The 72,089-nt window shown below is 35.8% G+C and overlaps 1 protein-coding gene across 1 annotated transcript; it reads left to right on the forward strand.

Annotated features, from left to right (window-relative positions):
* Positions 1-2,569: 2,569 nt before the first annotated feature.
* Positions 2,570-30,952, forward strand: LOC129941524 (phosphatidylserine synthase). The gene is made up of 7 exons (XM_056050195.1): positions 2,570-3,179; positions 21,123-21,381; positions 21,460-21,912; positions 21,973-22,085; positions 22,148-22,358; positions 22,445-22,538; positions 30,618-30,952. The coding sequence occupies exons 1-7, from the start codon at positions 2,833-2,835 to the stop codon at positions 30,656-30,658; spliced, it is 1,518 nt and encodes a 505-aa protein (XP_055906170.1). The 5' UTR covers positions 2,570-2,832; the 3' UTR covers positions 30,659-30,952.
* The last annotated feature ends 41,137 nt before the right edge of the window (positions 30,953-72,089 follow it).

Raw genomic sequence — 72,089 nt, forward strand, 5'->3', positions numbered from 1 at the left:
CTATATTTTTATAAATGTAATGTCTTCAGTATGCAGTACCCGTAGCATGATGGTTAGTGCGTTGGACTGTCATGCAAGGGGTCTTGGGTTCAATCCCTGCCTGAGCCACCTTAATTTAAAAAAAAAAATAATTTTCGCGGGTACTGCCTCTTGCGAGGAATTGACAAATCCTTCAAGAGTAATTCTTATCATGAAAAAGTGCTTTCTTAAACTAGCCGTTCGGATTCGGCCTAAAATTGTAGGTCCCTTCCATTCCTGACAACAGTACTCGCACACAGGAATGGTTGAGAGTTGTAAGTCACTAGGCCCTGGTTCACAACGGACTGTTGCGCCACCCCATTTAATTTTGAATGTCTTCAGTATAAAAAAGGAGGACATTTAGAAATTTAAGAGGACAGGAGGACAAAAAAGTGCCCAAAAGGAGGACGGCTCGGAACTCAAGCAGGTAACCTCTGATGTAATTAATGCAGGAAGATCCAGTGCAGAATCCTGCTTGTCCAGCGTCAAGGATTTCCTTAGACATATTCAGAGAAAAAAAATTCCTATCCAAATTTGGTTAGTTCGTTTTTGACCAGATTAATTATCAGGTTGGTATACGCATTTGTCGTTACATGAATATCCCTATTTCTTCGAATTTCACAAGCGACAATGATTTATGGTACAATGTTTGTATTCACTTATTTAATACCTCTTAATTGATTTGCTACCTTTGATTTTGTTGTGCACTGATAAATTTCACGCTTGTAGAATTATTAATTATGTCAAATTTGATAAACGAGATTATTTATTTATTTATTAAGTTTCATCTATAAGCATTTTTACAGTTAACAGATATATGGTATTCCAATAAAAACAACAATTTTCATGTATATCTGATCTCTGATTTGAATTTTTCACGAGTAAGACATACAAAATCAATACTTAACAACACTTCATTGAAATAAACAATGGACCTGGATAAGGGCTCATTCTAGTATTATGTGCTCTAAAAAATACACAAAATTTAGCTCTAAATGTTTAAGCTGGAACATAAATAAGAACTGGTGCAAGAAGTGATGGACACTTTATGATAGAACACCTAGCGTTATATTCTGGACAAAACCTCTAACGCATTGGTTGAGTATATATTTAGAAAACCGTCTCTAAACTTTTTCAAGCTGGTCAGAGTGAACTTCATATGCGAGGTTCCAGATAACGTCTGCATATTTAAGAATCGATCTTACAAGAGTTATATATATACTGTTAAAAGAACGTATGGATCTCTAAAATCTTTAGCATTTTGCTTAATAACGTCTATCAACGAATTAGCTCTAGGGATCAAGTAATCGAAATGGAATCCGCTCCTTATAGGTCTGGGCTGTCGTAGAAGCAATATAAGTTGTTCACTAAGTATATCAGCCACCGTTGATTCCATCTCGGGAATTCGTCCGCTGCCGTCTGGATAAGGAGAGGAGCCTTAGTGGAAAAACCTCTCCCCCTCTCTAGTTTGCTTCTCCCAACAACTTTCCACTGGGTTGGAACCCAATCTCTAGTTGAGGTACTAGGCACTCGATGTTGACCGCGGGGACGTGAGAGTAGAAGTTGATAGACAGAGGTGGGTTTTGAGAAAAACCTGTGGATGCTTGTGTCCTCTTGAACGCACATGTCTACCATTGAACATCAGTAAAGTAGTATTCACATTAGCGCGACCAAAAACGACGAATGAATTACAAAATGTGAGTTTATACACGTTTAAAGACATATTTGCACACAAATTCTTTACAAAACGATACCAATATAGTTTCTATTTAATTTATGATACATACTTTTACTTTTCAATATCATATATTACCAAATTTAAGAAAACAAATTTATTCGTAGTCAAACTTTATTCGCGTTCCACATTATCCACAATCGCAACAAATAAAATAATTGAGCGTACTTAACCTAAAAAAATCTTTCTTGTTTTGGTTTCGGTGGTGAGTGGTGTTTGGCTGTGGCTCCTTGTCAAACTTCATTCGGGACGAATTAAAAACTCTCATTTAAAAACTGCCATTTATGTCATAGAGAAATATATCTACGTATAAGTAAGTATATGTCTCTATGGTGTAAGCTCTGAATAGAAATTTACTGAGAATAACAAGTCTTACGAAGTTTACTAAAATTTAACTTATCAACACTCATGAACTCATTAGACTAGTTTATATTTGGCGGAAAATTGTTTAGTTTGCATTTTTTAATACTTTATTCCTTAAAGAAGTTCTTTACGAAGTGCTTTTTTGACACTTATACTATAGCGGGAATAATTACTTGAATTGACTTAATACTCATCTTCTTTTCTTATCAGTTTGAATTTCGTACGCATTAAAAATCTTATCAATTCTTGGTTAAAAGATTTCAATTCTTTGTCCAATTGGCAAACGTATATGAAAAAACAATGTTACCTGCCCCTCAATTTCTGGGTTGACTGGAAATTTAAAATAACTACTGAACGCACTCAAACCACATTTTCACCACACCTATTAAATTTTTATTTGTATTCTCCTCCTCAAACGTCAGAATGACTTTTCTCATTTGAGTTATATTTTTCACATTTTCCCCCCATCTTTTCATTTGCACGGTTTGGTTTTGCGTAATTAATACTGGAACGAGAAAAGAAAAAGAATTCAATTTGCAATTTAAAAATTCTCTATTAAAATCAATATCATTGTGTTAAGTTGTAGTTTCGAACAATAGTACGTATCCATCCGTATTTAAATTTGAAGTGAATTAGCTGTGGAAAAAAGGAAATCCTTAACTTAGTTCTCTGAACAAAATAACCAACATAAGTTGGTTATTAAAATTACGACGAGTATGAAAAAACGCACCAGTGCGCGTACGCCGGGCAGTGGCGCCGAAGACGACCAGCATGACACCACCACTCCGGATACAAAACCAGGAGGAGCTGGAGAATCGGCATCGTCACCGAAAGCGTCATCGGCAACTCCTCCAGCATCCTCCCAACAGGAATCATCAAAGACTAACACAGCACCACAAACCCATTCAACTCGGTCCACAAATCGAGACAACATCACCGATACCTTTGTGATCGTCAACGAGCGTCCAGTCGATGATATTTCCTTGGATTTCTTCTACAAACCGCATACCATAACCTTGTTCGCAGTCTCGGTTATCAGCGTTATGTACTTTGCCTTTGTCAGGTAAGATTTTTTCTATGTTATCTATAACTAGGATATGATAAGATGATGAAGAGCAGAGGAAGTAATTTATAAACAAATCTTGACACTGACATTTATCCAGATCCTGCGCAAAGGACCTTTTTTTTACTAGCCAGAAATATTTTTGGGGCAATAATCTCTTCGCTCTCGCTGGTTGTCCTTTTTTGGTGTCATCATTCAGTCTGTCGTCGTTGGTTTTAGGCTCATCTTCCAATAGGTGGAACCTACTTTGTTCTTCCATAGTTCGCGCGAGCCTTGTATGTGTGTCTGTGCGATCGCTAATATAATTTGTGCAGATTATGTCTGCTTAAAGAATTTGGTAAATTTAAACAAATACGAGTCGTGTTATGCAAGCGAAATAACCTCCCTTAATCTTGACCAAGTGTTTCTTTTTTCGTTTCTTGTTCTTTTCACAAACAAAACACAGAATCTGCGAAAACAGCGGCGTTTATTTCTTTTTGTTATTTTTGTTAATGAAAAGTGAATGGAAATCGATTTGTTCAGTGTTGTGAGGGTATCTAGGAAGTCCCTTGACTGGTTAACCAAGAAAATGCTTCGAAAAAAGTGAACAAAACGCAGAGAAACAGAAAAACCACGAGACCAACGAGGTAGAAACAAATTTGCAATTGATTTGGAATGCGGATTGAAATTCATTTGTCAAACAAATGGAGGAGTAAGTCTTTTGATATATGATACGATTTATGCCTCGTCTACCTTTGACTTTGATTAAAAATTTGATTTTGTTGTGGGTTCTTTGATTTCACATTTGTGGATTATCGATTTAACATTAAGTATAAAAGAAGAAGAAGGGTGTAATCTTTATTTTCCTTTGATTTTTAGTATTTCATAATTTGTTTCTTATTTTTGTTCTCTCTCTTGCTATTTCTCGTATTCTTCTTGGAAAACTTTATTCCTCCCTTCCTCCTTCTTCGGTATCAACTTCCATTCTTTGTATTTGCACTGACTTAAATCATTTACTACCATTGGCTAATCTACACGTGTTTTTCAGTATGTCTTTTCTTATTGGGATTTTTTATTAATTTTGAGTTAAACAAAAATAATCTCAAAGAGAAAATATGAGAGCGAAAAATGAGAGTGAATTTATGTTACTTTGTCTTGAAATGAGTCAAATTTTTTTGATTACTGATAATGGGATTGGGAGCGTGAGCTACTGAATGACATGATTAATTGATCGTATGATTACAATGCTTAATCTGGTCATCTCTAAATTGCAACTTGTTTTTATTTTAATTAATTATCTATAAATAGTTTGAAGGAAATGAACTGTTTGTTTTTGTTTTGATTGCATTTGTGCCAATTCTTTGAAAATAGGTATTGTTCTAAACGTGAATCTCCATAAATGATATGATTTTAAATAAAACGTTTATTTTGTTTGTCTGGCCAATGCAAACAACGTCAATTATTGGAATTGGAATTCAAATGAAAAATTCCAGGGTTTTTCAAAATGAATATACACACAAAAAAAAAACGATGAACAAAACTGAAATTGTGTTGTTTTATGGTGTAATTAGTAACGACACAACGATGGAACAGTGGTCCAAATGCGGAAACAAATTTCTAGTTAAAGTCATATGAAACCTTTTAAATTATATATCCAATTATTTTCTTTTTACATTTTAAAGTGGTTTAAATATATATACAAAAATATTCAAGTCGCTGATCATATTTTCAACGAATTTTTAAATGTCTTTTTCCAATATTCCTTTAAATTCATTCTGTAGCTTTGTAATTTATTTTATTTGTAGAGTAAGTGTTGTGTCTTGGAACTCTGGATTGAATGAAAAGCGGATTCCTTTAACTCAATTATGAAACGTCTTTATTATAATATAAATGAAAATCGAATAATATTTTATTTTGATAACAGGAAAATATTAAATCAATTGATAACTTGATTAAGTTGATATTTAAAGTAATAATTCAGTACAGTTGCTCATATATATGAATATTTATATACAACAATCTCCCACACTATTTTATTCATAATCTTGAAGATATCCTGGCCGCCGTCGGTTTTTATTCGTTCTTCGATTTGGAACAGGAATGTTGCTTGGTTCTATGTCTGTGTGTATTCGATTTTCAGGAATGTTCATTGTCTCTATTCCTGATTGTCTTCGAACTTCAAAACTTCCTGGAATTACTGGAACTTGCTCAAATTGAATTTGTATTTCATCTATACTTGGATCACTTCTTGTCAGTTGATCTTCTTGAATAGTATTTTCCTTTTCGGGTAAAACCACTTCTGATTTGTATAATTGGTTTATATGGCGTTTTAATACATATCCATTGTCGAGCTCGATTGCATAATCCAGTTGACCAAACTTTTTCTTAACAACTCCAAATTTCCAAGCTGGCTTTCCGTTTGAGTAAAATCTTGACTGAACTCTATCTCCCACACTTAAATTTCGAATTGAGTTGACTTTTTCGTTGGAAGATTTTTCATATTTAACAGGACGTAGGCAATCTAATTTGATTCTCATCTCTCTTCCAAGATATTGTTGTGCTGGACTTTTACCATTTGATAAAGGTGTTGCTCTATAACGATATAATATTTCACGTACTTTATTATGTATTGAGCCTTCTTCTTCTGACATCGCGTTTAATTTTGATTTTAATGTTTTAATATATCGTTCGGCTAACCCGTTTGTAGCTGGATGTCCTGGCGCTATAAATTTTTGCATTATACCATTTTTCTTACAGTATGCTTTGAATTCATTGCTTTGAAAAATCGAAGCGTTATCTGATACAATAACTTTTGGTAGACCATGTGTTGCTACAATGTCTTGAAGAAATTTGATAGTTACCTCTGATGTAGGAGCTGAATTTGTAACTTTGATTTCTGGCCACTTTGATTTTGCATCGATTAGAACGAAGAAATTATAACCTTGCAATGGACCAGCGTAATCAATATGTACTCTATCGAAATTAGCATTTGGGTCATCCCAATGATGAGTAGTGATCTGAGGAGTACTATTCTTACAAAGAGCACATTTTTCACAAGACCTGACGAGTTTTTCTATGCTTGAGTCTATTCCATTCCAATAGCAATATTTACGAGCCAGTTGTTTCATTTTCACAATTCCGATATGAGTACGATGCAATTCTTTAAGGACTTCGTCTTGAAGAGTGTTTGGAATAACGACGCGATTTCCTTTAAAAATAACACCATCTTGTAAAGAATAATCTGGGTTTTCTATTTGGCCTTTAAGTAAATCCTGTTTAAGTTTCGACAATTTTGAATCTTTTTCTGTTTCCTTCGCTATAGATGTTGCTGTTAACGACACGGTTGATATTTGATTGATAATTTGGTCTTGAAGGTCTTTGATTTCGTCGTCTAGGAAAAATTTAAATTTTTGAAATGAATCGGTTGAAAGGTTTCGCGACAAGCAATCTACATGAAGATGTTCCTCTGCTTTTTTATGTTGAATTTTGTAGTTAAATCCTTGAAGGAACGAAGCATACCTTAGAAGTCTAGATGATGTCATTGCTGGGATTTTTGAATGTTGATGAAAAATTCTGGTTAATGGTTTATTATCTGTGATCAAAATAAATTCTCTTCCATATAGATACATGTAAAATTTATCAATGGCAAAAACAATAGCTAGTGCTTCGCGGTCGAGTTGGCTATAATTTTGTTCTGACAGTGTTAGTGATCGAGATATAAATGCAATTGGTCGTTCTACACCCTCATCAATCTGTGACAAAACAGCTGCTATTCCAACAGGACTCGCATCACATGCTAAAGTAGTCTGCAACTGTGGATCATAAGGAGTTAATACACGATTGCTCATAATTTCCTCTTTGAGTTTAATAAATGCTAATTCGCACGATTTTGACCACTTAAATTTATAATTTTTTTGAAGTAATTGTCGCAAAGGAAAAGTTATTGTCGAAAGATCAGGAATGAATTTTGAATAGTAAGTAATCATACCCAAAAATGCACGTACTTCATCTGAATTCTTGGGCCGTGACATATCTTTAATAGCTTGAACTTTATCTGGTGACTTTAGAATTTCATTTTTACGTATAACATAGCCTAAATATCGAATTTCTGTTTTGAAAAATTCACATTTATTTTTGTTTACATGTAAATCGTACTTTTGTAATTTTTCGAAACAATTAATTAATCGTTCTTTGCATTCAGTAACTGTTGCACCATGAATAATAATATCATCCAAATAAGATAACGTACCTTCTAATCCTTGAAGTATTTGGTCTAGTATTCTATTGAATTCACTAGGAGCTGTTTTAATGCCAAAAGATAAACGGTTCATTCGATACGTGCCTCTGTGTGTTGATATAGTTTGTACTTGCTTGCTTTCTTCATCGACTAAAACGTGTAAATATGCCTTGTATAAATCCAAACGACAAAAATATTTTGAATTTCGTAACTGATTCAAAAGTTCATCGATTCGTTTAATCGGATAATGAGCTGTTTCGAGCTGAGGGTTTACACCAACTTTGTAATCCACACATAGTCGCACCTTACCATCGGGTTTTGGAATTATCACCAACGGTGAACCCCAATCGCTTGTATTTACTTTTGAAATTATTCCGTCATTTTCGAGTTCATCTAGTTCTTTTTCAACTTTCTCACGCAGTGCAAATGGGACTTCTCGTTCTCTTACGTAAATGGGTTTGGTTTTCTCTTTGAGTTTAAGTGAACAAACAACATTTGGAATGCATCCCACTCTTTGTTCAAAAATAGTGGAATATTTGTTCATTAGCTCTGTTACTGAATCGATAGTGCAAATTTCGTTTTTGACAGTACGTGTAGGTTGATCGATCGTTTGTAAATTTATGTTAAGATTTCGTATCCATACTCTGCCTATAAGCGGTGCGTATTTTGAAGGAACTATATACATTTCCTCGTTGATATTGGACCTGTACTTCAACCTTTCCTATTGGAGCAAATATCTCACCAGTATAGGATCGAAAACCAATATCTGACTTTTTTACGGGAACATTTAAATTCAATTTGTTGAAATCTTTCTCTGGAAGTAACGTGAAGCCTGCCCCAGAGTCCACTTCGAATTCTTGACGTTTCCCATTTATTGAAACATTTATGTAAAATTTGCGACCATCTATTGAAAATATTTCAGATTTTCCATAAACATCAATTATTTTATTTAAATGATGTATGTTATCTGAATAATCGTACTCTGCGTTATCTGTTGCATTTGTAATAGCGTTTGTGTTCTGGTTTGATTTATTTAATAAGAATTTCAAACAAACTCGCTTCACATGACCATGTTTCTTGCAGAATTCACAACTTAGTTGATTTCGATTAGATTTACAATCATTTGCCAGGTGATTATTTCTACCACATCGTAGACACAGTCCTTCGATTCCCAAACTTTTGTAATCTATAAAAGATTTCGATTTTTTCGTTTTTGAATATTCTTGAGATCGAGGTTTTGGGCCATGGTTGTGAATTTTATTTTGAGATTGAAAATTTGAATTTGATATTTTATTTATTTCTATGTTCGAAGAGTTGTTCGTAATTGAAATGAGTTTGCAATTAATTTTTGATGCTTCGAGTTTAATCGCCTGTTCAACAATTTTGTCGAATTCCAAGTTTTCTTCCTGAAGTAGTTTTTCTCTTATGTTGTTGTCCCTAAGCCCTCGAATAAATTGAGCTCGTAGAAAAATGTTGGCTATGGACAAACCACATGTGCAGTTGCTGTATAGTACCCTTTGTCGAAGTTTTGCTAAGTAATCATTTATGGAATCCTTTTCATTTTGATATTCCGATAAAAAATAATGTTGTTCTACCAATGAATTGAACTGAGAGTGACGTCAGTAACAAATAATTTGAAGAACCAATAAATTGAAGCAATAATTTAGCGCACATCTCTTTATCTTCGAATATCTTTTTTATCTGAAAATGATTTTCTAAACGTTCTTTATAATTATTGAATTGTTCAACCTTGGGGTTGAATGGGTCGAAATTTGAAATTATGCTTATATTTGCCGTTCGATGTTCCTGTTGATTTTGCAAGGCCGTCGTCATATTCGACATAGCTTGAATCAAGGAATTGAGTTGCTCGGAATTCATTTTTATGTTCGATGATCTTCTGTTTTTGAAAATAAGTGTTCACCTCGTCGCCAATACTGTTGTGTCTTGGAACTCTGGATTGAATGAAAAGCGGATTCCTTTAACTCAATTATGAAACGTCTTTATTATAATATAAATGAAAATCGAATAATATTTTATTTTGATAACAGGAAAATATTAAATCAATTGATAACTTGATTAAGTTGATATTTAAAGTAATAATTCAGTACAGTTGCTCATATATATGAATATTTATATACAACAGTAAGTCAGATATTTTTTTTTAAATATTTCAATTCTCTTCTTATTTAGGTTAGGTTAAAGTGGCTGCGGATTCAGTATCCACACACTTAGGCCAAAAGAAAAGGCCCATCGTGATACCACATGAAAGAATTACTTCTTACTAGTCGAACCATTTTGAGCTTTTTATAAAGCGAAGAAGATATTTGATATCCTTTTAGCTAGTTCACTGGGATTGTCAAAAGAGTAGTCTCCCAGATAAAGTCTGCGTCTTAGTGAAAGAGCAGGGCAAGTGCAGAGAAGGTGAGAGATTGTTTCCTCTTCTTCCTTGTCCATACAGCTCCTGCAGAAGTCATTTGAGGCTACACCAAGTCGTATTGCTTGTCTGCCTATAAGACAGTGTTCCGTAAGGACACCTATTAGGGAGCTAATATGAAGTCTGCTTTGAGATAACAAGTCTTTAGAGCGCTTTACGTCCTGTGAAGGCCATATGAGTTTTGTGGCTGCGCATGTTGGTAAATTGTGCCACCTAGAGTTTGCCATCGCAAAAGCTGTTTCTTATAGCAGAAGTTTACATGTAGCTATCGGTATACCTATCTTCTCCCTTTCAGGTGAAATAGGTATGACGGTTCCATTTTTAGCAAGTTCATTGAATCTACAATTTCCTGTGATGTCTCTGTGGCCCGGCACTCAACATAAGAGACGATCGAATATCGAGAGCCGTTTGAGATTTGATTGACACACCGTGAAGAGATTTAACCAACTCCCTCATTTGTCTTGGATCCATCTGTGTTAAAATGAATGCTTTTGTCATCCAGGAGTTTTTTGTCTTCCCATTAATCTCTGGATGGAATGGATAGTGTAGTCTGTCTAGTTTGGTATAGAACCAAAGAGGTTCAAAATGATGGATAGCCCCACATTGTTGTTCCAACCGGGTTTGCTAATCATGTCATCTGGACATGAGGGTTCTTTCGGGATCCATGCGTGAGCTCTCGGCCTGCAAGGAATATTTTCCTTTGTAACGGCCTCGATTGTTGGGCTCCTTAAGTGCATCACTAAAAGGTTTAGTGAGAAGTACTCTAGCAATGTTAAGAGTGGACTCCTCCAAAGACCTTTGTCGCTTTGACATGGAGTCGTAGGTGATGTTGGTCTTGTTTAGGATGGATATAGCCCAATCCTGCCTCTAGCTAAGGATGGGATTACTTCCATCCCCCAATGTTGAACCAGGGCATTTTAGAATCCTCATCGCATAACGCCGTTGTTGCCATTAGGAAAACTGCTGAAAAATTATGTACACATTTTTTGTGAGCAATATAAACCAGGAGTATAAAACTGCCTAGAAAAACATAACATGTATTATATGGGATCTACAACCATAAGAAAACGTTTTATTATCAGCAAATGCAGTAATTCTTCCTTTGAAATTCTGGCTAAAAATAGAATTGATGAAAATCAAAAAAACTGTTGTTTGTATAAATTGTTTGAATTTATTTCCAAAAACTTTGGCTGTCAAATTCTGTTTGCACTTCACTGTTTTTCTCATAAGCCGACGTTTGGTGCTAAGAGAGCAGAATTTTACGCACAATATACTTGAGGTATTAGGATTTTATTACTTATATTTTTTTATATGGGTTTTACTTACTTATTTACTTAAGGTGGCGCGTCTTGTGTGAACTAGGGCCTCACCCAACAAACTTCTCCATCTAGCTCGTCTTCAGTTTCGCGCTCCAAGTTGAGTGAGGTCACTTTCCACTTGTGCGCGCTACCTGATCCACTGTCTTCCTCTACTGCGCTGTCCTGTGGGTGTGGATTCAAAGACTTTCCGGGCCGGAGCATTGGTTTCCATGTGCTCTACGTGACCCAGCCATCTTAGTCGTTGGACTTTTACCCTTCTGGATAAGTCTACGTCGCTGTACAGCCCGTACAGCTCGTGATTCCATCTTGTCCTCCACTCCTTCGATGCATACGGAACCGTAGATCACACGAAGAACTTTTCTATAGAAACGTAGGTGTTGTTGGTTCTTTCTTGACGACAGCATTTACTTTGTTTTGCCCTCATTAACCGTTAAACCTATTTTCGCCGCCTCTGCCTCAATACTCATCACGCTGATCATCCGATTATATCAATGTCATCACCATGTGCTAGTAATTGGAAAGACTTTTGAACTATAGTGCCACTAGTGTTAACGTGTGAGCTCTGGACTATTCTTTCAAGTACGATGTTAACAAAATCGCATGACAGCGTGTCACGTTGTCTAGGACCTATTTTGACATCGAAAGGTTCTGTTAAGTTGTTTGCATGCTCCTAACCAACTTATCTCCAGCTGCTTTAAAGAACTTGGCATTCAAGCCATCCGCTCCAGCAGCTTTATTAGACTGCAGCTTAGATATGGCAATTTTTACTTCGTCTTAATTGGGCTGACGGGATTGTTGGCTTTCGTCGTCTATGTTGAATGGATCATCCTGCCTGACAGCGGAATCTAGTTCGTCGTCGCCGTTATACAGTCTGCAGAAGTGGTTCTTCCATATCCTCAGCATTGACTGCGGTTCCACTATGATGTTTCCACTTTCTTCTTTGCAGCCTTCGGTTCTAGATTTATGTACCTGTGAATTTCGTTTCACCTGTTCATAAAACTTTCGAACTTCATTCCTGCTTTTAAACCTCTCAACCACTTCTCATGCTTTCTCTTTTTTCTTCTGAGAAGTCGGCGTTCCTCTCGCCTCTTCTGCTCATAGAGCTCTCGCCCTTTTATGCAGCGCTTCTTTGCGTGCTTGTTGTTGAACCAGGGGTTCCTTGTTGGTGGCTGTTTGAAACTCAGCACATCAGAGGCGGCTTCTCTGATTGCATCTTGGCAATGTTGCCACTGGTTTTCGATACATTGTGTTGGCGGCAGAGAACTTCTAGAGAGGTAACTTGTAACTCGTCGAAAAAGGATTTGGCGATCTCTGACGATTGAAGCAAAAATGTACAAGAACTTTATGAAAGAACGCTGGAGAAGCATTCCTATTCATCGGTGTCAACTCTTAGAAGAGATTATTCCTCGGAGGTTACAAGGTGTAGTTCGACAGAAAGGTTTCCCGACAAAATATTAGTCAAAATAAGAAAAACATTTTTCAATAAATTATGTTTCAAAAACCCGTGGCATGATGGTTAGTGCGTTGGACTGTCATGCAAGGGGTCTTGGGTTCAATCCCTGCCTGCCACCTTAATTTAAAAAGATTGATTTTCGCGGGTACTGCCTCTTGCGAGGAATTGACAAATCCTTCTAGATTTATTCTTGTCATGAAAAAGTGCTTTCTCAAATTAGCCGTTCGGATTCGGCCTAAAATTGTAGGTCCCTTCCATTGCTGACAACTGTACTCGCACACAGGAACTGTTGCGCCACCCAATTTAATTTTTAATTTAATGTTTCAAAAACAAGCAAAAATAATAATCTGGCTTATTTGCTGGAGATTTCCTCAGATTACTTTCAACAGTATAAATATATTTAGAATATAGAAGTTTCAAAGAAAAACAAACTCTTTCATGAAACGAGAGAAAAGTGCATACAAATGATCGGAAGGTTTTTCTTTATATTTCTTAAACGCTCCATTTTAAGCATTTTTTTAAAAATCAAGTATATTTTTAGTATACTAAGTCGGATGATGTTATTCAAAACATTATTAAATACAAAAATGTAAAACTAGATTTAAATAATAAAATCAAATTGATATATTTACTCATGTCTGAGAAATTCGACTTTTCCCGAATTTATTTAACAACATTCAACTTAACTTTCTTGAAAAAATGCATGACAAATATAACATTTTACTATAACTTTAATTATGTGAAAGAGTTAAATAAATAACTTATAGTTAGTTAGTTAGGTAATTTTCTCTTGAATCGCTCTCGAAAGAAGTCCAAGAATACCGAAATAAGTTTTATTTCACAATTTTAATTCGAGAATCAAAAGTTGATGGACCGTATATTCATTGTCTCAGATGAACTATAAAGGCCACAGGTGAAAAATAAAATTCTACCAACCAGGCAATTTAAATCTCAGCTTAATTCAATACGTTAAATGCTCATACTTATTCTTTTATGCTAATGGGTGATTGATCTTTTTGACAACACTGTTAAACATCTTCAGATTGGTCTATAATTTAAGCTAGAATCGATTCAGACAAAAATTTTATTCGTTTTTCTGAATTGTATGTGTTTTATATCAATCATTAAAATCTGTTAAAAATTAGTCAAGAACGTTTTTTCAACTTTGAAGAATAAATTACAGGTTTTTGAAAGTGAATGTGTCAGTAGGCTTAAATTTACTCTAATGATACCTACCCATCAGATCAGATTTTACAATTGTTTTTTTTTGCGCTCTCACATACAAACCAGACCACTGTGTAACGTGTTCCTAATTATTTCAAATCGTTTTGTTTGAAAAGGGAAATCAAAGTCTGATAAGCAATCGCATTGTTATTAAGTTAAAATATGCAAAACTAGTTTTTGTTAAAAATAAAAACAAAAAAAGTTGCAATGGGCATAGAAAAGTAAAATACTAAACTCTTATATAAAAATTTCAAATGAGTTTCGATATTTGTTTTTCAATTGCATCACAATAATTTGTTCTAAGCTACCTGACAATGAATTTCTAAGTTAATCCATAATAACAGTATCTTTTTTTCACACGAATTTCATACAGAAATTTCTGGGTAAAGTCCAAACATATGAATAACACTTCAATAATGGCGAATTCTTTTTCTTGCCGTCTTGCTGTCGACCATTAAAAACAAATACTACAGAATATGAGCCAGCAATTTTAAGGGCAGTACTGATGATGATGTCATGTTTATATTACTTACTTAATTATAATTTGTATAAAAAGGATTTTAAAGTAGATTATTAACTGTTATTATTGTGAGTTATGGAGTAAATAGGGTTTTTATTATATTTTTATTTTATATTTAAAGTTTATTTAAGATCAAGACTTTTTCATGTTTTAAAATACGCAAACAAAATCAAATAGGTAATCGCAAACACATTGGTCGCATTCACATAGCTGGTGGCTACGTAGTCAAGGGATTCTGATTGGCTAAATCTGACTACAGAAGTAGTTGAAATTGACGTTTCACAATAAGCTGATCGGTAAAGTAACACGAATTGAAAATGATATAAATTGCTCAATATTTAAATACAAATATATGTAAATCATTCAAATTGTGTGTTAAATTTGATTTTATTGAATTTAAAAACACAAACGATAAGTTAAAGTTATCAAATCAAAAATGTTTCTTATTTTATATATTTGAATTTTTTTTTCATTTTTTTTCATGTTTCTAATTGTGAACGACATTGTGACCTTACTTGTATATGCGATCCCGCTAGCTCAAAAATTTGGTTCAATTCTGAATATACTTGCAATGCGTCTTGCTTCAAGATTGATGTCGTTGATCAATTTAGATACCTCGGTATCCTTTTTGATCAAAATATGAGCTGGTCTTATCACATTTTGAAACTGAAACAGTATCTTCAGTCATCTCTTCGTGCCATGTATCACCTAGAAAAATTCTTAGATAGTAAAACTTTGCGTATGGTTTATTTTGGAATTTTTCACTCGAAATTAGAGTATGGGTTAAGTTGTTGGGGTAGTGCGTACCATTCAAAAATTCAGCCACTTTCTGTCCTGCAAAAGTACGTTATTAGAAAAATTTGTAGGAGCAACCGTTTTGCCAATTCATTTGAACTCTTCAAAAAATTACAAATTCTGCCAATAAAACATCTTTTCTATTTTAAAGTATTGAAACTTTTCTTTTTAAGAAGTGGCTATTTACAAAGCCCAATATATGATTTTCAGAATCTACGTAGTGTCACTAGTTCTGTCGTTTGTATTCCTTCTTATCGCACCTCTCATTTCAGGAACTCTTTCTCTGTTGTCGCATTTAAGTTATTCAATAAGCTTCCTGCCGATATACGATCCATCAGATCGTTGCCAATTTTCTTAAGAAAAGTAAAAATTTGGCTTTTTGAATTTAATCACGAGCAAATTAAAGTTGTGCTGCCATTAATTAGTTAATTGTTAATCGAATACACTTATTCGATAATACAGCATCATCACTGATATTTTTTCTTTTTATATAAATGGTTTTTGATTGGTTTATAGTTCACTGTATCTTCTTGTCTTGAATTTTCAAATAAATGAATTGATTTATGTACATAATTTCTTTGAAGTACAAGGGAATAAATATATACATACATTATATCTACCTATATAAGAATATTAGAGTTTAAGTCATTAAAAATATTAAAGTTCGCCCACTTAATACTTAATTTTTGTTTTTCACTGAAGTTTTTAATTTTCTTTGACGTGACATTTAACTCTGTTTTTTTTTTCAAAACAAAAAATGTCACTTATTTATTTAATTTCGTTATTATTACTACTAGCTATAAGTAATTATTGTAATTTTTTTCTTAATAATTGAATAAAGACTATACAAATACAAATACAAATTTGTCAATAATGTGACAGTTCCAGATTAAATATCTTTGTATTGCATTCACAAAGCAAGTTGAATTTTGACTACGTAGCCACTACTTTTGTGAATGGGACCATTAATTTACTCTAAACTACAATTACACGTCCAACATAAAGAGTCAACTCTCTGATTTTTTTTTATTTTTAACTTCCCATAGGAAGTTATTGTAATGGGTCCGATTTGTCAAATTGAAAATTTTGACATTTCTCGAAGTTTCAAGGTCCCTAGAGCCGAAATAAAAGATTTTTAGAAAGATGTCTGTGCGTGCGTGTGTACGTACGTTCGTGCGTTCGTACGTCCGTACGTTATCGACGTTTTTTCGTCTTCCATAGCTCAAGAACCAGAAGAGATATCGATTTCAAATAATTTTTGTTATACAGATAATAAGGCAGAAAAATGCAAAAAGGGCTGTCAAGAAAATTGCGTGGGTGGTCGTCAACTCTGGTGTTCCACAGGGTAGCCATTTAGGTCCTTTATTATTTATCTTATATATAAATGACATAACATCCTTTATAAAAAAAACTCCTCCGTTTTAATATACGCTGATGACATTAAAATTTTCAAATCTATTAGTTCAATTAATGACTGCTCACAGCTTCAAGAAGATCTTCATAGTTTTAGGGAACGTGGCAATACAAACTGACTTTTATTGAATATTGACAAATGTAAAACTATGTGTTTTACACCCAAAAAAAAAAAAACAATTATAGATTATAACTATTTATTAGATTCTTCCTCTCTTTGTAAGCTTTCCGTTTTCTCTGATTTAGGTGTTATTCTTGACAGTAAATTAACGTTCTGTGACCATTATAACTTTATAGTTAAAAAAGCTAACTAGATTCTAGGTTTTATTAAACGTTTTTCTCGTGACTTTCATGACCCCTACGTCTTAAGACTTCTTTATGTATCATTTGTCAGGCCAATACTTGAATACGGCTTTGTTATATGGGCACCATACTATTCAGTCCATGAGACTTGAAAGTATCCAAAAAAGATTTATGCGTTTTTGTCTTCGTTTTCTTCCTTTTTCAAAAATATTCACACCACCTCCTTATTCTCCGAGACTTTTGCTAATAAACCTCCCTACACTTTCACAACATATGCAATATCTCCAATTTAGTTTTATTTTAAAATTAATTAATGGTTCTATTATATCCGCAACAGCTCTGAATCGTTTAAATTTTAGCTATAGTCAAACTAGCAAAAGAAGATAGATACCTTTATGTCCGATCTTTAGTAGAACTAACTATGGTATGAATAGCCCTTTAAATCGATTGATTTCAGTCTTCAATAAATTTTATAACTAAATTTCATCTGTTAATGACAATGTTAAAAGTAAACAATTTAAAGAAAGATTTTTTAATATGTTATAGTATTTATTTATTTCTATGTTAATTAAAATTTTAAATTAAAAATTATGTAAATAGCTATAAGTTTATATTAACGTTAGATAATTAACGGATTAAATAAATAAATAAAGAGTTATTCAAATTAATGACACTTGAAAAACTAACTAGTTGCCTTGGTCAAAACTTGCGTTCAAGGAATTTAAATGATTGCAAAGAAGTTGTCTGAAGCTGTCCAATGCATGAAATGTTGACCATACCACAATTGACACCCTCCAGCGAAGGCTGTCTCATTTTACGCTGCGACATTATGTTAAAATTCAAAATAGATATTTATGTAAAAATAATGTCTTTTTACAGGGGAATTTAGCTGCCTCAAACAGAACCATAACGTCTTTTAGGGTTCGTTTACGGTCTTAAATTTTATTTCATTTATCTAAACGAACATTAAAAATACTTGCCTTTTGTGTCAAATTTTATTTGATATAAACTTCGAAATAACTTTATTAAGGATATGAGAAAGAAAAATCATCAACAAAAGCTGTAATATTGTCATTCAAATGTTAGGAAAAGAATAAGTCCTATATTATTAAATCTTTTTGAACTGAGATTATTCCCAATATTGACTTTTTAAATATTGACTTAAATAAGATTCAAATGAATTATAAATAGTATCTCTAAAGTGTAAAGCTCTAAACAAGGTTCTAGCAGCAATGCATGATCAGATGAAGGCCCCTTCGAATTCTTCAAACTGCTAAGAATTTGCCAACTAATTTTTATAATGGCATCCATCGTTGTTTTCTTCTCAAAAAGACAACATCCTATACTTCATCTTTTTTTCAAAAACTCTTGGCTGTCAGAATGACAGGAGACGGAAATTACTTTAGAGTTAGTGTATCAGGGAAAATAAAGTTTACAAAACTGGAAAATCTAAAAATCAAATTTATTTGATAGTTATAGTAGAAATTAAATTTTCAGTTTGATTATTTAAATTTCAGTATAGTCAATTTAAAATCCTTGAATCATTCTTCACTATGAAAATGCCAACTAGTTCTAACAACTGAATTTGCGAAGATCTAAAACAGTTATGGCCTTGGAGAATATGTAAACAAAATAAACAATAAATACATTTAAAGTGAAATATTATCGTGTTATTACGTACAGCCCGGAATTTAAAATTAAGTAGTAATGGGTACTTGTTTCAAAGAATCTGAGAACCAGAAATATTTTTGTATAATAATTTTTTAATATTTTTATTTCCTAGAAACATTTCATGGCATTAATTTCTTAAATATAATTTTCGCAATACGTTCATTACTGTTTTCAATATATCTGGGCGTATGGTGTCAATTTTTAAATTGGGTGGCGCAACAGTCCGCTGTGAACCAGGGCATAGTGACTTACAACCATTCCTGTGTGCGAGTACTGTTGTCAGGAATGGAAGGGACCTACAATTTTAGGCCGAATCCGAACGGCTAATTTGAGAAAGCACTTTTTCATGACAAGAATTACTCTTGAAGGAATTGTCAATTCCTCGCAAGAGGCAGTACCCGCGAAAATTATTTTTTTAAATTAAGGTGGCACAGGCAGGGATTGAACCCAAGACCTCTTGCATGACAGTCCAACGCACTAACCATCATGCCACGGGTACGGGTATGGTGTCAATACGTGCTTTAATATTGCTCTCCTATGCCTCAACAGTTGATTCTTTTTAAAAGTAAATTTTCACAACTTGGAAGCGTTGTTCTTACTTTAAACGATTCATGCTAAATTGCAAAACCTTGCTGAACAGAGATGTCAACACATTCTCAACTGTCAAACCATAGAAAACAACAGTCGAAATTTAACTTCTCATGCATTTGCAAAAACAAAGATCCTCCATGGATTCCTGAATAAATTTTAAATGAAAAAACTTACGGTATTTATTTTCTTGTTTCCCATAACTTTTCTAATTATAAAAGTTCGTATGATTTTGAAACAAATCATGTCATAAACTACCTGCAACTTTGCCAAATTTGGTGTTTTTGACACTCTGAATATTTTCTCCAGCAGAAATCAAGAACGAAAGCTATATTTATTGTTTTTCTAACAGAAGGCTAGGAACTTAAGAACTTTAAAGGCTAATCAAATAATGTTTTAAGAGCTGTTTTCTTCATTTCAATTTGCACTTTCGATTTTAAAATTTTCTGTATCAACTTTATATTTTCTCAACTTCTAAGAAATTAAACTTTTAACTTAACTATTTATATTTTAAATTTAAATTTATTTTTATAAATTCTTAGGTTTTTTATTTATTTAATACAATGCTTTTCAAGCTATTTCCAAGATATAACAACTTTTTTATTTGCGAAAAGCAAATCTATCGAAAGAGAGTGGATTGATGGCATCATTGGATCAATTTTCGTTAAAAACGATTATGGCAACAACGTTTTGGTTTAAAGCCATGTTAACGTAATTGAAAATTCCTAAACGGTGTTATCAGCAGTCTTGGCGTTTTCAATTTCTAACCTTAAAGCAGCAATTTGATCTCTTAGGAATTTATTTTTGGTGGGAAACATTCAACTTTTAATTTTTAAAAAGCTTAAAACTAATATTCATAACGAAAAATAAGTGTTAAAGAAAATAGTAGCACTGAAAACATAATATCAAATACAACCGAAAAATTCTTCGTTGCATAGCCCCTTATTAGCGATAAGGGGGGGCATTACATTTACTCTGCATGCAACCCACCAAGCAATGACAACGCTTGACATAACTGAACAGGTATCTTTTACCAGGCTTCTTTCATCACGTTCCAAAGTTTAGTATTACAAGTATTTGATGGTACTGCTTTCCTCATTTCTTTTTTTGTTATCGCACCGAAGATAAGTTGAGGTCAGGTGATTGTGCTGTTGGGTTGCTGTCTTGTAGGCAGACCCATTTTAACAGCGTTTGGCTTCAGCGAAAGACAACATCAAGCTATCTAAAACTTGAACACAAGACTACACCAGAATACGTAAAACTAACCCATACCATTCATCCAGATCTCAAAAGATGAGGTACAAGGCTTAATTTTGCTGTACCGGAGATACGCCTATCGCCACTGCGGTTTATTCCTAATAATTTATAATTGTAAAATGAGAGTAAACAACAAAGATCCAGTGTTTTCGAAGCCACTGCTTTTATTTTGAACCCAACTGTTTGTATTATTTTCTATTAAAAAGCGTCTATCTATAACTTGCCTACGCATTTAGCGTTTTTAACATAAGTAGTAGCCGAAATTGCGTTCTAAAATCAATCAATACAAAAGAAATTTAATCTACAACCCTCTTTTTACATTAGAGCTATTTTTAAAACCTATTACATGTATGCCTTAAGTAGAATCCGACTTTTTCTGCATTTTTCTTTGTTTTAACATATCTTGATCTTGACCTATACACTACACACTCTTCTTTAAACAGCTTACAATTGTTTAAATAATTGTTTAGTGAAGTACATTCCACCACTCATATATAAAATTTATAGAAAAGGCGAATGAACCATAATCGCTCTCTTCGTTTCATTTCACTCAATTCGCGAGTTTCACTCAAAATATTTTTTGTATAGAAATCCTACCAGGAGCAGAGTCAAGTGATTATACATTTCAGGGCCTTGAGATTTAAATTTATATTTTGAATATAGAAAAAATAGATTTTGAAGATTGAGTAATTGTTTTTCATAATTTTGTAACGAGATTCTAATTTAAATAATTTTTGTTTCTTTTCTTAGGGACGAGGCAAATTTCGAGGATAACATCTGGGCTGGCATGCTATGCGTTATATTCTTCTTCCTCATCATCTCAGTGCTAGCATTCCCAAATGGACCATTCACACGACCGCATCCGGCAGTATGGCGAATACTTTTTGGATGTTCGGTGCTCTATCTATTGGCGCTGCAATTCCTTATGTTTCAAAATTACAAAACAATCATGAATATCTTCTATTGGCTGGATCCAAAGCTTAAAGATTTTCACATTAACATGGATAAGGTAAGTAATTTTCTCTACTTAATAAATCTGGCTTTATTTTGATTGAGATTTGGACTTTGTTTTTGTTTTGTTTTCAAGGAATATGGAGTCAATTGTTCGGATCTATCATTCGAACGAATCAAAAGTCATTTGGATGTCTTTGCCTGGGGTCATTTCTTGGGTTGGGCTTTCAAGGCAATTCTCGTCCGACACATGGGAATTCTGTGGGCCATATCGATTATGTGGGAAATTACCGAAATCACCTTTGCTCATTTGTTACCAAATTTCATTGAGTGCTGGTGGGATGCTTTGATATTGGATGTACTCGTTTGCAATGGTTTGGGCATCTGGGTGGGTTTGAAAATTTGTAAAATATTGGAAATGCGTGAGTACAAATGGGCGAGCATAAGGGACATCTCGTCGACAAGTGGCAAGATAAAGCGAGCTGTGTTGCAATTCACTCCAGAGAGTTGGACGAGCATTCGTTGGTTGGACCCCAATTCGACGTACATGAGGTTTGCTGCAGTTTGTCAACTTGTTATATTCTGGCAGGTAAACCTTTTTAAACGTGTTGACATGGGAGAAAATCTAATGGAGTTTTATATCATTTAGGTTACAGAACTTAATACCTTCTTTTTGAAACATATTTTCGAAATGCCCCCAGATCACTATATTGTGATTGGACGGTTAATGTTCGTAGGATTATTCGTAGCGCCCTCTGTGAGGTGAGATAAAAGATTACTTATAATTTAGACAAACATGTAATATAATTCTTATTTAATTGTAGGCAATACTACACATACGCAACAGATACTCGTTGTAAGCGAGTAGGTACTCAATGTTGGGTATATGGTGCCATAATGGTCTCGGAGGCAATTCTTTGCATTAAGAATGGGCGAGAACTATTCGAAAGAACACAAGCAACAAATATAATTATTTGGCTGTCAATACAAGTCTTTATTTCAGTTGGATTTGTTTATGGATGTGTTCTATGGCAGGTGAGTTATTTATTTTTATTTTTACTCTTTTCTTTTCTCTCTAATCGAATGCATACAAATTGATTTTCATTTTTGTTTAATTTTAGAAAACAACTGCAAAAAATAAAAAACAAAATTCTCCAACAAAGAAGGCAAATGTAGAGTTCATAGATTCTGCTGTCTTGAGGGGAGATTCAAAAGGTATGTTCCCACAAAAATATTGTTGTCACTACTATGTTATTCTTGTTTCGATGTCTGGTATGGTTTTGTTTTAGTTTTTAAGTGCACTTAATTGGTGTCTTTTTTAAGTTTCGCATTTTGTGTTTTGTGTTTTTTGTTTTCTATCCTTTATTTTTTGTTTTATGTTTTTATTCATTTTTGTTGCTCTACAAAATTGAAATAGCTTCTCGAAGTTTGTGGCTAGTTAATTGCTGTAAATTTGCTAATTTTGTTAGGTATATCTCCTTGAATTCCACAAAATAATAACAGCATAAGAATTCATCTTTCTCTTGATTCTTAAAAAAAAATTCCTCTGTATTCAGGTAGAGGTAATTAAAGAAATTTATTAAATGAACATAATTCAATTTGACCCATGAATTATGAAACACAACGTCATCTTTCAAGTGTATGCCTCTGCTGCTTCTGCTGGCAATGCTGTACCGCTTTATGTCACCCTAGTTGTTCATGACATTGAAATGGTTTTGGGCTTTATCTAACGGATTAGATGATATATGCCTTGAGTGCTTCAATCTTTTCCGGATGACAGAGCTGTAAAAAATGCAATCATTTTTGTATTGCAGTTAAATGATTGGAAAGACTTACATTTTGAATAATTTGACTTCATGTCAGTACTTAACTTCGAAAAAAAAATCACAGTAAATTTTGAAGTCTTTTGTAAAAAAATCATTTAGAGCAGTTAAAAGACTTAAAGTCAAAAGAATGCATTACTTTTTACTGCTCGCATTCTTGTAAGTCTTTTAAAAGTCTTTTACATTCTTTGCATTCATTAAGTCTTTTGATTGCATTCAATGTAATGCAGTCATTTGAATGCTTTGAAGTCTTTTTACTGCTTGAAATCTTTTTATTGGTTGAAGTCTTTTGAGTGCTTTAAGTCTATCTATATAGTTTATCATCAGGTTCCTTACGACTAGCATTTACTTTGCTCTTTTGATTATTAAATTCATATTGTACTCGTAGTTAGCCTCACAAATACAAAGTCTATCAAAATTTAAAAAAAATATACAACAAAGGAAGGCTAATGTAGCACGTTGTTTTTAATAATAATTTAGTTTATATTTGATTTAGTTTTTTTTTTTTTTAAAGTGTTTCTCCTGCCCGAACTAAGAACACCTACACAAACGTCTTTTTTTAGAAGCCACCTTACATGTTTTAGCCTATGATGCGGATTAAGTAGTCTTTAGACTTCAAGCAGTAGAAAGACTTCAAGCAGTAAAAAGACTTCAAAACATTCAAATGACTGCACTACATTGAATGCAATCAAAAGACTTAATGAATGCAAAGAATGTAAAAGACTTTTAAAAGACTTACAAGAATGCAAGCAGTAAAAAGTAATGCATTCTTTTGACTTTAAGTCTTTTAACTGCTCTAAATGATTTTTTTACAAAAGACTTCAAAATTAACTGGGAATTTGTTTTCGAAGTTAAAGTATTGCATTAAGCAATGTTAATGCATTCCCAAAATTCAGTTAAATGAATGGGACTTTTCGCGATAAAATACCAAATGATTGCATTCTTTTACAGCTCTGCCGGATGACATACAAAATTGGTAAGCAAAAGATCAATTGTAGAATGAGCAGTGTAACAAAATGAGCCATCCTGCTTGAACCAGATGTGGTCGAAATCCTTATCTTCAATTTCAGTAAACCGAAATGTTGTATATTTTTATAAACGCGAAAATCAGCGTTAGTTGCATTGAAATTGACACAACAATTTGGACTGCTGACACTTCAGATATAAAACCTTAATCAGAAAAGGAGAATGAATAAACTTTTTTAGTTTCAAATAGCGTGTGTTCTATTGCAAATCTGACTTTAGAACGCATGTTAAGTTAATCAAGCGTTTATGGAAACACCCGTTTTTCCCAGCATCAATTTCTTTCGATGCATTCACTTACAGTTCCATAATCCAAAATGTGTGTGTAGTGTTTTCATCAGCTAATACGTGAAATTTTTAACTGTTGAGATTAATAACGAGTCCCACTCATTTCGCTACAGCTGCCGCATTCACGTCTGTGCGCACCGTCTTTAGGAGTCCCCCGAACTTATTGCAAAAATTGCTTACAACAAGCGCAGTGGGTGTCTCGTTTAGACTTAATAACTTTCTAAAAAAACGTATTTATTTTGTTTGTGCTACATCGTTCTCCCTTTCGAGATATGTGTTCAGTTTTTTTTTCAAAGCAGTTCAATCGTAAAGTTGAATTCAAGCTGTAAAGAAGTTATTAGGATAAAAAATGTATGTTTCCGGAATTACAAAGCCAACCTAACTGAAGAAACCCGGAATAATTTCGAACAAGCTAGAAAGACCTGTAACAGACATATACGACGCATTAAATTTTTGCATGACCAAAATTACCGCAAAAAATACTACAATGTGTCAATGGTAGTTAAAATGTCTGGTCATTTGCAAAAAATGTGCGTAACACTACGTCTTCGTCGGTTCCTACGTTCGTTTCTAGTGACACTCTCTATGTGAGCTTGTTTGATAAAGCCAATTTGCTTGCAGCACAGTTTACGGTTAATTCAATGCTACCAGTGAGTGACATGACTCGGTCTGTACTTGAAAGCGTAAAGGATTCTATGGGACGAATCTTCTTTCGCACTCGTTTTGTAACTAGAGTAATTTTAAATGTTGCCATTTACAAATCTGCTGGCCCGGATAGTATACCCGCTATTGTTCTATTTATTCTATTCTACAGGTTTCTTTCCGGGTGGATGGAAAACTGTCCCTAAAAAAAGCGAATCCTCACCACCTAAATATCGTCCAATTGCACTTACATCCCTTCTTTCCTAGGTCATGGAAACGCTGATCAATTTTCAGCTTAAGAAATATCTTGATGAACGGAAGCTTCTTAATGACCGGCAGTATGGCTTTCGTTGCAGTAGATCCACTGGCGATCTCATGGTTTATCTCACCGAACAGTGGAACAAATCTTTACTCCGTTTTAGAGAAAGTAAGATTATTGCACTTGATATTTCAAAGGCATTTTATAGAGTTTGGCACCAAGCTCTCTTATCGAAAATGCGTGCATTTGGTATTGATGAATCCCTTCTTCGTTGGGTTAGAAATTACCTTTCGGACCGTTCAATTGAAGTATTGGTCGGGTTCAAATCTGATATCCACAAAATAAACGCTGGTGTGCCCCAGGGCTCCGTTTTGTCTCCGAAGCTCTTCCTTATTTTTATAAATGATCTTTTAAAACTACTCACCCACTAAATTGTTTCGCTGATGACAATACCCTCCGCTTTTCATATTATTTCGGCAGCGTATGATAAGCTCATTAAATTCTGATCTTGACAGCATTGTGCAATGGGGAATCAAACACCGTGTAGAATTTAATGCTTCGAAAACTCAATTCTGTCTATAACCCACTTGAGTCTCTTAGACAGAATTCAAAAGAGAGCTCTAAAAATAATAGGTGACCGTTGCCTTACTAAAACTTTTGCATCTCTAGATCACCGTCGTAGGGTTTTATGCCTTTCATTATTTTATCGCTACTTCCATAAGCAATGCTCTAATGAAATAGCCAGTTGCATTCCTTCCCTTAAACAATTCAACCGTAATACTCGTCTTTTAGGAATACCTATCAGCGCAATTTCGGTCGTACTGTAAAGTACAGAGATTCTTTTTTGAGTCGTACTACACGAATGTAGAATGCTTTACCAGACTCAATATTTCCCATTAAAATTCTTCTTTCAAAATTAGATTTCTTTAGCGCAGTTTTCACAAATATTTATAAAGCCCTCCAATTCTTTTATTGAGTATTTCAAGAACTTTATTCGTTGTATTAATGGCTGTTCCAAGATATAGTTTTCTCAGCTCTTTTATTATTGTGCAAACTCCTATGAATAGGATTATATCTTCTCGGGAAATCTGGTCGTTGTGGCATATAGTTTAACGCAAAAGCACTCCTCTTGCTTTAAAAATTGTTGATATTTTGTCAACACTGGTGCTTATATCAAAATAGTTTATCCTGCTTGAGTCATGTATCAATTTTAAATAATAATCGCCATAGATCGGACCGCGCTTCTTCTATGAATGATTCGTGTATCTTTTGGAAGAAGGGTGTTATAAAGTTCAGCTTTAATCTGCAAAAAATTTCCCATCTCTAGAAGTAGAAGACATTCATCCCTCTCAGCCAGCTCCTTCCACTGTTCAAAATATGATACATTTTTTTAAGAGCGATTGTTGCCACAATCCTAGGTAGACGTGTTCCGTTCATATTAAGAACTTTAGGGATATAATCGAAGTGTAGCTTTAAAAGTCGTAATGAACATTGATGGGAGTCCTGTCGCAATGTAGAGCATGTACGAGTATGTGGGTGTCATCATAGGAAGGCCCAGTATTCTCTTCAATAAAAAAATGGCAACAATATAGTAATTTTGTTGGTGTTCCCATACCTGAGCTGCGTATAATTGATCCGGCTGTTGATTGAAAAATCTGGTATTTTGATTGTAAACTTATGTTTTTGTTTTGCATACATGTTTTTCAGGTAGAATTTATAGCTGTTTTCAAATTTCTTAAATTTTTCTTCTAAATGGAACTCCCTGTTATTTTTAGAGAGATAATGTTAGTCCAAGAATAGGAAACAGCTGTAAGTGTCCATATAATCAATGATTTCGAAGGAAACCTCCAATATTTCTTGCTTCTTATTATTTCAAGAAAAGAAACAACGTTTAAAAAAACTTAAACTAAGAAACTTAACTTAAGAAAGCCCTCGATTTGGTCGTCCATAGGACATTTGTCCATTTTATTTCCATTCAAACTACTGTTTTTCTACAATGCTTCGGTTGACATATGAATATGCCAATTCAATCTTAAAAAAAGCAGATAATCTACAACAATTTTTTCGTAGGAGTAAACAATTCTCTTGACTTGTTTTTCAACTCTGACCATGTTAAATCACAATCAGTGTATTAACACCTCTAGGAACATCTGACCTATGTTTTCTAACTGATAATTCCTCTGTCAAACATATTCAGTTAGAGAAAGAACTCCTAAGACTTACGTCAAGCAATACAAGAAAGGTAACAGGGACTTCCTAAATCATTATTTCACTATGATTCCTCGGTAGTGACATAGGAAAATCCTTTTTTTGTACCCGTACTTTGACGAATCGCTCCTTCGTTGGATTATAAACTACCTTTGTCGTTTAATACAATTCTTAATATGAATGCCCCAGAGCTCTGTTTTCTGACAAACGCTATTTCTCATTTTTATTTATAAATACTCTCCGTCTGCCAGTTCTACTTCAATTAATTGTTTCACTGACCATAGTACTCTTCATATTCATTAATTCATTTCCAGACACATTCCCTCCTCTTTAGATACCGATCCTCAATGGCAATATATGTCTTTGAGCTCAGAAAAAGGAACATCACTTAATCCGATGTCGCCTGGCGTTAAATATTTCAAAATTTCAAATGTTACTTCAAAAACAACGAATCAGGTTTCTGTGCTAATTGTTTCATTGACCATATTATTTTTTATAGAAAAATGATTAATTGTAAAGAAAATACAATTTTATTGATTTTATTATTAAGAACTAGCTAGCTGTCTCCAGTTTCGTACGCCAAGTTGGTTGAGGTCTTCACCCACCTGAGTGCGCCACATGAGCCGCGGTCTTCCTCTACTGCGCCGTCCCTCGGGATTAGATTCGAAGACCTTCCGGGCTGGAGCGTGATGTCCATTCGCTCTACATGACCTAGCCATCTAAGCCGTTGGACTTTAATTCTGATAACTAGGTCAGTGTCGCTGTACAGTCCGTACAGTTCGTCGTTATATCTTCTCCTCCATTCTCCATAAATGCATACGGGACCAAAAATCACACGACAAATTTTTCTCTCGAAGCATCCTAAGACTCTCCCATCTTTCTTTGACAGGGTCCAGGCCTCAGCGCCATAAATGAGAACCGGGATGATGAGTGTCTTATAGATGGTGATTTTACATGCTCGAAAGAGGACTTTACTTCTCAATTGCCTTCTTAGTCCAAAGAAGCAGCGATTTGCAAGAGTTATTCTTTGTTGGTTTTAGAGCTGTTGTCGTTGTCTGTGTTAATAGCGGAGCCTAGGTAGACAAAGTCCTTCACTACCTCATGTTCATGGTGACGTTTTGTCCAAGACGTCGTTGTTCAGTGTCCTTTTTTGATAGAAGCATATACTAGGTCTTGCTCTCATTGACCACTAAACCCATCTTCTTGGCTTCCGTCGCAATGCCCAAAAAACGCTACACTGACATCACGCTTTGATCTTCCAATTATGTCAATATCATCTGCGTATCCTAGAAGATTGTGCCTCTAGTGTTGACGGTTGAGTTTTGCACTATTTTTTCCAGAATGATATTGAAGAAGTTGCATGACAGTGCATCGCCTTGTCTAAAACCTTTTTTTACATCAAATGCGTCGGTAAGATCTTTTCCTACCTTGATAGAGCAGCGTGCATTCTCCATCGTCATTCTGGAGAAACGGATAAATTTGACAGGGATACCAAAACTAGACATTGCTCGGTAGAGCTCTTCCCTATAGATGCCGTCATACGCGGCTTTAAAATCGATAAAGAGATGGTGGGTATCGATTTGAAGCTCCTGATTTTTTTCCAAGATCTGCCGTAGTGTGGATATTTGGTCGATAGTGGACTTTCCTGGTCTGAAGCCACACTGATAAGGACCAATCAGGTTGTTGACGAATGGCTTCAGACGCAGTTTAGAGGGTCACCTTTCTTATGTATCGAGCACACTATGCTGAGATTCCACTCATCGGGCATGCTTTCTTCCGACCATATTTTGCAGATGAGTTGGTGCATGCTCCCTACCAAGTCATCGCCTGCTGCTTTAAATAGTTCGGCAGCGATGCCGTCAGCTCCAGCAGCTTTGTTTGACTTATACCCCAGATCAATGAAACTGGACGTCATGATATTCACGATTTGTAAATCAAAACCCACCTTCAGTACAACGATCACATAAGCGATGTCAACAAAAATGCCGCAATATGTTTGGGTTTTTTGGGAAGATGCAAGAAGTGTATCTATCCTTCTTTTCTAGCTACCGTCGGACAAACCATTTTTTTAACGAACTATGCTCTAGTAAACAAGCCAGTTGCATTACTCCCCCCTTAAACCTTTTAACCGTAATACTCGTGCTTTTAAGAAAGTCCATCAGTTTACCCTTGACTCCAACTTCGGCTGTAAAATGAAGTATAGAGATTTGTTCTTTAACACGAACAACACGAATGTGCAACCATCCCAATTTACAACCAAAGTTAACCTACACCAAATTTCTAGACCCTTCTGTTTTCCTTCTTCTGACAAACTTCTAACAGGCACAATTTAGGGTTAAAATTTACTCTATTTTTAAAATTTATTTTGATTAGTTTTGCATTTTGTTGTTATGATTTATTTTTTAAATTCTTCACTTATAATTTATCACCCTTTGTACATAAAAAAAAAAACAATTTTAAAACTAAACAAAAATCATTTCTTGTTTTCTTATGTGTTTCATTTAAAGGTCCTATCTATTATGTTCATCCTAAAATTATAGCACATGCACATGGAAAATTAAATAAACCACGTGTTGATGTTGTTGATACATCGTACGATATTAAAATAAAAATCGTCTAGCAAAGTTAAAAACATAACAACAAAAATCCACGTTTTATACAAATTAACAAAAAAAAAAACAAAAAACATAAAAATAAACATTTTTTATATTAAAAAGAGAGAACTAGTAATAGAAATATTTAGTTTTTTTTTAGAATGTAAATATTTTGTTTTCCTTCCTTTTTTTCCTCCTCTATGTAGTTTCTCCTCAAATAAAAATTAAAAGTTTATAAAAATAGAACGTTTGTATACAAATTTTAAGTCGATACATTTTGGTGCTAAAATTTTATACCACTTTTTGAAACAAATTTCTGTTAAACCAAAAATTATATAATCTGTGTGAATACTACTTTCCGTTTGCATGTGGGTTTGTGTTTTGAGCAGTTATTTGTTTTATTATTTATTATATTTTTGTTTAGATTTTAATTTTATAATTTTGTTTTCTAATTTAGGCAAAATATCACCAAAGAGCTCACCAAAAAAGAATGAATGAAATCAAAATATACAACAACAGATGGAAGCTGTTTTATTTTAATGCATTTACAAAAATATCAAAAAAAGATATTTAAAAAGAATGTTTAAACAAATGCTCAAAAAATAAGAACCAACAAAACAAAAAACCATCTATCAGGAGTCATGTTGAACAAAACAAATAAAACAACAAACCATTTTGAATGACAAAACAAAACAAAACAAACAGACAGAAAAGAGACTATTTAGCATTAAAGTCATTAGAAAATGTAAGAAAAATCAGACTACAAAATATATTTTCGAAATTATGCAAGAATTCTTTGATTTTGATTTGATTTGAATTAAAAAACATTAACAAAGCAAAATAAAAGAATAACTTGTTCGTGCCCGCCTATTTTTCTTCCAATCCCAAGCTTCAAAAAATATATTTAATCTTTTATTTTTGTTTTTATTTTTAGATTGTAATCATAATAATATTGTTTTGTACAGAGCGGGTAGCTAAAACTAAAACTAAAAACAAAAATAATTATTAAAATATTTTACTCAATAGTTAGGTAAAATAAATTACTATATTTATGTTTATTTGTATAAAATAAATATGAAAGCAAAAATATGTGAAATCACTATCGAGTTATATTGTTTGTACATATTTAAAAATTAATTTAATTTTTTGTTTGCAAAATAATGCTTGTACAAAATAATAATATAATTATTATTATGTAGCTTAGAAGTTTATTTTTTATTTAAATTTTGTTTTAAATTAGTTTTGTTTTATTTTTTTAAATAATATTATAAAAATAAGCAATATGAGTGATTCTTTAGAAAAAAAAATATAAACAAAGAACAAGAAGATTGAACTGCATTGCATAATATTTTTTGTTAATTTTTTCTTTTAGTTTTAGTTATGAATTATTATTATAAATAAATATAATGAAAGAGATAAAAGATATTAATTAATTTCTTTTTGATTTTGTAAAGAAATAAACCATTATTATATATTATAGGTATTAATTTAAAATTTTAGGTACGACAAGACTTTTAGTTTTTGTCATACAAAATATACACAAAAATTATAGTTAAATAAATAAGTCTGTACAATGAAATTCTGTCTTTTTTATTTAATACTTATTATTGAAATTAATACAAAATGAAAATTCATAATTTAGCATTCAATATCAGTAAGTATAGAATACAATGTTGCAGAAAAACAGTTCCAACAGAAGTACAAATTAACTCAAAAAATTACAAACTTATGGAAGAAATCAATTGGATAGTGAAAATAATTACATAATAAAAACACTGGTTTCGGGTCAATGTAGTTCATGTCTTCAATCCAATGGATTACCTTTATAGGACACATTAAAAGACAAGTCCATAATAATAGGCCAACTAATATTAATCACCATGAATATGGCCAAATTGGTTTGAGAAATAAGATCAACTTGGTCTTAATTTTAATAAATGGAGAGCTTCCAAACACATACAGTCCCTGGCCATATTATAAGACGCACTGCAAAATTTTTATAATTATAAGATTATTCGCAATATTTTTAACGTTCAAGAATGGACCTATGGTTACATTTTTATGCAAGATGGAGCTCAGCCCGTTCCATAAAAACTTATTTGAGTGAAGAAAGCATCCCTCTGTTAGATTGGCCGCGAAACAGCCATGATAATAAACCCAATTGAAAACGTGTGGGAGCTGATAAAGAGGGAAGTAGTTAAAGATGCGGTCACTTATTGAAAGAGTAACTCACGTGTGGAATCACCACCCATAAATGCAGGAAACAGTGAAATTATGCATTGACAGTATGCCGCCCAGAATTGAGGCTCTGATTGAAGCAAAAGGAGGTTCAGCTAAATATTGAAGAAAATTACAAAAATAACAAAAATAAAATGAAAATATTAATTAAAAAAAAATTAAATCTTTTGCATTATTTCTAGGAAGTAGTTTATATTCTGCATACAAAATAATTTTAATGCATTTCAATATTCGAAAACCTGATTAAATTAGCTGGAAGTTAAGATTTTGCATAAAATCTAAAGTGCGTCTAATAATATGGCCAGGGACTTTTGGCAGGTTCACTTGAAAGAGTGTTCATTATTATTCACTGTTTAATTTCGTGGATTCTTTCTTGATTGTAATTATATAAAAAATTGAATTAACTTTATTTTAATTTTTTAATAATTTATCCACAATAAAATATAAAATCTTAAATTCATTCAGGATACGATAAAAGGAACGAGTTTATGAAGAAAAATAAGGCATTGCAACAAATTCCTCCTTTCAAAATAAATATTTACCATAATTGATTCCATTACACCGCAAATTTCCCAAATTCATTCAAAACAAAACAAAATTTGTGCAAAGCTGTCAGACCAAAAGTGTCAAATCACTAGAATATAGGAAGCACTATTTTCGCTTCGTCGCGAAAAAAAACTAATAAGCAAATACGACGCGAGTCGAATTTGAAAGGTCGAATTGAAAACGATCTGCCGTGAACCTCATAACCAGAGCCCTGTGTTCAACAAGCTCCACAGGACTACTCTGGCCAGAAAAGTGTAGATTTTTTGTATTAATTGAGAAGAAAATTCTGGATATCTTGAACTACCTTTGGAGCTAGTCCAGATTGGTGAAATCTAACTGTTAGTTTGTATTTTGTTAACCAGTTAAGATGCCTATTATAGTTGGATTAGTTTTCATCATTGGGTAGGTTCAGACGATATAAGAGACTTGAAAATAAGGCAAGTTTCTACCATCTGATTGGCCAGCTGCCAACAAATTGCCTTTCCATTAAGGCAATTTAACTGGAAAGTGGATTGGAAAGTTAGTCAAGAAAAATCTCCCTAGCTATCAAGTCAATTCCATTTAGGTATGTCAGAATGATAGCTAATCATAATTTTTCATTCAACTTAAAGGTTTCCTTATCAAATTGGTAAAGGAATAAGGAATATTTATTTAAAATACAAATTACATGTCGAAATGGACTTGTAGCTTGCCTGAGAAGTTTTTTAAAGAATTATGATTTTAGTAGTTTTTGCATGATAATTTTAAAAGTAGAGGTTGATGGAGTAGAGTTCCGAATTTGATGACATTTTACTAACTAACTAGTTGCCTTTGTCCAAATTAAAGTTCAAAGTAAGCAGTTGACCGTAAATGAAGTCCCTTATGTTGTTTGAACCTGTCCAAACGAATGATTACCTGTGTTTTTTGGCATTCTTTAAAAAGTATAGTAGAAAATTCCCAATAGACCGCATCGGCAGTACCAGACTTTTGTATTTAAAAATTCACACAACAAGCTTGAAGCTCGCCCCAATTCTTTATATACCTGAATCGAGTTGGAATGACCTTGGTTCGGCTCGATTTTGGTCGGGTTGAAATTTGTGAAGAAAAACCCGTGTGAAGTAGTTGGTTTTACAGACAATGCATTATGGTCTTTTTTTTGCATGTTTGTGAACAAAAATTATAGTCTTGTTTTAATCAAATAAAAAAAATGCACATGGAGTAGGTAGCATATTCTTATATGGTGCTGAACTATTCAGTTCTTCATTATTTAACACGAATCAAACTATCTCCCTTGCACTTTATGAGAAAAATTAAAACACCATTTGCATTTTAGAAAGTACTGTCAAACTTAATCGTTTTTAAATCTTCTTGTGCGCTGGAAACACCAAAAAGATTTGTTTAATCTAAACTACGATAAACTAATTATAGTAGTTATCTTTTTATTGTTTTCTCTTGCAAAATGAGCCCAGTTAGTTCATTTTCATTAACAAAACTAAATAATGTAACAGTTTAATTTTTTTCCCCAATGGAAAACACATTATTCCAAATGCACAAATACTCAACGAACACTGCCATCGAGATTCAAATGCAATATCAATCGTACCAACATTTGAGAACGAAATCACATAAGACCCATTCGCGACACTCGTATAACAGTCAAAAACCCATCCGTAGTGAGATTCTACTTCAACTTTTATCGGTAGTATTCATTGTTTTTGGTATTCGTGTAAAATCCTACTATCCTATTGATAGATTTTCCAACTAAAATCCCATATATAAGCTGCGGATGGAGTCAAATTTCAATTAAAACATCAGAAATGTCAAACACTTATTTTGAATCTATACGCAACTCATTGGTCGGGTACTGTAATCGGCATATTACCCACAATTAAAATTGACACAAATTTTGGATACACCAATGTTTATATCAATGCTTTTGTTTACATTTGTGAAACGGTACCTACTTATTGAAGCAAGATGTCTGATTTACTTGACAGACAAAGCCCTAAATAATATTTGGTAATAATAATTGGTCGTTTAATTGATTTGACGTCTGACGTTTCTGCTTGAATTTACTCTCAATGGGTTTCACTGTACTAGGCAAGTCTCCACTGGCTTTTTTCTGGTAGAACAGACTCATTTTGTTTCTAAATACCGTTATAACTAACTTTATAGTCACATAGAAAACTATTGCACGGAGAAAATTTGTTCAAAATACATAATTTCTTATTTTTTCGGTTGTACAAACTAATTTATTTGTACCTACGGTGCTCTCTGTTGAGATCACAAAAGGAGTTTAAAGGATTTTCCATTACAGACGAGTTGATTTTGACAGCTCATGGTGGCTCATGGTTTTTATCTTCTTTTATCATTGAAACCTAAATTTTTCGAGTGCGCGCCATCCAATATATCCGTGCTTATTATAGAACTCTCAAATAAAAATAAGACCACATTGATATCTCATAATATGACTTGTTTTATTCATTTTCAAAATCGACTTGCCTTTAATTTAATACTCTTTACATTAGAACAACCTCGCTTTCCATTAGGAAATTTACTTACCATCAGCCAATAGCATATAGTTCCGGTGAAACTTTAAGCCTTTAATTTGTAATTCTGCCTTAAGTGTTTAAGTTTTCAATCAAGAACCAAAACGGTTAACTTTTCAAACCTATATCAAGAGTAAAATTCTCCATCATCTAACTCTTTGGAGGCCCTAAATAACATCTCTTAAAGTTAGCTATTCCAAATCAATCGGGCACTCAGTGGTCAGCTCGCATTTCAATAGAAGTTTAAACATTAAGGTAAATCATAATGTTAAGCATTAGAATAATGCACTTTGGAATGGTTTGGCAGGATATTCGAGCCTGGATATAAATATTGGGTGGAGCAACAGGCCGAATCCGAACGGCTAATTTGAGAAAGCACTTTTTCATGACAAGAGTTACTCTTGGAGAATTTGTCAATTCCTCGCAAGAGGAAGTACCCGTGAAAAGACTTTAGATGGCACAGGCAGGGATCGAACCCAAGACCTCTGGCATGACAGTCAAACGCACTAACCATCATGCCACGGGTCCTACCTGGATATAAGCCGGCAAAGAAAATAACCCAAAATCGCGTACTTGGTGACCAGGTGCCAATTTTGTTTGGAAATTGTTGGTTTGGATATTGATTTGCAGTCGTTTGTTTTACAGTCGGGCTACTCTAAGCTTCACTTATTTGAACCAAAAATATGAAAATAAGACGTGCTTTGGCTTACTAGAGACTTTGTAATGCAAAATCAAAGAGGTAGCGTAAAACAACAAGCTTACAAAAGATGTAAAAAAATCATTGACCTATAAAAAATGCAATTGTTGTTGATTGCATGTTACAGAATTCTGATTGTTGTTTTGTTGTTACAGTAAATTATTTTTACAATCAAAACCCTTTAAGTCATAATTCTTTGCAAAACTTACAAAAGTGATAAAAGTTGTTTTATCAAAATGATAAAAGTTGTTTTATCAAAATGATAAAAGTTGTTTTATCAAAATCTTAATATATATAATTCTTCTGTGAGTGTGTATGTCACTGAACTTCTCTTAAACGACTGTACCGATTTTGTTGAAATTTTTTGTGTGTGTTCAAGGGGATCTGAGAATGGTTTAGATTCACAATTTTGTCCGCTGGACAGTGTTTTTTTAATTCATTTTTAATTTATTAGTAGTTGTTGATTTTATCGAAAGTGAGAGATTACGATACATAAAATTTAATCAAGCAAAACTTCGTGCTGAGGAGTACATTCATTTACGTGACGCCGTAATCGGCAACGTAGATGCAACGAATGACATCAACAATATTGGTACCGCGTATATTCTCCCATCATCATACACTGGTAGCCCGCGTCATATGCAGGAATATATTCAAGAATTTAGACAGAGTATCAACTTCTCGTGAATTTGATGCTTTGTCTGATTCCATCCAAAGAATTGTTTCGTCCTATCCTCGCACTGAAATCGTTGTTACGGGCGATTTCAATGTACACAATTCTTCATGGCTTCAACATTCAGGCCAGACAACACCCGATGGAGTGTGTGCAGAAATCTTCGCTGAGTTGAACCACCTAACTCAGCTTGTCAACGAGCCCACCCGAATATCGGACGTTGAAGGTCGAGCAGAAAACACTCTTGACTTGTTTCTTACCTCTGACCCTGATAAGTACACTGTTAGTGTTCTATCTCCTCTAGGCACATCTGACCATTGTGTTATATCAGCAAATTTCTCGTGTCAAAACTGTTCAGTTAAAGAAAGAGCTCCTATGAGAACCGTTTGGCAATACGAGAAAGCCAACTGGGACGGCCTCAATAATTACTTCAGGATCTTTAACTGGTCACTATGCTTCCTCGATAGTGACGTTGACGCCAGCGCTGATATGATCACAAGTTTAATTCTCCTGGGAATGAGAACTTTTATACCAAACAGGGTTAAAAGTATCAGACCCAAGGGAAACGCTTGGTTTGATGCGAGCTGTAAAGAGGTTATTAGGGCCAAAGAGGTTAGTTTCCGTTGCTATAAAGCCAACCGTACTGAGGAAAGCCGGAAAAAGTTCAAACAAGCCAGGAAGGCCTGCAACGCCCATATTCGACGGACCAAATTTTTACATGACCAAAATTTACGGCAAAAAATACTGCAATGTCCCAAAGGCAGTAAAAATTTTTGGTCATTTGTAAAAAACATGAGGAATTCTTCCTCTTCTTCGGTTCCTACGCTCGTTGATAATGACACTCCTTTTGTTAGCTCTTTAGAGAAAGCTAATCTCTTTGCTAGGCAGTTTGCCGCCAATTCTACGCTGCCAGTGAGTGTTATGACTCCGCCTGTACTTGAGCGAGTTAGTGATTCTATGGGACCAATCTTTTTTCGCACTCGTACTGTGGCAAGAGTCCTAAGAGATCTAAACACACATAAATCCGCTGGTCCGGATGGTATCCCCGCTATTGTTCTGAAGAGGTGTTCTTCAACGCTGGCAAAACCACTGCGTAAGCTTTTTCATCTGTCCTACTCCTCAGGTCTCGTTCCGAGCGGATGGAAAACGGCATTTGTCCAGCCTATTCCCAAAAAAGGCGAATCTTCCTCACCCTCTAACTACCGACCGATTGCACTTACGTCCCTTCTTTCCAAGGTCATGGAAACGCTGATTAATTATCAGCTCAAGAAATATCTTGAAGATCGAAAGCTTCTTAATGACCGGCAATACGGCTTTCGTAGCAATAGGTCCACTGGTGATCTCATGGTTCATCTCACCGAACAGTGGAGCAAATCTTTACATCGTTTTGGAGAAAGTAAGATTATTGCACTTGATATTTCAAAAGCATTTGATAGGGTTTGGCATTAGGCTCTCTTATCGAAAATGCGTGCATTCGGTTTTCATGAATCCCTGCTTCATTGGATTAGTAATTACCTTTCGGATCGTTCAATACAAGTAGTATTGGATGGATTCAAGTCTGAAAACCATAAAATAAATGCTGGTGTGCCCCAGGGCTCTGTTTTATCTCCAACACTCTTTCTCATTTTTATTAATGATCTTCTGTCTGTAACATCTAATCCAATACATTGTTTCGCTGACGATAGTACTCTTAGCTTTTCATATTCGTTTTCAGACTCACATCCCTCTTCTTCGGATGTGGAACTGCAACGACAAAATATGATAAGCTCATTAAATTCCGATCTAAACAGCATTGTTCAATGGGGATTAAAAAACCGCGTGGAATTTAATGCTTCGAAAACCCAATGCTGTCTTGTATCGTTAAAGCGAGATATACCCCCATTGCCATTATCCATGGATGGCACTTGCATCAATGAGACTGAACACCTCGATATTCTCGGTATGTGTGTCACCAACCACCTCTTATGGAATGATCACATACGCGATGTCGCCAAAAATGCCGCAAGGTGTATGGGTTTTCTTAGGCGATGCAAGAAATATTTCACCCCTTCTGATCTGGCTGTTATCTACAAGACTTACATACGTCCAAAGCTTGAGTATAACTCCCATCTCTGGGCTGGTGCTCCTGCAACTTACTTAAGCCTCTTGGATAGTATTGAACGTAGAGCATTTAAATTGATAGGTGATAATATCATCATAAGTTCATTTACTTCGCTTGAACATCGTCGTAAGGTCTCTTGCCTGACCCTTTTTTACCGTTATTTTAACGGCTTATGCTCTAGTGAAATAGCCAGTTGCATTCCTCCCCTTAAACAGTTCAACCGTAATACTCGCGCTTCTAGGAATGCTCATCAGTATACCCTCGAGCCCAACTTCGGTCGTACTGTCAAATACAGAGATTCGTTCTTTAGCCGTACTACGCGAATGTGGAATGCCTTACCACACTCTGTCTTTCCTAGTCATTGCAATATTCAGGAATTCAAAACCAATGTGCACCGACATCTCCTTTTAAACCCTCTCTCGGCCGACCTGATCTTTTTATCACATTTACGTGTAATCCAAACTGGGATGAAATCAAAAGTTTACTGTTACCAGGTCAAACATCGATGCACCGTCATGATGTCACTGCACGTGTCTTTTAACAAAAATTAAAATCTTTGATGAATTTGATCCGGATGTTGATCCAGAAATGTTTAACATTGTTACTACAAACATGATCCATGGTCCATGTGGCACTCTAAACATGATGTCGCCATGTATGGATAATGGAAAATGTACAAAACGTTTTCCAAAACCATGTGAAACTGATACTATCACCAATATGGACGGTTATTCATCTTATCGTTAATGCGGTTAACGTCCCCGGACCGACGTCCTTCCAATATTTGCGAAAAGTCAATGGTAATCATACGACTCTTTCTTCGATGCGTGTCGTGAGTAACATTTATTGGAGGATGATAACCATTGGGATCTCACACTTGCAGATGCAGCACTGAGCTCATCTCCACAACAAATTCGTCAATTATTTTGAATAATATTGACAACGTGTTTTCCGTCTGATGCATCTGCTCTGTGGAACAAATATAAAGATTCAATGAGTGAGGATATTTTGCGTCGGACTAGAATTTCTAATCAAAATATTGATATTGAATTCTCCACCGAAATATACAACAAATCATTAATAATGATTGAGGATATTTGTATTCTTATTTAAAATATGCCGCTCATCTATTTTGGAATGCGAGCGCCGAATCGCCCAGCAGTAGACATCATCAACAGCGATGTTCAACGTGAACACCAGTTCGATAAGACTTCTTTGGCTACTTTTGTTGCGGAAAATGAACAATTGCTTACTGCTGAACAACGAAATGTATATGATCAAATTAACGTTTCAATTGCAGCACAACAAGGTGGATTCTTTTTTTTAGACGCTCCAGGTGGCACTGGTAAAACATTTCTTATCGCACTGATACTTGCGCGGATTCGATCTCAAAATCATATTGCATTGGCCATTGCTTCATCAGGCATTGCAGCAACGTTACTTGATGGTGGACGGACTGCGCATTCAACACTAAATTATGCCTTACTATTAATATGCGCGTTCGACTTTAAAATGATCCACTAGCGTCAGGATTTTCTGAACAATTGTTAGACATTGGCAACGGTAAAATTCAATTGTATAAAAATACAAAATATATTCGACTTCCAGAGAATTTTTGCAACATGGTGGCTACCAAAGATGAGTTAATAACAAGTATCTTTACAGATTTAAGACATAATTATACTAATCATAAATGGCTGCGAGAGCGAGCTATTTTAGCCGCAAAAAATTTAGATGTTGACGCCATCAATTTTAAAATACACAGTCATTTCCTGGTGATGAAATAACATTTAGATTTAAATGCCCCAAAATTGTGTAATGGCACGCGATTAGTTGTAAAAAAAATCATGGGCAACATTCTTCAAGCCACTATTTTAAATGGAAAATTTCAAGGTGAAAAAAAAAACGTTTTGGTGATCGGTCTATACTCCTTTCGTTTTTGATTGCTTTTCTGTTAGAGAACTATGAATGCTATAATGGAACGTCTTCTTTATTTGCTAAATGCATCTTCAAATCAGGAACTGACCACATCAGAGCAAGAAGCTGAAGTATTCAAGCCATTGGTTTCACCTAGTGTTATCACAAATGTTGTGATTGAAACTAACCGAAAGGCCAAGAGAACCTATGAAGAAAATTGTCTATCTAGTATATTTGTACTGAAAAAGCGCATGGAGTGCAAGCCAAAGACCTTTTTCATCGAAGTCATATGGCATTCTATCGCACCCCGTTATGTCCTTTAAAAAGTTCGAGCAATTACGACATTTCATACGTTTTTATGACGGAAGAACTAGAAACTTCCGTCTTAAAACTGACAAATTAGCTGCAGAAATTTTTGTTGAAACATGTATTAAGAAATAATTTTTTTCATCAATTTATTAAGTACGTATGAAATTTGTTTCAAGAAAATCTGGTTAAGTTCTATGAACCATCTAAAGAACTCACAGTTGATGAACAACTGGTTGGCTCTAGAGGAAGATGTCCTTTCAAAATGTACTTGCGAATAAGCCTAAATAAGCAAATATGGCCTCAAACTTTTTTGGATTGTTGACGCTGTAAACAGCTATCCTCTAAAAGGCGTAATTTATGTAGGCAACCATGTGATGTACAATCCGATCAATTCGTCATGAGATTGACAGAAAGGTACTTAGACAATAATTATAATATTACAACAGACAACTATTTTACATCGATACCATTGGCTTTGGAATTGATGAGTAGAAAAACAACTATCATTGGTACTATAAAATCCAATAAGCGCCAGTTACCGAAACAATTTACACCAACTGAGAAAGTATTCAAACGAACTAGGAAGAAATTCTCAATAATTTTTTGCTACTCCCGTTGTATGCAGCTATGCAAGCTTATGCTGTCAACTGCAACCCACGAGGACAGAATTGATGAATCATCCAAAAACCCGTCGGTAATTATGGATTACAATGTAACTAAAGGTGGAGTTGATACTTTCGACCGTCTGGCAACAGTTTACAACTGTAAACGAAAACCAATCGATAGCTGTTTAGTTTTTTGAATTAAATCAAAAAATGTTTTTATTAATTATAAAAGAAACGTGTTGCTTTATTTAAGTCAATTAAAATAATGAAAAGATTTTAGAGAACAAATAAAAATAAAAACAAACTACGATATGATCTTGATTATAAGAAGCAAAGTAAATATTAAAAGGTGTTGTAATAAGCTAAATTATTTAATGCGAAAGATGTAGTTGTTTATACCGCCACATAGGTCCCCAGAAGTTTTCTGCATTTAAGGCTGTGGAGGGCGTACATGACGTCCCGAACGAGTGCGGGAATACTGACGTGCTGTTAGCTGTGTCGGTTGGGGTCCATCTGGAACGACTCGTACATCGTCCTTTTGATCTGCTTCATATCGATCAATTATTTTGAATGGTCCCTCGTGTGGTGGAATTATTGAAGCTTTCACTGAATCATTTCGGAAAAATGCGTGTGTTGATGTTTGAAGATCTTTATGCACGAATGAACGCTGCTGAGAGTGTCATGCTGTTGGTTGAGATCTGCAATTTTGCATCATTTTCCGAAGATCTTTTATAAAAACGGTTTGAAATCGATTGTCACGAGCAGGTGCTAGTAAGTCGCCAGTTTATGGCCGCTTTTAAAGTTCGGTGAAATCGCTCTACAATACCATTTGATTGTGGGTGGTAGGAGGTCGTCATCATTCGTTTCTAAACATTTGCACAATTCGGAAAAAATAGATGAAGTGAATTGTCTTCCCTGATAAGATGTGATTTGCGAAGGAGTTCCGAAACGAGCGATCCAACCAGTGATAAAGGTATTTGCACAGTTACAGGCGGTCATGTCGACCATTGGAAACGCTTCTGGCCATCTTGTAAAGCGGTCTTACAGGTAGGAGGTACAGATAGCCATTTGAAGGTGGAAAAGGTCCTACAATATCAACGTTTATGTTGGCGAAGCGTTGATCTGGCATTGGGTAGTGTTGAAGTTTAGATTTTGAATGGCGATGAACTTTGGTGGTTTGCAAGATATGGAAGTTTTGGCAAAGTACAAGCATTGTTGACGGATATTCGGCCAAACGAACCCTTCAGCCATAAGGTGCGCTACCAAACGTTTAAAACATTTTTTTTTGTTGCACAAAATCGCTTCGGAGATGAAATCATTTTTTGCTCTCAAAATTTTCGAGGTGACACATTTCTAAATTTTTTTTTTGATTTATAAAAAAAAACATTTGTTGAAATATTTTTCAAAATATATGCTGGTTTGGTATCACGTTATTATATATAATATAAAATTTAAATCAATTTTCTAGCTTCATTGGTTCGTGAGATATTTAGGGTTAACTAAAATGTTACCTTTTTTTAAACTGCTACGGCAAAAAAACCAAACACACAAATTTCTTGAGAACCCTTCCTGTATCTTTCTGTATTATTATATGTATAACAACATTTATTTGAAGTCGATATCTCTTCTGGTTCTTGAGCGACGAAAAAAACGTCGCGAACGTACGGACGTACGGAAACGTCGAGAAATTTCAACATTTTCAATTCGAAAAATCGGACCCATTACAATAACTTTCTATGGGAAGTTAATAAACTCTAGTTAGGACGTAATTGCTCTAATTTAACTTAATTATGGTCTTGAAGTTGAGTTTTTTATTGCGTGCTATATTATTAAGGCTAGCACTTAACTCATTCTTTATCCACTTTTGAATCCTGGGTAATCATTCAAATTTAAAAAGCATGAATAGAGGAATTTGGGTTTTTTTAAATTTAAATTTGCCTTCAGAATTCTTAAAATCTTGAATGTACCAATATTTGCATACATACAAAAATAAAAACATCATATTTGAAGATTTATCTATCTTTTCAATTAAGGCCTTAATGTTTATTCTTACACTGACTACCTAATTATGACAGCTTTATATCCTATAAAAAGCCATACTCAACCTTGGTAAATATAAATAAAACTGAAACACCTACATATGCCCTCAGCCATCCTTCTAAGTTAATTTAAATACCTTATGTATTTGAATTTGTTTTAGCTGTTTTTTCTTTTTTATTATTATTTCTTAATGGTTTTGATTTGATTAAGCATTTTATGCATGCCCGGGAGGGTATTTGCATACATTAAAGTTGTCCGCTTGCATTGCGCTTCAATAAATAGAAATTCTCTAATTAGTAATTCACGTGAGTGTTAATTATTGTAACGAGTGCGTGCTTTAAGGACATTTAAAAGCTTTGTTTCGTAAATAATAATAACAATAATAATAATATTATGCACGCATCAAGAATAGGAACTCTTGGGCTCTGGGGATTTAACTATAACGACTGTTTGAACTTGAATAATGTTACGTTTGTTTAAATGGATTTATTGATCATAATTTACATATACGAGTATATGTTTCGAAATGCCCCACAGTAAAATAATAATAACTATTTCAGAAGCAATGGTTATGGCCAACAAAGACTTGAAAGGTATATTGCAGTAAGCACCAAAGGAAAGACATTAGCTATTATATGCAATATTGAATGTAGGAGCTTTTAAATGGTATTTTGTTTGCTAAAATATATACTTAATTACCTAGGTCTTCAGATAACAACATCGGTGATTCATTTACATTACTTGAACACTGTCGTAAAATATCTTATCGCATCCTTTTTTACTGTTATTTTGAAATAGTGATTTGCATTAATCCCCTTAAAAATTCAACTCTAATACTCATGCTTCCAGGAATGTTCATCAATGTACACTCTTAACCAATTTCGGTCGTATCATTCACAGATCGGTTTCTTCAGCCATGGTACAGGAATGTGAAACATTTTGCCACATTTTCTCAGTCAATTAGGTATTCTAAACCAATGTGCACCGACATCCTTTTGATTTTTCAAAGGCATTTGATCGTGTGCAACACAATATTCTTTTGAAAGAAACTTGTGCTGCAAGGGTTTCACTCTGCTCTCCTTAAAAGTTATTGAGTTGGATGTTTTATCAAATAAAATAATAAATATTCAAAATGTCTCCTAAACGCCGATGATCTCAAGATTTTAAGCTGGGTAATTTCTCCATTAGATGTCAATAAAATTCAAACTATATTAATTTAAAATCTTTGGTACAAAGAAAAACGCTATATTCGATACTCTTTGCTTTCGATGTTTTGAATTCTAACATAGATTGTTCTACTTTGCTATCAATGTTTAATATTTACGTACCCTCTCATAGTTTGCGACCTAGAGATGGAAATTTTGTACATGTTCCTTTTAATAGTACAAATTATTGACTTTGATTTTTTAATTGATTTTAATAATAGTAGGTTAAATATTAAGAGAAATTTATTAAGTTTCTTATAAACTGTATTATTTTAAGTTAACTATATTGAACTCATATGTTATAAATCTTATTATTTGATTTAACTGAAGTCTCCATAAAGTCGAAATTAAATAAATAAACCCAATGTCCCTTTGCTGCTACTCGTACTGTGTCTTGGTCATAATAAGGATTACAAAAATGTCTTGATTCCAATTCGTATAATAGTTTCAATGCATTCCTGACCTGTTTTCTCATACATGTCCTATTTCAGAAGAAATTCGTAGACTCAATTTTGATAAAAGCTTCTTTTAAACGGAAGAATGTTATGCTTGGAAACGGCTAGTGCATACAATTACAAACATTCTTTTTTGAGCTCGTTTTAAAATATTTACAATGCTTGTTTTATATTAAAAAAAAAAATATATTACTTTACCCTTTTCAGTTAGATCTTAACTTATTTACTTACTTAAGGTGGCGCTACAGTCCGGGGGGGACCTGGGCCTCAACCAACAAGCGTCTCCAGCCAGCTCGGTCCCTAGCTAGCTGTCTCCAGTTTCGCACGCCAAGTTGGTTGAGGTCCTCTCCCACCTGGGTGCGCCACCTGAGTCGCGGTCTTCCTCTACTGCGCCGTCCCTCGGGATTGGATTCGAAGACCTTCCGGGCTGGAGCGTTGATGTCCATCCGCTCTACATGACCTAGCCATCTAAGCCGTTGGACTTTGATTCTGCTAACTAGGTCAGTGTCGCTGTACAGCCCGTACAGCTCGTCGTTATATCATCTCCTCCATTCTCCATCTATGCGTAGGGGACCAAAAATCGCCCGAAGAATTTTTCTCTCGAAGCATCCTAAGACGCTCTCATCTTTCTTTGACAGGGTCCAGGCCTCAGCGCCATAAATGAGAACCGGGATGATGAGTGTCTTATAGATGGTGATTTTACATGCTCGAGAGAGGACTTTACTCTCAATTGCCTTCTAAGTCCAAAGAAGCAGCGATTTGCAAGAGTTATTCTTCGTTTGATTTCAGCGCTGATGTCGTTGTCTGCATTAATAGCGGTGCCTAGGTAGACAAAGTCCTTAACTACCTCAAAGTAATAGCTGTCCATGGTGAGGTGACGTTTTGTCCAAGACGTCGTCGTTCAGTGTCCTTTTTTGATGACAACATATACTTGGTCTTGCCCTCATTGACCACTAAACCCATCTTCTTCGCTTCCGTCGCCAAATCTAGACATTGCTCTGTGGAGCTCTTTCTTATGGATGCTGTCATACGCGGCTTTAAAATCGATAAACAGATGGTATCGATTTGAAGCTCCTGGGTTTTTTCCAAGATCTGCCGTAGTGTGAATATTTGGTCGATAGTGGACTTTCCTGGTCTGAAGCCACACTGATAAGGACCAATCAGGTTGTTGACGAATGGCTTCAGACGTTCACATAATACGGCAGAGAGGATCTTATACGCAATGTTAAGGAGACTAATGCCTCTGTAGTTGGCGCAGTTTAGAGGGTCTCCTTTCTTATGTATCGGGCATACTATGCTGAGATTCCACTCATCGGGCATGCTTTCTTCCGACCATATTTTGCAGATGAGTTGGTGAATGCTCTGTACCAAGTCATCGCCTGCTGCTTTGAATAGTTGGGCAGTGATGCCGTCAGCTCCAGCAGTTTTGTTTGACTTAAGTTTAGACATAACTATCTTCACTTCGTCTAGGTCGGGTAGTGAGGTTGAGTGGTTCTATCTCCCTTACAGCGGAATTCGGTTCGTCATCGCCGTTATATAATTTGGAGAAGTGATCTTTCCATATTCTCAGCATCGACTGTGGTTCTACTACGATGTTCCCTTGATCGTCTTTACAGGCTTCGGTTCGTGGCTGGTACCCTTGGGAGGTTTTTTTTTACCTTTTGGTAAAATTTACGAACCTCATTCCTGTTGTGACATCCCTCTATCTCCTCGATCGCGCGCTTCTCATGCTCTCTTTTTTTCCGTCTAAGAAGCCGTTGTTCCTCTCTCCTCTTCTGCTCGTAGAGCTCGCGAGCAGCTCTAGTCCTTTTGTCCAGCGCCGTTTTGTCTGCCTCTTGTTTCGCTGCGTGCGCTTGCCGGCATTCGTAGTCAAACCAAGGGTTTCACTGTGGTGGCCGTGTGAAACGTAGCACTTCGGAGGCATCATCTCTGATGGCTGCAAGGCAATGTTGCCACTGGTTTTCAATGCTTAATGCAGGAAGCATAGGACTCCTTAGGAGGTTATTAGAGACTCGATCGGAAAAGGACATGGCAGTCTCTTGCGATTGTAGCCGTCTAACGTCGAATCTTCTCACAGTACTTCCTTGTTTTGGCTTGGATCGGGATATCCGTAGCCGTACTTTGGCTACAACGAGGTAGTGGTCCGAGTCAATGTTGGCCTCTCGGTATGTTCGGATATCCTGGATACTGGAGAAGTGTCGTGCGTCGATCGCAATGTGGTTAATCTGGTTGACGGTTGATTGATCAGGAGATTTCCATGTCCCCTTGTGGATATTAAGATGCGTGAACTGCGTACTAGCTGCCAGAAGGTCTCGCCCTGCAGCGAAATCTACCAGCCTGAATCCGTTGTCGGAGGTAGTGCCGTGCAGGCTGTATCTACCGATTATGCCACCAAAGATGTCTTCTCTTCCTAGCTTGGCATTAAAATCTCCTAAGACAATTTTAATGTCATAGCCAGGGCACTGCTCATATGTCTTGTCCAAGAGCTCGAAGAATATATCTTTGGGTTCTTCATCTTTCTCCTCTGTTGGGGCATGCGCGCATATTAGGCTTATGTTGGCGAATTTAGCTTTGATGCGGATTGTCGTGATGCGCTCGCTCACACTGTTGAAACTCAAGACTTTTTGCCTGAGCCTAGTTCCAACAACAAATCCACACCCAAATAGACGCTGTCTTTGTTCTCGGTAGCAGCCGCCGTAGTAGATATCGCAGTCTTTTAGTTTGCGTTTGCCCGGTCCATCCCATCGCACTTCTTGGATGGCTGTAATATCTGCCTTGCAGCAGTTTAGGGCTTCCGCTAATTGTTCGGCTGCACGTGGTCTGTTAAGGGACCTAACATTCCACGTACATATCCGAAGTTCGTTGTCCTTATTTCGTTTGCGTGGGTTGTCAACAGTGAATCCGTCCGTATCCGAGGCTTGTTGTTGCTTCGAAACTATGATGTTTTTACGTGGCCAGGAAGTCACTCCGACGGCACAACCCCCAACCTGGAGGAAAAAAAAAAGAAATATCATTCAAAAAAATATTTTATATGTGTTTTATTTAGTTTTACTTTTGAAACCGCAAAATCGATAACCCCGTAAATTTGTTCGGACGATCGTTTGAATTAGTTTTTTGTTTGGGATGATTATTTAAAACAAGAAAATCATCGACATAAACGGCATCAATTAATATTTTTCCTTCCGTGTTTTGGAAATAAACACATGGATGGAAGATTCTGATTCATTCCAAAATCTTTCAAAGCTTTTTTGAACTTTAAATTCCATGTTCGAGGAGATTGAATTGATTTTTTAAATAGAAGCACTTTCTCTCCCTTTTCGAAACCTTCTGGTTATTTTATATATGTATATTTCGTCCCTTAAGTCACCTTGTAAGAATGCATTTATCGCAACCATCTATTTCCAAATCTTTAACCGCTGCTAAGGCCAGTAGTAATCGGTTGGACTCATATCTTACAACTTGGCGTAACGTTAAACCTCTTGCCACAAGTCAAGTTTTGTAATGAATGACTTTCCAATCGAAATCTGACTTCGTTTTGAAAACCCATTTGGTACTCACTATCTTCTTTTCCGGAGGTAAATCAGCTAACTAAAAATTTTATTAGTCAGCAAGGAAGCAAATTCACTACTGACTGCATGTTATCAATTTTATACTTCTTTGCTCGAAAAAACATCTTTGTAGGTTGAAAGATCGGTTTTGTTTTCATCACTTGCTAGGGATGTAACATTATCATCAAATTTTATAGGTTTCCCAAATCTGATAGATATAAGGCTTTGAAAGTATGGACAAACCTCAAACTTACATTTAAAATATTCCTGGTCAAGTCTATTTTGATTTCGATTTTCTTCAATTACCCCCACAGAACAATCTTCAAAAGACAACAAATTATTAATTTTATTTTCAGAACCTACCAGTCCAAATGTTTAATCTTCAAAAAAAAAATGAAATCACAACATTTCATAAGCTTCCTCTTCTTTGGATCATACACTCGGTAAGCTTTCGAGTCTTCGCAGTAACCAGTTAACAAAAATTTCATCGATTTAACGTCAAGCTTCTTCCTCTTTCCTTAAGGAACGCGCACCATCACTGTTGATCCAAATACTTGCAAATGAGATACATCAGGGTTTTTGCCTGACTAGATCTCCTCAGGTGTTTTAAAATCTCCAATCACTCTACTTGGTATTCGATTTATCAAGTAAGCCACATAAAAAAACACAAAAATGTCTTCAACACCAGCATCAGTCATCACGCCCCGCCCCTTTTAAGAGTACGATTCAGCGTTTCGACTTTGCCATTCTTTTAAGGCCTTATCCCACATTTGTATAAAAAACTGGAAAATGCGTTATTTCAAAATTCTGCTCAATTGTCAGTTCGAAAAATGTTGATCTTCTTGTTACTTAATTGTTTTCAACCAAATTCTTGAATGAAATAAACGTTTTCAACACATCAGAATTGGAATTCAAAATATACAAAAATCTCAGAAGGTAAGAGGCTCCCCCAAGTGACTTTTGTTCCATAGGTCCCCAGATATCAGAATGAATAGGTTTTGAAACTTCGCTTGTTCTCGATTCTGATATGGTAAAAGACTTTCTTGAGTGCTTACCTTCGATGAATTTGACACATTTGTCATTTCTTACGTCTATGAAATTCAAGCCATTCATTCAATCTTGTTCATAGTTTCATGACTAATATGCCCCAGCCTTCGATGCCATAACTCATAAGAAAGTTTTTTTCGCTGAGACCATTTTTTTCATTTAGCTCACGGATAAAAGATTTACGCATAACTTTGGTATGTATAGAGCGTCTTCAACGGTAACAGCCTTAAATTTGCATTTGCCCAAAATTTCCAAATTGACGTCTTGCTTTGCTTCTACGTCCAAGTTATAAATTTGCGTGGTTAAATTTTTTAAACAATCTTTTCGGTTTGTTATATGTTCCGAAGCTCTCCAGCCAATGAATCATTCATGGCTGTTCTTATGGTTTAAACTTGCCATAAAAGATATGAGAAGAATTGAATTGACTTCCATGATTATAATTAGTTTGACCTTTATTTGGACACATTTTTTGAGTAATTTTCTTTTTGTTAACATTGGAAACATTTGAGGTCAGCAGTTCGAAGTTCATGATTCTTATGGAACGGTTCTCTTCTTGACTTCTTCCCAAAGAAAACGACCAGGTGCACAAGACGATTTGTTTTAATTGAATCTTCAGTAATTTGGACTCCAGAGCCTTTCAAGCCCATGATCATTGGTTTGTATTTGTACTCATAACCTAGCCCGGCTTACAACCATGGCCGGATCCAGACTTTTCATCAGGGGGGGGTCACACACTTAAATGAGTTTTTACACACCGCTTTAAAATGTTTTTTAATGTTTTGTAAAGGATGGTAACAAAATTTTAGATCTGCTTAGTTATCAAATTATTTAGAGCACTGTTGTCCAGCAAGTTATGGTCTAACTATACCATATTTAAGAGCTAAAATACAATAGCTTAGAGTGTTTTTGGTGCATTTCGCGCAGAAATGTAGGAAATTGTTTTGAAACGTTGCTTTTTTCCAAAAACAAAACACACTTTTCTTGTTTTCATTTCTATTAATGCGTAAAACGCTGAAAAAATTTAAAAATCCAAAAAATGAGAGAGGATCTGATATGTTAAAATGTCGGGCTCTTTTTGACGTAGTTTTTTTGAACTCAATTTCCCGGAGTCTCTTATTACTATCGCTATCAATCTGCTTACTCGTATTTGGATCTTATAAAGGCGTCAACAAAACTTAAAAATTGTAGAGACAAAAAGGTTTGGTTCTTGAATTTAGGGAAATAGTTGTATTTAAGAACATAATTTTTCTAAAAAAAACTATACTAAAACAAAGTAAGGTAAGTAAACAAATAAGTTGGGAAGAAAACTTTTGTAGTACTCACAAATTACACGTTTCAAAGATTTTCACGTTTTATATCAATAGATATGAAACGTTTATTGTGTTTTTCACTTAGCCATTAGTTTCACAAAAGTGTCGCTTGATTTTTTGGGGCATTTGTATTATTGAAATTCGTGTTTGAATCTCGGTTTTAGAGCATCCAAGCAAATTGACTTCAAAAGTAGATTTATTTATTTTTTTAAGATCTTTAATATTCAACAGAAAACCAATTTTGAAAGAAATAAAATGCACGACTGGGTCGCGAGAACTTGATAATTTCTTCCAAAAAGTCTTTTTAAAAATATTGACTGTATTTTAAGATTTAAAAATGTACCTCCAAAATAAGTTCTTCTCAAAAATTTAAATGCCATTTTATTTGTCAAAAATCTAGATTAACTTATTTTTTTCGAAGATCATTTTAAATTTTGTCTTAAAAATATTTTTGGTATAAGCACTTAATAAAGTGCTTATAAATATATGATCATTTAAATTTTGTAAAAAAATGTTGTCCCCTTTTCTGAGATATCGAGTTTTGTAAACAAAATTAGTATTTTATTAAAAATAAAAAAATACATTTTTGATCATAAAAAATCATCTTCAATTCGATCATTGACAAGAGCTTGCACAGAAAAAGAAGAATTTTGAAATCGTTCCATTAGTTCTTGAGAAAACTTAAAAACAAAATAAAGATTTTTTTGAGGGGTACCCTTCTAGAACAATACGAAAATATGTTTTTCTTGTAGAAAGAAGCCAAATTAAGAACAGAAAATTTTGAGAAAGTTTTAGAAAAATCACATGTTTGAACCAAAAAATTTGTGTGGGGACTGCTGTTATTTTTTTATTAATAACATGATAAAAACTCCTTACATTAATAAACTGAAAATCTTAATTTCAATCAACACAATTGTTTGGACTGCACGGGCCAGGAAAGACTTTGTTCGACTTCTTCGTAATGCCATATATGATTAAAAACTCTTGTTTGAAATTGTTTACTAATGCAACACTTGCTATATAGTTCCTATATGTCGCAGTAAAAATCACGTCAATAATCACTATTTATGTGTGTCAAAAAAATGTAATAATAAAATTGAAGGCTAGTTTAAGGAATTCAAAGGCAACTTAATATAAAATTGATGATCTCTTATTCAAATTTTCTTCTTAAGAACCTGAATATTTGCTCTTTTTCTTAGAAACCATTTTTATGAAAATAACTTTAAGCATGACTAACGTTTTTTCAAGTACTAAATTGAGCGAAAATCTAAATTTGAGTTGTTTTTGACAGCAAACCACTTTTGGATGAATGTCGTTAAATTACTAATAAATCTTTAAATCAAATCTTTACTTATACAACTTAACTGTATAAGCTTTTTGGCTCATATGACCCCCCTGGATCGTCAATTGGTCAAAAGTTGATGAATTTGTGCTGTGTTTTAGAAATAGGGCTGAATATCCGATTCATATTATGTTCTTAGTCCAATCTCTTCAGTCAAAAGTAGTACTTTTAGCAACAAAGTTTAAGGAAGTAAAATACAAATGTTGTTTTCATATACAAAAAATAAATAATTCAAAATATAATGGGGGTAATTTCCATTAACGCAATACGATTAGTTTTAAATTGAAGGGAATTCCTATGAAAAAGCAAACAAATTATCTCCCAGGGGGGGGTCATGACCCTTACGACCCCCCCGTGGATCCGTCATTGCTTACAACAATAATCCAATCCATTCCTCTGATACAATCTTTCCAACTATGTTCTGTAGTAATGACTTTGTTCAAATACGAATCTACAGAATCACGTATTGAATAACGTCTTCAACATATCAATTCTTCCTTTAACAGCAAAAGCAGCTTCTAACCGATTCCACACCTATTTCGAATTTGTTGCTGCCTTGACATGAACGAAATTTATTAGCTCTATTAATAAAATTATTTTCCCATTCGCTTTCTCATAACGCTTACCCACAGATCTTCATACTCCAGAAAATTCTGAACTTCCAATCTTAGAAATTTTAACGGCCTTTAAATTTTTGAATTTGTTTAAGTTATTTTGACTAATGTTCAATGGTATGAACTTTGAAATACAAGAATTTGTATTGAAAGTTGAACTGTAATTTATACTGAATCAGAAGAATACAGGTTATTGCCAATTTAGAAAATGTTGGAATTTTGTTTGTAAACATTTTTGATAGACTGAACATTGTAAAAAAGCTTTAAATGACAGTTCTTGCATTCTTTAAAAACCTAGTGTCTACTATTAGCTGCATTCTACACCCACTGTCAAACTGAGGCTAGATTTCAAGCGAATAGTTCTAAGACAAATTAAACGACATTTTTTGCATTCTTCTAAAACCTAATGTCTCCCCATTAGCTGGATTCTCTATGCACTGTCAGACTGAGGCTTGTTTTCAAGTGAATAGTTCTAAGACAAATGAGAAGTTACTAGGGACACTGAAGACATTCGGAAGTAAAGAAATAAATTCCACTCGACTTGTTTCGACTTCTGCTAAATAAAATGTTACAACCATTAAATTTCTATTGGATAGATTTCTGCAGAACAGCCCCCACCTACATACGTAATTCAAGTCATTTAAACATTTGTTTTTTTTAAATTAAATTACTCCAAATGATTTCCGACTAATTTAACACTAGAACCATATTCAAGGTCATTTATTATCGTTTATATTAAATTTTCTCAAAAATTTCAATCTGAATTAATGTTGTATTGTTTATTTGAACAAAAATTTAATTTTCACTGAACTAAATAATCACCCTACGCCACAATTCATCCCAAACACAGTTTGTAAATCCGGAAAGCTATTTCAATTTGCCCTACACAATTACCCGCTTCTACATAATCTGCTTCTTCCCTTCACATAGACCTACCTATCGTAGTACTGCCTGTTCCCATCATAGATCTATGCTATCTCCGGGTAACGTAGAAGTTTACTTATCCCTTAAATAAATAATCCTAACCCCTTTACGCACTTTATCATTGTGCTGTGCATGTTGTCTGGCATATCTTTTAACCCTTTCTTCCACACTTTTTAACATTCACCATCATAAATCCTCCCAACCCCATATCGCTTCAGAGTGGGCCCTCCGTCCATAAAACATGTGTTGCATTTGTTTAGACTGTAAAATCCTTGTTGTACATTTCCTATCATCCAACTTAGCACCACCCAAACCCAAACCCAGACCTAGCTCATTTTGCCACCCACAATTTGTTATCCCTGATTCCCTTGTCTTACTGTTGCTATGATGTTGCCGAGGACATGGACGGTTACAAGTAAAACAGAGCGAAACACAGTACATGTTCAGAGGAGTCGCATTAATTTGAAAAACTCACATGAATATTTCAAAAGCTTTGCAAACTTACAAGAACAAGCATCACCAATCTCCCATCAGAAGATCCAGGACTCGACTCAAGTCGTGCAACGAGATGCGAGAACAACCTGAAGAATATATTCCAAAGACGAGGAAGTTGAAAGTCCTTTTTTCCTCATGTATCACTTGGTTAGAGGCTAAATTCTATTTGGAAAAAGTTTTCGAGTTGTGGGAAGCACAAAAAGACTGGAAATTGATGTAAAAGGGGTTAAAAACAAAGCAAGCGAAAGTAATCATCATGAAGTGTTTCGGTTTTGCGGGCGACGGCTGGCGGCGGCCAGCGGCGTGCAGCACGTGGTCGTTGGAAGTGTGTTCTTCTTTGTCGACAATGGAACTGTGCGTAAAGTAATTCAATTTTGTTGGACCCAACGGACAGTCCACACCGTAAAGGATGATGATGAAACGTAAACGAAAATTCCTCCACTGATTGAATGTAATTGAGTTAAATATTTATAAATGTTTACAACATCTCGCACTAAAGCCAAAATATGTACACAGAGCAAGTTTGCTTCAAAATGGATTTTAATTAAAATGTATCCTTAAATCTACTTAAAGTTCCTGAATCTTGCTTCAAGGCACAATATTCTTACTTACTTTGCTTACAAACAAACAAATATTAAACTTAAAAAAAGGTTACGTATTCGCCCTGTGTTGCACGTTTGAAGTGAGAAGAGTGAAGAGAAAATGTAAACAAAAACTTTTGTTTGTTTAAGTATGATAACTTTTTTAGTGAAATGAACTTCACTGTGATTTATTGTCACGCATAAAACCGTCGAATTTACGAAGATCTAAAGAAAGAGCGGAAATTCTTTCAAAATAAGCGATTATGATTATAAAAGTTTTTCATTTTCAATTTCTATAAACGTCTTCGTAGTGCGTGCGTCGTAGAAATATAACTTAAGGGGATGCGGATGTCATTTTTCTTTGTATTTATATTTCTATGAAACAATAAAATAAAGAAGAATCTGTTTTTTTTTAAATTTATTTTCGCAAATAAATAGGAGCAATATATTTAGAATGTTGAGGGTTAAAAGGTAAGTTTGTGTTGCGTTTTTTTCTAAAGTAAAAATATATTACACTTCAACTTTGTGGATTTATATATGTACAAATTTAAGAATGAGATTTAAAGTTCTTATATCTTTCTAGGTATTATTAGGACCAAAACCTTAAATTTTCCCTTAATAAATGTTCAAATGTATTTTTTGTAATAAGGCAAATTCATAAAAAATTAAATTCAATAATTTTAATCATTTAAATATTTATATGAGACGTTAACCATAACAAGCAGAATATTTGGTAGGTTTTTATTGTTTGTAAAAAAAATAAGAATAGGATTTGTCTAAAATGTTGTTGTCTTTGTACAAAATTATTGTAAAACAAACATTTTTCTTACTTACTTACTTAAAGTGGCGCTACAGTCCGGTGCGGACCTGGGCCTCAACCAACAAGCGTCTTCAGCCAGTTCGGTCCCTAGCTAGCTGTCTCCAGTTTCGCACGCCAAGTTGGTTGAGGTCCTCTCCCACCTGGGTGGGATACCTGAGTCGCAGTCTTCCTCTACTGCGGCTGGAGCGTTGATGTCCATGTACCACCCGTACAGTTCGTCGTTATATCTTCTACTTCATTCTCCATCTATGCGTACGGGACTAAAAATCACCCGAAGAATTTTTCTCTCGAAGCATCCTAAGACGCTCTCATCTTTCTTTGACAGGGTCCAGGCCTCAGCACCATAAATGAGAACCGAGATGATGAGTGTCTTATAAACGGTGATTTTTTAAGAGCTTGGGAACTTTAAAAAAAAAACGCATACAATTTGCAAAATCTCATCGATTCTTTATTTGAAACGTTAGATTGGTCCATGACATTTACTTTTTGAAGATAATTTCTTTTAAATGTTGACCGCGGCTGCGTCTTAGGTGGTCCATTCGGAAAGTCCAATTTTGGGTAACTTTTTCGAGCATTTCGACCCGAATAGCCCGAATTTCTTCGGAAATGTTGTCTTCCAAAGCTGGAATAGTTGTTGGCTTATTTGTGTAGACTTTAGACTTAACGTAGCCCCACAAAAAATAGTCTAAAGGCGTCAAATCGCATGATCTTGGTGGCCAACTTACCGGTCCATTCCTTGAGATGAATTGTTCTCCGAAGTTTTCCCTCAAAATGGCCATAGAATCGCGAGCTGTGTGGCATGTAGCGCCATCTTGTTGAAACCACATGTCAACCAAGTTCAGTTCTTCCATTTTTGGCAACAAAAAGTTTGTTAGCATTGAACGATAGTGATCGCCATTCACCGTAACGTTGCGTCCAACAGAATCTTTGAAAAAATACGGTCCAATGATTCCACCAGCGTACAAACCACACCAAACAGTGCATTTTTCGGGATGCATGGGCAGTTCTTGAACGGCTTCTGGTTGCTCTTCACTCCAAATGCGGCAATTTTGCTTATTTACGTAGCCATTCAACCAGAAATGAGCCTCATCGCTGAACAAAATTTGTCGATAAAAAAGCGGATTTTCTGCCAACTTTTCTAGGGCCCATTCACTGAAAATTCGACGTTGTGGCAGATCGTTCGGCTTCAGTTCTTGCACGAGCTGTATTTGATACGGTTTTACACCAAGATCTTTGCGTAAAATCTTCCATGTGGTCGAATAACACAAACCCAATTGCTACGAACGGCGACGAAACGACATTTCACGGTCTTCAGCAACACTCCCAGAAACAGACGCAATATTCTTTTCTGTACGCACTGTACGCATTCGTGTGGTTGGTTTAATGTCCAATAAAGTAAACTGAGTGCGAAACTTGGTCACAATCGCATTAATTGTTTGCCCACTTGGTCGATTATGTAGACCATAAATCGGACGTAAAGCGCGAAACACATTTCGAACTGAACACTGATTTTGGTAATAAAATTCAATGATTTGCAAGCGTTGCTCGTTAGTAAGTCTATTCATGATGAAATGTCAAAGCATACTGAGCATCTTTCTCTTTGACACCATGTCTGAAATCCCGCGTGATCTGTCAAATACTAATGCATGAAAATCCTAACCTCAAAAAAATCACCCTTTAGATGGTGATTTTAGATGCTCGAGAGAGGACTTTGCTTCTCAATTGACTTCTAAGTCCAAAGAAGCAGCGATTTGCAAGAGTTATTCTTCGTTTCATTTCAGCCCTGGTGTCGTTGTCTGCATTAATAGCGGTGCCTAGGTACATAAAGTCCTTAACTACCTCAAAGTTATAGGTGTCCATGGTGACGTTTTGTCCTAGACGTCGTCGTTCAGCGTCCTTTTTTGATGACAGCATATACTTGGTCTTGCCCTCATTGACCACTAAACCCATCTTCTTCGCTTCCGTCGCAATGATCAAAAACGCTCAATATCATCTGCGTATCCGGGTAATTAGATGGACCTTTGGAAGATTGTGCCCCTAGTGTTGACGATTGAGTTTTGCACAATTCTTTCAAGAACGATGTTGAAGAAGTCGCATGACAGTGCATCGACTTGTCTAAAACCTTTTTTGACATCAAATGCATCGGTGAGATCTTTTCCGACCTTGATGGAGCGGCGTAAATTCTCCATCGTCATTCTGCACAAACGGATAAGTTTGACAGAGATGCCAAAACTAGACATTGCTCGGTAGAGCTCTTCCCTATAGATGCTGTCATACGCGGCTTTAAAATCGCTAAGGAGATGGTGGGTATTGATTTGAAGCTCCTGGGTTTTTTCCAAGATCTGCCGTAGTGTGAATATTTGGTCGATAGTGGACTTTCCTGGTCTGAAGCCACACTGATAAGGACCAATCAGGTTGTTGACGAATGGCTTCAGACGTTTCACATAATATGGCAGAGAGGATCTTATATGCAATGTTAAGGAGACTGATGGCTCTGTAGTTGGCGCAGTTTAGAGGGTCTCCTTTCTTATGTATCGGGCATACTATGCTGAGATTCCACTCATCGGGCATGCTTTCTTCCGACCAAATTTTGCAGATGAGTTGGTGCATGCTCCGTACCAAGTCATCGCCTGCTGCTTTGAATAGTTCGGCAGCGATGCCGTCCGCTCCAGCAGCTTTGTTTGACTTAAGTTTAGATATAGCTATCTTAACTTCGTCAAGGGTAGGCGGAATTGTTGATCTGCGTCGCCGAGGTTGAGTGGTTCTATCTCCCTTACAGCGGAATTCGGTTCGTCATCGCCGTTATATAATTTAGAGAAGTGATCTTTCCATATTCTCAGCATGGACTTCGGTTCTACTACGATGTTCTTCTGATCGTCTTTACAGGCTTCTGTTCGTGGCTGGTACCCTTGGGAGGTTTTTTTTTACCTTTTGGTAAAATTTACGAACCTCATTCCTGTTGTGACATCCCTCTATCTCCTCATTTTTTTCCATCTAAGAAGCCGTTGTTCCTCTCTCCTCTTCTGCTCGTAGAGCTCGCGAGCAGCTCTAGTACTTTTGTGCAGCGCCGTTTTGTATGCCTCTTGTTTCGCTGCGTGAGCTTGCCGGCATTCGTCGTCAAACCAGGGGTTTCGCTGTGGTGGCCGTGTGAAACCTAGCACTTCAGAGGCGGCATCTCTGATGGCTGCAAGGCAATGTTGCCACTGGTTTTCAATGCTTAATGCAGGAAGCATAGGACTCCTTAGGAGGTTATTAGAGACACGATCGGAAAAGGACATGGCAGTCTCTTGCGATTGTAGCCGTCTAACGTCGAATCTTCTCACAGTACTTCCTTGTTTTGGCTTGGATCGGGATATCCGTAGCCGTACCTTGGCTACAACGAGGTAGTGGTCCGAGTCAATGTTGGCCTCTCGGAATGTTCGGATATCCTGGATACTGGAGAAGTGTCGTGCGTCGATCGCAATGTGGTCAATCTGGTTGACGGTTGATTGATCAGGAGATTTCCATGTCCCCTTGTGGATATTAAGATGCGTGAACTGCGTACTAGCTACCAGAACGTCTCGCCCCGCAGCGAAATCGACCAGCCTGAATCCGTTGTCGGAGGTGGTGTCGTGCAGGCTGTATCTCCCGATTATGCCACCAAAGATGTCTTCTCTTCCTAGCTTGGCATTAAAATCTCCTAAGACAATTTTAATGTCATAGCCAGGGCACTGCTCATATGTCTTGTCCAAGAGCTCGAAGAACATATCTTTGGTGTCTTCATCTTTCTCCTCTGTTGGGGCATGCGCGCATATTAGGCTTATGTTGGCGAATTTAGCCTTGATGCGGATTGTCGTGATGCGCTCGCTCAAGACTTTTTGCCTGAGTCTAGTTCCAACAACAAATCCACACCCAAATAGACGCTGGCTTATTCTCGGTAGCAGTCGCCGTAGTAGATGTCTTTTAGTTTGCGTTTGCCCGATCCATCCCATTGCACTTTTTGAATGGCGGTAATATCTGCTTTGCAGCAGTTTAGGGCTTCCGATAATTGTTCGGCTGCACATGGTCTGTTAAGGGACCCAACATTCCACGTACAGATCCGAAGTTCGTTGTCCTTATTTCGTTTGCGTGGGTTGTCAACAGTGAATCCGTCCGTATCCGAGGCTTGTTGGTGCTTCGAAACTTAAGGTATTTTTTACGTGGCCAGGAAGTCACCCCGACGGCACAACCCCCAACCTGGAGGGCCAGATCCTTAGTATAACTCCAAGGATGAGGAGCCGGATAAAACCGCTCCTTATAGGCCTGGGCACCGAATAAGTCGAAGAAGCCCTAAAAGGTGTTTGCTAACCTTACTGGAACTGTAGACGCCACCGTTGATTCCATCTCGAGAATTCGTCCACTGCCGCCTGGATAAGGAGAGGTACAAAATCACTTGTTCTAAAAGCTGGGTTCCCCATTTATGTTAAATGTTGAGAAAATTTTACATCGTAACCAAACGTGTTATAAGCTAAATAAAATCCAACGTTCAGCCTGCATATGTATAAGCGGATCGCTTCGCACGACCCCGTCTGCGGCACTGGACACCTTGCTCTACTTTACACCTCTTGACATATTAAGCAAACAAATAGCTGCAAGCTCTGCTATTCGCCTCAATGCTTCGTCGCAGTGGACTAACAACAACACTCCGTAATTCTAAGGTACTTAGAATCAATTCTACAGACTACATTATACTCCAACTACAATTTGACAGAAACTTCCAGATTTCTATACCTACCAGATCTTTTTGGGAGGACATTCTTGGAGGATGAGTCCATCCATTTTTACACAGATGGGTCAAAAACAAAAGAAGAGGTTGGTGGAGGTGTGTACTCTGAACGACTGAAATTAAGTCTCTCATTCCGCCTTCCCAATCATTGTAGAGTGTTCCAGGCGAAACTTTTGGCTATAAAAGAACTCTTGTCTAAGCTCAAAGAAAACGTGATATCAACATCTGATATCCGTATTTTCTCTGATAGCCAGGTCGCTATCAAATCTCTGGACTCTGTCTCTACAAACTCTATAACAGTCCGTAACTGTCGATCATCTCTAATGGAGATGGCGCAACAGTTTAATATTCACCTTTGCTGGGTGCCGGGCCATAGAGACATTCCAAGTAACTGTAGAGCAGATGAACTCGCCAGGAACGGTACAGTACAGCCCATGCTACCACGTTTGGCAAGTACTGGCATACCAATCGCTACTTGTAAACTGCTGCTAATGCAAGACGCTGTGAGGAGGGCAGGCACCAGGTGGAACAACATCACCATGTGTCAAGTCACAAAAAGCATCTGGCCAACACTGGATTTAAAACGTTAAAGGTGCTTGCTCTCTCTAAGCAGATCGCATATAAGCTCGATAATAGGTGTCATAACCGGACACTGTCTAATAGGAAAGCACGCCACGAGACTAGGCGTATTCTCAAATGACTTTTGCAGAAGCTGTATGGACGAGGAAGAAGAAGAAACGGTTCTTCATCTTCTCTGCACATGCCCTGCTCTAGCTCGAAAACGCAAGAATTACCTAGAAGAATTCTTCTTTAACGATCTAAACGATCTAAATCATATCGGTATAATCAGCCTCTCACGTTTCGTAAGGGACTCAAGCTGGTTCCATTAAGCTTAGGAGTAAGCCTCAAGATTCATGTGGTATCACAATGGGCCATTAAACTGGCCTAAGTGTGTCCGTTTCCATCTTGGACAGCCACTATAACCTAACCTAACCAAACGTGCTACTGACTCAATTTTCCATGTTTTAAATTCAACATCGATTTGGCCTAAAGGAGTAATAGTTCATGAATTTATGAATAAGTCGAACAACCCTTTTCGTCAGTATCGGACAACGCTATACCACCGTCAAAGCAGCTTAAAAAGTTATTAATCTACTACCAAAACGTAAATGGACTTCGGACAAAGACCAACATGGTTTACAAAAACATTAACAATCTTTCTCACGATATCATAATATTGACGGAAACATGGCTCAACAACTCTATCTCAGACTCGGAGCTTTTTGACTCCTCTTATCATGTCTTTAGATGTGATCGTAATAACTCAGATGATTCAAACACCGTCGGAATTCTTGTCGTTATCAACAATACTTTAACTGGTTACCTGATTGACGGCTTTTGACCAACAGACAGAATACTATGCTTGAAAATTAAAATGGCAACCGGACATTTATTTATTGTATCATCATATTTTTTTTATACTAAGCAAACACTAAAAGGGTTTTTTATACCTTTAATATGCCAAAGACACTTTGTGAGCATTAGGAAAAGAGGGAAGGGTTGGATAGGAGGTGTCGGTGTAGATTGGTTTTAAATTTCTGAACAATGCAATGACAGGGAAAGATAGAGCGTGGCAAGGCGTTCCACATTCACGTAGTACGGCTAAAAAAATAACCTCTGTACTTCATAGTACGGCCGAAGTTGGGCTCAAAGGTAAACTGATGGGCATTCCTAGAAGCGCGGGTATTACGGTTAAATTGTTTAAGGGGAGGGATGCAACTGGCTATTTCACTAGAGCATAGTCGACGAATAACCATAAATTTAAATGTATTTCGGAACTTACAATGAAAGTTAATGATCTACAAAAATTATGGCTTAGAGAACTCAACAAATTTTACCATCGTTATCTCAAAAGAGTGAAAACTAAATGTTATGAACTCCAGTCAAAAATTCAGTGCATACGTAATATTATAAAGGAAAATCGATCTTAATAATTCCTTTAAATCCAGAGTGAGTAAAATTACGCCTTCACCTTATGCTTTTAAAGAAACTGATAGGGTCACGGGTCGCAAATTTTTCGGGATAGATATTCCTTATCAGAATCTTCTATACAACGGGGAAGAACTTGTCGACAAACAGTCCAAGTTAAGTGGAATTAAGGACTTTTTTTTCCGTAATAGCAGCAGATGACCCTAATTTTGAAAATGAAGTGATTTCTTGTTTAGAGAAACCAATTCTGAAACTTTGACAACATTTTCATCAAATAACATTGCCTGTTCTCCAGAAACATAACCGTTCACTTCTCCAAACATTGTCAATGTCTATAAATCATCGCTTAATATAAAAAAGTCATCAGGCATTGATAACATTTCAAATTTTATTTAAAAAATGCCCGTTCTTTCTGGAAACTTTGTTATCAATTGTTTTTAACCAGTGCAATAATAATGGTTACTTTCCGAAATCATGAAAACAAGCAAAGATCTTACCAATATCCAAGAAGAAGTCATAGGTCGACAGCTTTCGAACGATCTCGCTCCTCTCAAACATCGGTAAGCTTTTTGAACGGGTGCTGGCTAATCCCTTAAACACGTTCTGTGAAGATGCAAAGATCATTCCCAGAAACCAATTTGGTAACTCCACTGAATATGCATTGCTTTTTTTTTCAAGATCAAGTAGTTTACAATCTTAGGAATAAAACGTGTGCAGTGTGCTTGGATATTGACTTTGAAAAAGCGTTCGATTCGCTTTGGCCTTTTGGTCTTATTTTTAAACTCATCCGACTGAATTTTGCGAATGTTGCGAATGGGCTCATTAAGTTGATATTATGATTTCCATGATGATTTCCCTCTTTTATATCCCACACCTGATGAACCGGGTTTTATTCACTGTACTGATGACTCAATTGTTTTTGCAAGTGATGTTCGACCAACCTTAGCCCTTAGCAAAATAAAGCAAAGACTACCACTTGTGGTAGTCTACCTAAACGTCGAACTTGATCAATGATTCCCATGAATTATTTCTCCAGAAGAGCCCTGAAACTAAAGGTCGCTCCCCCCTCCCCTTCCCAATCCTTACCACCTACTATGTCGGCTTTGTGCTACTATGCTGGCTAATGGCTCCTTATTCCCTGACTGTATAGTGCATCACTGTCTGTCAATACCCTGTTTCCTACCTGTACGCTTATGGCTTAATTGCTGTTCGTCTCTCCTTTTCCAATACATATCCCTCCCTTCAACTTCCCAATTGGGCTGGATCTAAGGTGTTATACGACCCGTGCCGATGATCAGCCAGGCTGAGGGCAAAATTTCTAAAAATAGCTCAGTCGTTAACGGAGTATCCGGATACCAGGCGATCTCCGGATTAGATAGCGTTATCTGTGCAAGCGAATCTCTGCACAGATGAACCCCCCCCTTTTACTTCGCCTACTCGTGGGAATCTAATTGTATGAACAAAAACAAAAACAAAACCAGAAGCAAAAACGTCAAACCGGTACCGGTACTCCATCAGCTACACCGGGCGGCAGTTCGGTGGCAACGTTGGCTGTCGTTGAATCTGTGCCAAACATCGGAGAAGGGATTGTGCCAAGTCAATGCCCTTCTTCGTGTGCGGTACAGGTTCTATATACACCGGGCGGCAGTTCGGCGGCAACGTCGTTGCTATGACTCCACGTCAAAACAACAAAGGTCTTTGGAGGAGCCCACTACCGTCTCTAAAAGGTCCAAAGTGCAGAATACCAGCACTCCCAACATGGCCAGAGTACCTCTCACTAAACCATTTAGTGATGTATTTAAAGAGCCTAAAAAGATCATAGTCGCGGTCATTGATAGAAGCAATATTGATGGCACGATTACCTCTGACCGTTGGCAGATGGTGAAACTGGGGCTCTCGGCTGGCTTTCTCCAAGTCATGAGAGAGCATCCGGGTCCACCACCAGTAACAAGCGATTGGGGTTGACATCAAGGTCATGTCAAACTCATCGCTTGTAACGATCAGAGGTCGCGCGATCTCTATACGCTTGCTGTCGGCATACTGGGCGAAGTCTGGCCAGGCGCAAAACTCGAGTTCGTTGCAAAGGAAGATATTCCTTGCAGGCCGAGAGCTCGCGCATGTATCCCGATAGAACTCTCTTGTCCAGATGACATTAGTGCAATGATCAGGATCAGCAACCCGAACCTCCCTTGTCACTACTGGAAAATCGCGAAACTGGAGGAGCGATTATCGTAATCAATACAGACTCTGTGGCTTCTCTGGCGCGAGAAAAGGGCGTGATAAGATACGGCTTCGAGTCAGTCACGCTCCGCGTATATAAAAAAGATAAGCAGACGCTTCATGTGAGCCTCCAAAACCTCCTTCGAAGGCTGTGTCGGAAGACGTAGGGAGTCCTATTGCTGCTATCACCTTCCCATCCTTGGATGTTGTTGATGATCTACCTGGGCCCTCTTCTGTCCCAGTACAATCTTCTTCCAAAGCTGTGTAGCAAGACGTAGGGGGTCCCTGTGCTACCATCACCCTCCCATCCTTGGATGTGGATGAGAATGTGGCGGTGCTTTCTTCTGTCGCAGCACAGTCTTCTCCTAAAAACGTCAAAAGTTTATCCCTAATGGAGACCGATGACTCATCTTCTTCTTCCCAGTGAGGAAGAAGATGAACTATTAGGTTCCTCTTCGTCTGATCTGGATAAGCTGGATTTAACAGTGGTGGAGGTTGATCTGCCTATTTGTAGCCAAAATTCTACAAATACTACATATTAACCTCCAACACTCTAAAACGGCTTCGGCCTCCCTTCTTCTCCGCCTGACAAAAATTGGAGAAGATGTCGTTTTCATCCAAGAACCTTGGATTATGAAATCCTTGGATTGAGAACTCCTGGCTACTACGTGCTATATGTAACAGAAAAAGGAAACCCAAGGTCCTACATACTAGTAAAACGTAATCTAAATGTGTTTTTACTCCCTAATTTCAGTGATAAAGATGTCACCACAGCCAGTATGATAATTGACAACCATACCTACTGGCTGGTATCAGCGTATTTGAGCCACGACCACCAGAGCCCACTGCCTGATACCATTCTGGAGAAGGTGGTCGCTGAATCAACAAGACATAAACAAACCTAATTATCGGTTGTGGCTCACCACACTACGTGGGGTAGTACCGATATAAATAATAGAGGTGAGTCTCTTTTTGATTATATTCTAACAAGTAATCTGGTAGTAAGTAATGTAGGTAGTAAACCTTGGTTCTATACCAAAGTACATAGACTATACACTATTCCTAAGCCCGTATTTTGAAAAAACTTCCAGGTATCCATTCCATCCAGAGATGAATGGGAAGACAAAAAACTCCTGGATAACAAAAGTATTCATTTTTATACAGATGGATCCAAGACAAATGAGGGAGTTGGTAGTGGTGTGTACTCAGAAAAGCTTAATCTAAACATCTCATTCCGCCTCCCTAATCATTGTAGCGTCTTTCAAGCGGAAATTTTTGCGATCAAAGAGGTTCTCTCCTGGCTAAGAGAAAACGTGATATCAACTTCTGATATCCGCATCTTCTCTGACAGTCAGGCTGCAATCAAATCAGACGCAAACTTCATCTGGGGGACTACTCTTTTGATAATCCCAGTGAACTAGTTAAAACGGATATCAAATATCTTCTTCGCTTTATAAAAAGCTCAAAATGGTTCGACTAGTAAGAAGTTATTCTCTAGATTCATGTGGTATCACAATGGGCCTTTCTCTTGGCCTAAGTGTGTGGATTTTTAATCCGCAGCCACGTTAACCTAACCTAACCTAACCACTTGTGGAAAATATTTCAAGAAATGGAGACTATAAATTAATCCTAGATAATGTGCATTGACTTGCTTTAGAAATGCGAACGGAAAAGGACATTACCTTGCACTTAAAGAGACTAAATCATTTAACCTTACAATAAATAATTTTAAAATACCGTTACGGTCAGAAACTAAGTATCTTGGCGTCAATTTTCAAAACCAAATCCTCTTTAATTAATATGGTAGGATAATTATAAAAAAGGCAAAAATGACAGCTGGTTCATTGAAAATACTAAAATCGAAATTCCTGCAAAAGAACACCAAAATTCTAATGTATAAGACATTAATAAGACCCATTCTACGTACGGATTCTGCACTTGTTTTACCATATCACCAATAGTTGACAAAGAATTTTTAACGACAGATCCTGAGATCCTTCTGCGGACTTTTTAGAAAACCAAATAAAAAATGGTATTCCAACAAAACAATCTACGATTCAACACAAGTAAATGCCATCATGCAGTACCAATCAGACCTATTTTTGAAAAAGATAAAGCGCAAAATCTCTCATTCAAACTCATTTATAGGATCCTTAATAGAATCGAACACCACTGACATTGTTAATGACAACTTTTAACTTTCACAGTTCAATTGTCTCAACGAGGGGTCAATTGCTATTTTAAGACTGGATACAAATTCGGGCTGAATTCCGTTCTATGAAAAGGTTGATTTAAAAAAGGTACATGCACAAATGTTACTAACATAAAACCTTAAATTTTAATTGTCACTGTGTTCTAAATTAATGTTATAGATGGCAATGAGACTAGTCTTATTCTTAACCGGAATTGGGTCAAGACTCGGTCAACTGCTGAACTCGGGGTAGTCAGAATATTATTCTGGGTTTTTACCTGTACCTTATCTATTAACCCTCCTTTACATTACGACTGCAGTTCTCTTGAATAGAATGTCAACTTGTTTGGTTGCTTTTAAGAAACTCTGAGCTTTTTTATCGATCTTAAGTCTGCTTGTGATAGCACAAATAAGATATGCTCTAGTTAATGAGATATCGGGTCTAGGAATATCTTCGAATATATTGACTTCTTTAAAGTCTTTTCATCAGGATACTGCTGCATCTGTTTCGGATGGTTCGTGTTTGGCAGATTTGTTTTTCATACTTTACTACATAATTTTGAATTAATGCTTAATCGATATTTGAATCAGAATGCAATTTGGACAAAGTTATGGTGATGTTTACAACAGTCTCAAAAACTGTTTTCTGCGTTCAAACAATAAGTTTGTGAAATATGTATTTGGAAAAATATAAAAATACACTCATTTTTTTAAAACCATGAAAGCATTAACATTTGAGGTTTCTCAAAACTTCATACAGATGAAGGCTCCTACTTTTCATGACAATTTCCAGAAATTAGAAGATACAGATTTCTACTTTAGGAAAAATTATTTAATTTATTGTTACAAACACCGTTTTTGAATGTCTTTAAAATTAATGTTTACAGAGATATATTTTCCTGACGTGATGTAAAAATTATATGGCGATATTCAAATTGAGGACAACCTTATTCTTTTTAGATTTTATTGTTTTTATTGCGGATTTTTCATACCAATATTATGAGCAATCATAAACCATCATTCCTTTCAATAAAAACAAATTATTTTCAGCCACAAACTTTTCAAAAAGCATTACTTTTTCACCCTTTATAAAATTAATGGAAACAATAAACTTCACAATTTCTTCTTTCTCCATATTTATAATATTTTCATCAATATGCCATCAGCGTCTTTGATGACTCGACTTTGCTTTGTAAGGTGAAAGGTCAAAGATTTCTGATAAAAGGAATCCCAAAAGTGTGAAAGTATCCCGAGTGTTTATCAACATAAGATGTCTAGACCAAAACCTATGGATTTTAGGCCATTATACTCTTTCTTCTTCCTTATAATATACATAATATTGTAAAGGTACCTAACTTAGAGCTCATCTATAAGAAATTACACTCTCTCAACGAATTATTTGCTTAAAGATAATTCTCACCAAAGTATACAAAAACCAAATCTTCTGGATTTTCTCGAAAAAGGGTAAAGATTAGTTAGGTTATGTTAGAGTTTGAGAACCCATAATGTGGGAGTTTGTCATTTCCTTTAGTTAAATAATAATGAAACAAGATGAGAGAAATAACATTAATCAAATATGACTTCGGGGTACACGTTTCACTAATGACTTCTTCGGATAAAGTTTATCGCAAGTAGCACAAAATTATCTTCTTTTCATGGTTTATAAGCTGCAAGTTCGCAAGAGGTTCGATGGTGAGACGGTGAGTTGGTGAGATGGTGGTGAGATTTTAAATTTCAATGGGGTTTTGGGGAAATTACTTCTCATGAATTTTTCTCTCAAAGAAAACAAACAAAAAAGGAAAAGCTAGAAAGTAGGTCGTATCCTTAGAATTTAAAAGGAAGATTCGTTGTACGAGTTTTAAAGAAGATGAACTGACGGATTTCTACTGAATTACCGTCATCATCATTCTTTTTTCATGAAGCAAGCCTCATCCAACCCAGCGACACCACAACCAACCTCTCCTCTCCTGGCCTTTCCTTTCCTTATTTAACTATCATCATCTATGTATGTATGTATATATGAGGAGGAAAAGCTTAACAAAAATCACTACTTCATGTTTATTTCAGTTTATCATCGTTGAATTTAGAGCGAAATGAATCCAAAAATAATTTCCCCCTCAGCCTCAAGTGCAAACCAAAACCATAGCCCGTCTATTTATAGCTTTTATCTTTTCCATTTTCCAACCAGCATCACCAGCGAGATGAGGATGCGACGAGATGTATGTACATAGGTATACAAAAATGAATGTTGCGCTTCTTCAAAATATACGAGCCTATAGATTTTTCTTCTTTTTTTGTTGTTAGGTATATTTTATAAACTTTTGCAATGTCCTTCACCTGGAATAGACCGTTAATAATGCAATGCCAGACTATAAGTACTTCGTCAAACTAAACATCAACAAAACAACACCAAACGACAACAACAAACAAAGAGATATAAAAAAGTAATGATCAAGCCAGCAGCCCAGCCGTGTGCTATACTTTACTTTTTCTATAAGGAGGTTAAGGATTTTTTAAAAGATTCAAAAAATAGAGAATTTTTCTTTTCAACAGAATTACAGTATTTTTATTTTCCTGTTCTCAGTGAAAATAAAATAAAATAAATAAAAGTTTGAAGCAAATTGTTTAACACTGGAATTCACTAGGTTCTGTATAACTTTTAAGTTTATAAAAAAAATCGCATTTATTAAGTCCTTGAACTTGTGGTGTGAATTATACACCAAGGAAAAAAGGATAGTTTTTCCTTGTTTTTATTTTAAATTACATTGGAATACATAATACCTTAAAGTTGAGGTGAGTTGAAATGTAAAATTGTTTCCTTGAAGGGGGTTTTGCTATCGGTGTTTATTTTTACGATGTTCCCTAGATTTTCCAATAAACTTAGAATGACGGACTATTTTATTTTCAAAAAAGGAAGTTATTTAGTTATTCAATAAAACAAACGAAGGTTTAAATTAAGCAATTGAATTTGGTCGTTCAATGAATTAAAAATGATAGCTTTTTGAAAAATCCACAGGTCTTAACCATTAAAGAGGACGCACGCGTGTGAACATCGGGTGCCTAGTACCTCAACTGGAGAATGGGTTTCAACCCCAGTGGAAAGTTGTTGGGGAGGTCTACGAATACGTACTGTTGACAGTCTACGTAAATGAATTAAGGATAACGAACTTCAGATATTCCCGTGGAATATTAGGTTCCTCAGTAGAACCTGCAGTCGAAGAACTAGCGGAGACCCTGCTAAAGCAGATATCACTGTCATCCAGGAAATGTGATGGGATGAACGGGCAAAAAAAGAGAATGAAAAACTGCGATATTTACTATGGTGACTGCTACCCGAGAAAACCAACGACGTTTATCATTGGAGGCACACTTAGACAACAAGTATTGAACTATATGTGCATCAACGAGGCCTCATGACCATCCACATCAAGACTTAATTCGGCAACGTTAGCCGCTCATGTCCCCACAGAAGAGAAGGATGACAACACCAACGATTTATTAATAGAGCTCTAGGACAAAGCAAATGAGCAGCGTCCTAGTTACGACATTAAAATTGTACTGGTGGATTATATAATACCAAGCTAGAAAAAAACACATCTTTGGTGGAACAATCAGGAAAATCACGCTACATGACAACACTTGCGATACCCGATTCAGGCTCATTAATTTTGATGCGGGGAGAAACTTCATCCTAGCCAGTACCCGCTATCTACACCTCAACATCCACAAAGGACTTGGAGTTCTCCAGATCAATCTACCGTCAATCAGATTGACCATATTGCGATCGACGGTAGACACGGTTCCAGCACCATGGGTGTTCAAATTTTCCAAGGAGCTAACATCGATTCGGACCACCATCTCGTTGTAGCCAACTTAGCACTATGGGGTTAAAGACCCAAGGCAAAAAAGGGAGATGTTTTAAGAAGATACAACGTATAACGGCTACAATCACAAGTGATCGCCAAAGCCTTCTCCGACCGAGTCACAAGAAACCTATTTTGAAATTCTCTGACGCCAAAACAATGTATCGAGAACCAGTGGCAACACTACCAAGATGCTATCAGAGCCATTCGTTGTCGTTCCCCTCCCTTAAATGAAGAAACCGATGCAACTCAAGTCGCATTACAGACTTGCGAAGGGCTGCTCAAGATAAGGGAAGATGAGAAAATTACCATCAAAAGTTCCCAGGGAATTTTTGAACAACAAACGCGAAGCGCAGCACTGTCATCATTGAGCTTCACTCCTCAGAAATTGCTGATAAGATCATTGCCGCGGCTCACTAACTAAAAGGTTCAGGGATTATTGTATTCCGCAAACAATCTCTTACGTATCGAAAGGGAAGACAAGTTCTTGTCGAAATAAGACTCAAGTTGCTGGAGATTAAATTGCAAATTAATGGTAAATCGTTTGTTTACAAATATTCTCGAAGTTTGGTTGTTAACACAAAAACAGACTTGTCTTTAACCACCCAAACTTTTGGTGACAGATCGTCTGAGTTCTTCGATGACAGCGATCTATCATCTTCTCCTTCATTTTCTGCTGCTGATGCCCCTCTTTAAGGGGGAAATCACAAATGGACGTCTGCCATAGTATAAGTAACTTAAATTTAAAAATCTTAAAAAATTATCTATCTTATCCTATAATATTACTGGCCTCAAAAGCAAAATATTATTACCTGATTTTTTTAATTTCATTCAAAGATGACACCTTTAACAAAAATAGAAGACTACTTACTGAATGCCTTGAAAACTTCGTACTATCCGCGATGAATGGAACCTCTTAACAAGACA

Source organism: Eupeodes corollae, chromosome 1 (assembly GCF_945859685.1).
Source record: "Eupeodes corollae chromosome 1, idEupCoro1.1, whole genome shotgun sequence".
Taxonomy (NCBI): Eukaryota; Metazoa; Arthropoda; class Insecta; order Diptera; family Syrphidae; genus Eupeodes; species Eupeodes corollae.

What these genes read in the sequence shown, in the direction of transcription:
- LOC129941524 (XM_056050195.1), top strand. Translation starts at nt 2,833, where the DNA reads ATGAAAAAACGCACCAGTGCGCGTACGCCGGGCAGTGGCGCCGAAGAC. An exon ending in ATGTACTTTGCCTTTGTCAG is followed by an intron (nt 3,180 to 21,122) that starts GTAAGATTTTTT and finishes TTCTTTTCTTAG; the next exon opens with GGACGAGGCAAATTTCGAGG. An exon ending in TTCACATTAACATGGATAAG is followed by an intron (nt 21,382 to 21,459) that starts GTAAGTAATTTT and finishes TTTGTTTTCAAG; the next exon opens with GAATATGGAGTCAATTGTTC.